The 72,089-nt window shown below is 43.5% G+C and overlaps 2 protein-coding genes across 2 annotated transcripts; both read right to left on the bottom strand.

The window, feature by feature from the left end:
* Nucleotides 1-33,505: 33,505 nt before the first annotated feature.
* LOC115464361 (gastrula zinc finger protein XlCGF26.1-like) lies at nt 33,506-36,450 on the bottom strand. The gene has a single exon (XM_030194751.1). The coding sequence runs from the start codon at nt 36,250-36,252 to the stop codon at nt 35,011-35,013; it is 1,242 nt and encodes a 413-aa protein (XP_030050611.1). The 5' UTR covers nt 36,253-36,450; the 3' UTR covers nt 33,506-35,010.
* On the bottom strand, nt 36,433-68,853 carry LOC115464392 (zinc finger protein 354C-like). Its single transcript, XM_030194777.1, has 4 exons — nt 68,758-68,853; nt 47,592-47,718; nt 42,991-43,107; nt 36,433-37,186 (listed from the first exon to the last, which is right to left on the bottom strand). The coding sequence occupies exons 1-4, from the start codon at nt 68,800-68,802 to the stop codon at nt 36,453-36,455; spliced, it is 1,023 nt and encodes a 340-aa protein (XP_030050637.1). The 5' UTR covers nt 68,803-68,853; the 3' UTR covers nt 36,433-36,452.
* Between the last annotated feature and the right edge of the window lie 3,236 nt (nt 68,854-72,089).

Raw genomic sequence — 72,089 nt, 5'->3', positions numbered from 1 at the left:
GGAATAGTAAGGCTGCTCTTTCTGCAGCTCTGCATGTGATGTATCCAACCCCGATTGATTTTTCAGCCATAACGGCAAATAAATGGGACCCTAAAACTGATTTTTCGGCACATTTGACAAAATGTATAAATTTGTATAAGGCTCAAACAGGGCAAGATGCGGATGTGGACCATAATGTAGCAGTATTTTTACACCTATTCATGTCCACACTGCCTGATAATATGCGTAAAAATTTAGATGCTGTCATTGCCCTGTCCTCAAAGCCGTGGCCAGAAATAAGAGAGACGTTGATGCATTTTAGTAATGTGCATCGTAAAATGATAGAGACCCCTCAGAAAGAACATGCTAAATTAACTTCTAAGTTAATGACTATGCAGTTAAAGGATTTGGAAAGCAAGGAACAGGATAGAAATAAAAAACAAGAAATAATTGTGACGCCCTCTGCCTCACCTCCACAGGTCATTTACTATGTACAACCGGGATATAGCCGGCCATACCAACCAAGGGGACGAGGCATGGTTAGAGGAAGGGGTAGAGGTCGAGGGATGCAAGGATCAGGACCATCACCTAATAGAAGGGCACATGTACAATGTTGGGGATGTCAGCAATATGGTCACTATGCTTCAGAATGTTATCAGAATACAGGAATGCCCCAAGTACAGATGCAGACGCAGCAAGGATTGATGCCCCACGTAGTAGGGATACCTGCGAGTGCCCCGCAGACTGCAATACAGCAGCTGGCGACGCAATCACAGGGACCAGGAGCGGCAGTACAGAGACTGGGCACTGTAAATGCCTTTCCAACTTGGCAGAATATTCCAGACCAATGCTATTGACTGGAAGCAGACCCGTGTCAGGAAGAGGGAATGATTTTCAGGTTAGACACAAGGGAGCCCTTTATTACATTGACAATTGGAAAAATATGGAACTCCTGTGAGATTTTTGATAGATACAGGGGCGAGTACCTCTGTGTTATGTACAAAACCACAGGGAGTTAAGCTTTCAAATCAGTATAGAACAACAGTGGGATTTACGGGGATAGAACAAAGAAAAAGGCTAACAGAACCGACTCTGGTGCGACTGGAATGCCAACCGCACGGTTCAAGGGAGGCTGTGGTACCCTTCTTAGTGGCACCTGATTGCCCAGTAAATTTGTGTGGTAGAGACTTGTTGTCTCAATTAGGACTGTGTTTAGATTTTGGAGATAAAGGAATACCAAGTTTGCTCACCATGGTCCAACAGTTGAATAATGAAAATAAAGTAAGGGTTATGGAAGAATTACCGCAACATATTTGGAGTACAAGTGAGTCACCATATGGACTAGCCGTAAATGCAAAACCCCATAAGATAGAATTAATAGAAGGGGCAAAGGGGCCGAAGCAAGACCCTTACCCCATACGACCTAAATTAGTATCCAAAACCCTGGAACACATTGGTAAATTATTGAAATGTGGTATTATTGAACCTTCAGTATCCCCGTACAATACCCCATTGTTTCCGGTCCCGAAAGGGGAAAACAATGTAAGGATAGTACATGATTTAAGAGAGCTAAATGAGGTTACAAAAAATCAATTTCCGATTTGTGCGAATCCTGCTACACTTTTGCACACTCAAAATATATATGCATATAACACTGTTATTGACTTGTCTAATGCATTCTTTTCAATACCTCTTCATCCAGAGTCTAGGGATTTGACGTCATTTATAGTACAAAATGAGGCATACCGGTGGACTAGGATGCCGCAAGGCTTTACTGATAGTCCATCGGTATTCTCAAAACAACTAATGATGGATTTAAAGGATTTCAGGAGTCACTTGCCTGACACGGTGTCATTGTTTGTCTATGTAGATGATATTCTACTGTCTGCTGAGACTGAAGCAGAATGCCTAGAATGGACTAGAAAATTATTTTTGTTATTAGGAGAGTTAGGATATAAATGTAACAAGGAGAAATGTGTTGTAGCTCAGTCTACTGTCACCTTTTTAGGACAAAATGTTTCAGCAGCACATAAGGTCATTATACCGGAAGTTATATCTATTTTAAATGAGACTCCGGTACCGCAAACAGTTACCCAGTTACGTGCTGTTTTGGGAATGTTAAATTACTGCAGACAATGGATACCAAATTATACACAAAAAGTAATGAGACTTTATAAACATTTGAAACTGCCCGCAGCCACACCAAAGAATACATTAATTGTGTTGGAAGAGCAGGATAAGATAGTACTGGCTAAGATTGTGAGGGATTTGTTATCCCCAGGACCCTTAGCAGTAATAGATATCCAATCACCTGTGCATTTGTGGGTAAAAGACATGGGAAACAGTTGGGCAGCTATGATTAATCAGAATAATGAAGTAAATACACCAGTAGCTTTTTTTATCAGGCTCTTTTAATCATGTGGAAAAGGGAATGAAAGAAATACCAAAGTTACTGACAGCTATAGTGGCAGCAGTAGGCAAATGGAGAGCACAAATGCCTTTTGCTCCTATTGTAATACATACCAACCACACGATTAAAACGCTGTTGAGCCCTAGCCAGACGGCATTGACAGCCACTAGATTTGGAAAATATCAAGCAGTACTTTTAGGACAAGATATAAGAATAATACCATTAACTAAAGAACAGAGAAATAAGATAGATCTGCTTTTTCCTGTCGATCAAGAGGGTGAGATCGATACTATAGAAATCCCTACATTTCACTGTCTTACTTTTGAACCCTTGTCTGATGGGTTAATATGGTTTACAGATGGAGCTTGTGAAAGGACTGTTGCAGGCTTTGCCTGCCTGCATGCAGGTAGATGAGAATCTAAGAAAGATAATGCAAGTACAATATAAAACCCCTCCTGACCATACTGCACAGCATGCTGAACTTTGGCCGTTATTACGGCCTTACAACACACTGATATGACTCAAAATGTCACCATATATACTGATAGTGGTTACGTTGCAAGTTCACTACAGTATCATATATTAAAATGGCAACGTAGGGGATGATAACCAGTGCAGGTAAAAATCTACAACATTACACATATTGGAAATTGCTGTTTGAAATTTTGGCAAGAAGGGAACGTGAAGGTAGAAAAACTGCAGTTGTGTGGACCCCGGCCCACACTGAAAGGCCAACCTTTGAGGCACTAGGTAATGCAATGGCTGATGCAGCAGCAACGGAGGTGGTTAAGCAAAGTGAAAAGATTTTGTATAATACTAGACAGACACAGGAAGGGCCACTTACGAATGTAGATAAGATTGAAATGTGGCAGCCAGAGGAACAGGAAAGTGAAAAATGGTTGAAGAAGGGATGTATGCAATTGGGAAGTGAATGGTTTAATGAGGAAGAAGGATTACCTTGCATGCCAATGAGCCAGGCAATTAAGGTATTGACTGGGTGGCATGCAACCATGCATTGGAATAAGGAAACAATGAAACAACAATTTGAGCAAAGATTTTGGACTTTGAAAATTGATAACTTGATTCAACAGGTTGTGCAAAATTGCATGGTATGCAATATTAACATACCTAAACGAGGTCCTAAAATATCGCCTGGGACACTTCCAATACCAGAAGGCCCAGCAAAAGAATGGTACATTGATTTCACTGATATGATTGTTCCAGTGCAGGGAAAAAGGTATTTGTTAGTTTGGGTGGATGCTTTCTCAAGGTGGATAGAAGCATTTCCATGTAAAAGGGAGACAGCACATGAGGTGGTACAATGCCTGATAACTCACATTATGCCAAGGCATGGGTGTCCGTCTAGAATAATTTCTGATAACGGGACACATTTCAATAACAGTGTTTTGAAAGAAATGGAAACGATTATGGGTTTAACACACAGGAAAGTATCAGTGTATCGCCCCACCTCCAATGGTTTGGTGGAGCGCTACAATGGTATTTTAAAAACAAAATTGAGAGTCTTACTAAAATCTCTCAATAAAGAAATGGTGGGAAAATTATATAGTACATGGCTTGATGTATTGCCATTAGCATTAATGACAATAAGGGCCCAACCTAATGGGCGTACTAAATTGTCCCCATTCCAAATTCAGACAGGATGTCATTTCTTCCCGATGCAGACAGCAAGTACTGATAATACAACTCAGTACTGGCAAAAATTACAACCAATGCTAAATTTGACCAGTGACTTGATTCGTACCAATGTGTCACATCAGGTAGGGAATAATGATGTTTGTGCTTTTAAAGTAGGTGATCTAGTACTACGAAAGAACTTTACACATAAAATGTGGAAGGATCCTGTGTATGTAGGGCCTTTTGCTATCACGGCCCTTACTCAGACCGCTGCCCGTCTGGAAGGTCATACTTCTTGGATACATTTATCAGATATTCGACGAACTAATAATATTGAAATGGACAAAGAATAAACAAACATCATGTCCCTAAACATGATGGTATTGGGATGTTGTTGTTTGTTAATGGACAATGAACACATATGAGAATAAACTTGTTACAGCGGCCAAGATGTTGAATTTGACTGATTGTATCATAGGTGCCCACCGACTGACATCATCCTTGTCCTTGCCAGCCATGATATATGGGACTACAATGATAAAATTGAGTGGGCACCATGTCTGTTATCCCAATAATACCTGTGTAAGGGATGGTGGAAACCTTCATTGGACAAATGAGACTATTTATAAGCAAGCTTGCTTATGGACAAGTACCCACAGACATCATGTTGGTGTCTGATTAATAGTATGACAACTGAAACATTCCCCGATAAAGTGCAATTACACACACAATGTTGTAACAGGTAATTGGTCTATAGAAGGAAGTACAGTGATTGTAAATGTCACAGCCACCAAAGAAAAGTGTGGCAATAAAACAAGCTGTAATAAGACTTTAACTCAATGGTATGTAACAACTGATTCAATGAATGTTATGCTTTTAATTTGTGTAATTTTTAATGCCACATCAGTTAATGCAATTAGGCGTTATCCTTATAATTGTTCTTATATGAAAAGTAAGAATGACAGTGTACTTCCCTTTGATGAAACTCACTGTCTGTATTCAAAAGAAATATAAATTTTGTACCCTAGTACAATTGAATCTGTTTAATGTGTAACATGTGTATTAGCATGTTTGCAAAAGAGGTGCCAGGATGCTTTTAAAATGACAATGGTAACTGAAATCAAGAATAAATAGAACTTTAATATGTCAGAAGAAAATATTGAAAGACGTATGATAAAGATGATGGAAAGACAGAGCTTGCAGGCATAGCATACCACAAATAATGAGGGGGTGGATTAGAAGAGGTGTGTATATGAATGTCCTATTTTCTAATCTCGCAGACAAAAGGAAGCCAGTACCAGACCCAAAAGAATACTTGCACGCACATAAGAAAGTGTGAGACCTGACAGGTCAGATCTCAAGGGAGGATTGTAAGAAATATAATGTGGAAAGAGTTGAAAAGTTCACAGCAGCAGGAAGTGCTGACAGTGATTAATGCAACCTCCCCCATGTCTTCAGAGAGAAAGAATGTGCTGAAATATGAAGCAAAATGGGCAAGGTGCCTGACTGTCAGTGATCGAAGAAAATGGAGCAATAATGGGAAACAGATGTAGCATATGTTCTGCTTTAAATTAAGAATTTATGGTATGGTACAGCCTGCATACAGCCTGCACATGATGTCAGGAGAAGATTATTCATAAAACAGTATATAAGGAGGGTAGAACAAAGAGGTAGCAAGCATTCTGACTCCTTTGCTTTAAGTATTCTAATTTCTTTGCTGTATATTGCTTGTTTGAGTATAGATATGCTTCCTGAATACCCCAATTGAAGGTATCCAGTAAATTGTGAATAAACTTTTTATATTGCATATGAAATTCGTCTAGCCTTTTCTTCACCTGTTTAAAAAGGCATACCCTACCGATCCAACATAAATGCCTGATGTTTGCAACACAACAAAACTAAAGAACGTAATGGACATAACACAACTCTTCCGTTGTACAATTCCCTAGTGTGGCTGTGCCACATGAACTTTATCATATCACAACATCACTTTGTATTTGTTTACACCGAAGTCTGTAACGCCTCTCCGGTACTATGTAAGCCACATTGAGCCTACAAATAGGTGGGAAAATGTGGGATATAAATGCAACAAATAAATAAACCTTTGCCGCACTAGGCTCATACACCTAGAAGAATAAATGGGGTCTAAATTTATAAGCATAAGTTTAAAAAAAATTTTATTCATGAAAATTTCAAATTACATCCAAGCAAATACTGCGTGCTATACAGGAAATACCGCTGGGCTATACGTCCTACCCTAGTGCGCCATAATTTCCGGCGCTACAAACATTTATTTTGTAGTGCTAGAGTGTACCCCATTCTGCCTCATGCTCCGCTCATTCTGCCTCGCCTCACACTATGCTTGGAACAACCTTCCTGAGCCCTTACGCCAAGCCCCCTCCCTGCCCGTCTTCAAGTCTTTGCTTAAAGCCCACCTCTTCAATGCTGTGTTCGGCACCTAACCCTTACCGTTCAGTGAATCCAGACTGCCCCAATTTGACTGCCCCTATCGGACCGACCGTTCACTTGTCTATTAGATTGTAAGCTCTTTGAGCAGGGACTGACTCTCTTTGTAATTGTACAGCGCTGCGTAACCTAGTAGCGCTCTAGAAATGTTTAAGTAGTAGTAGTAGTAGTAGTAGTACCCAGCAGTAATTGGGCAGTGCCACGTACTGCCCAGTTACTGCTGGATTAACACTGGAGCCCTTACCCCCCCCCCCCCCAAATGGCCGCACAGCAAGTGCATTACTTGCCGCCTGGTCATTTCCTGTAGGAAAGCAAGACTTCCCTTTTACCAGCTACTTATCAACAAACATGTTATGCTTTTAATAAAGGTGATTAACACATAAAAAATAAGTTTTGGATGTTAACTGAATTCTATTATTCTGTCTCACTGTATTTCCAGTTTTAGCACAGTATGAGCTATCACAAGAACAAAATATAAGCAAACCAATAGGCGGGATTAGGAGCTTGTAGCCCATTTAGTTATGTTTCCACAAATGAGAGATGTTTGACAGAAAATATTTTTATTATTTTGACTTATAAAGGTAAAGTTCTACAAAACAGATGAAGATGTGATTCCATGTGCCCCAATGAAAAGAAAGTTTAATTCTACTTCCATTTAATTTCAATATATTCCATCATTGTTATAACACCAGGCTTCCCAGGGCAGATTACAACTGTTAAAATGAACCCATCAGGAAACAGGATATTCTCACTGAAATTTGAGCATCTGTATTGTATACATTGTATTTATTTAGTTGTTAGTGTAGAAAAATGAGCACAAAATACAGAGTTTAAAATTGCAGTTTCTACCAGCTATAATAATTTGTATTCAATTGTGATTTCATGATATTCATATCTACAGATGGGAAGATTTCAAATAAATTAAAAAGCTGTCCAAAAAACCTTTTGTCCTCCACCTTTTAAGGCACTGTCTATCCAGTTGAAACAGCTTTAGACTCATTTCAGATGGAACAACAATTAAAAAACGACAATGTGGAGCAGCAGCTCCTAGGTTTGCTTGCTTTGATTTGAGTGAATGGGGATGACGGCTGCGCTGGGAAGGGGAAACTTAAATTGTCCTAATTGGCTTCCTTGCTTATAGTGGACTAGATAGGCTCACTTCCACTCCTGTTTATTTAACCTCCTTGTTCTACACAGATGCACATTAAGGAAGTAAGAAATCCCAGAAACACCTCACCCAAGGAGCGTGCATGACCCATTATGTGACCTGAAGTATAATGGCTTCAGACAGTCATAGAGAAAAGGGGAGGGGAGGGGAGGGGGGAAGTCTGGGGCCAGATCAGAGAGAAGCAGGAGGGAGGCTGGGGAACGTAGTACTTAGGCTTGACTGCTGCCATCTCCCGCACCCGCCTACAAATGACAGGAAATTAAGTAGCTGATCCTGTACATACTCTAACCCAGACTCAATGCAAGAATAGTACCAAAGAAGCCCCCTAAAGCTGCCCAATCAAAGCCAGACTGAAGGGAGGAGCTAGGTCAAAAAAAGAAACTAATTAAGGACACAGCATATTTTAAAGTTCACTGGATAAAACTTTTCATCCCAGCAGGGTTACCACATGGCATGCAGTCTATCTCAAAAATGTTGCAGACAGAGACATTCACCAGGCAGGTGCCTGGTGCTCCTGGACCTATAGTGAGTGTAACAGCAATGGCTCCATTTTTAGGCCAAGAAACGTCTCACAGTGGTCTGCTTCAACTCCTGTAAAGGAACTTCATCCAAGACACGTTTCTGCTCCTCCAGAACACAGACAATATTCCCCAGGATCCACTTCATTCCTTGCATCAAATTCTCCATGATTTGGAAGATCAGGCCCTCCATGCAATTGTACCAGAACAATGCAGACATCTTCTGAGTGCACTAGCATAGCACCCACCCCCTCTGAACACACATATGGCAGGCCACACAGCATCCAGTGGTATTTTGCAAGCAGTACCCCGTCTACCCATTCCATCTCCGTACAGATAGAGTCACCTCTTCCTCAATAATGTTCACCATGGCTAACCTGTCCAGTTTGTCACCCACATGCACCTTGCTGGCCAATCAATGAATGGACTATGTAACGAAGCAGCTAAGCTCTGTGAAGTGTCCCTCACTAAAGGGCACTTCTACTAAGCCGCGTAGGCGCCTATGCACGCCAAATTGGAGTTACCGCCTGGTTACCATGTGCAGGGCCGGTCTTAGCAAGTGTGGGGCCCTGTGCAGCAGGGTTGCCAGGTGGAAAATATTTTTCCAGCCTAAAGGAGCCCAAATCCAGCCCAAAACCCGCCCCAAACTCAAACCCCCCCCCCTGACACCCCCGCCCCCGCGTCATCACCCCCGCCCCCGCCGTCATCAACCCCGCCCCCGCCGTCATCGGCCCCGCCTTCCCCGTCACTAACCCCGCCTCCCATGTCTCTAACCCCGCCTCCTACGTCTCTAACCCCGCCTCCCACGTCTCTAACCCCGCCTCCCACGTCACTAACCCCGCCTCCCACGTCACTAACCCCGCCTCCCCACGTCACTAACCCCGCCCACCGCGGCCGAAAAAAGCCACCCTACAAAAAACCGCCCGAAGCACAAAAACCAGCCCAAAAAACCGCAACCCGCCGCGGGCAAAAATTTCCCGCGGCGGGTCGCGGAAAACCGCCCAATTGGGCGGTAAAACCGCCCCACCTGGCAACACTGCTGTGCAGACCAATTTGGTGGGGCCCCATCCTAGCCCCGCCCCTGCCCTAGCTCCACCCCATCGATAAGATTATTAATTTTTAGAAACGCTTTTATTTATGAAATTTCAAATAAAGACAAATGAAGCTAAACTTGTACAGAAAAACTGATTGAAATAATAAGCACAATGCTATCACGACCCCCCCCCCCCCCCCAGAAATTATTCAGTTCAAGTCCACTACAATTAGTAGTTCCAATTCTCATAACAAAGGAGAATAAAGGAAAAATATTAATTAAGAAAAGATCCAGTACTTTCAAATTCCCCTATTACTCTGTAACCCATCAAACCAGAGAGGCAACACTGAGATCCCCAAGTAGCCAAAAAAGATGTAAGTAAGTGCATAGGTTCCCATTAAAGACAAAACCACAACACATTTACAGTAGCAAATTTTTCCATAAATCAGTTATATTGGAGATTGACTGTCCTAAATCTAGTCCTCCTACTCCTGGGTGTGCTGCTTTGAAATCAGCTCCCCCTGCTGCCGCGAAGCTTCCATGAAGGAAGAATTGATTTTTGTATCTGAATGTAACTCGCCTTGAGCTACTGCTGAGAAAGGCGTGATCTAAAATCACATCCCAAAGAGTAGTACCACACATAATAAAGTGATATAAAACACAAAAAATGTCCTTAGGACCTAAAGAACAATTCTACAATACCATAATAGCACTAACTTCCAGGAATCACACAGCAAGGGCATCAGCGTAAACAATGCAATATCAATATTGGAAAACTAAACAAGCCGGATTAGAACAGATCAGCCCTACTTAGACATTCAGTGTTAACAGAATACCTGGTCTTTCACACATACAGAACACGGATAGACCCTTACCAGGTATAGAATAAGTAACCATGAACTAAAAATAGAAATATGTAGACAAAAATGCTTATGGATTAATTTACAGCACTATAACTAGGCATACCTCAGATGTACAGTCATATGTAAAGTATTTAAATTTTCTTGAACCCATATTCTTAAAAATACACTAATATGATTTTAAGAATATGCCAAAATGTAAAGATTGCAGATGTAAATTTTAAAATATGACATATTCCAATCACATTACAAATTAACAAATAAAAATAAAGCAAAAAAATGGAAATAAGGCATTTCTTCTTTCCCCCTTCCATCTAGCGTATCCCCCTCTCCCCATTCATCCAGTGCCCCCCCACTCTCCCATTCCAACCAATGTGTCTCCTCTCTCCCCCTTCCGTGTCTCCCTTTCTCTGTCTCCCCCTCCCCCTTCCATCTAGCATGTCCCCACTCCTCCCCTTCCATCCAGCATGTCCCCTCTCTCTCCTCCATTCAGCTTTTCCCCTTCTCTATCTCTACTTATATCCAGCTTTTCCCACCTCTCCCATCTTCCATCCAGCTTGCCCAGTGGTGTGCTGGAGCGGGCTCTCACGGGCTTGCGAGAGCCGTTTGTTAAGTTTTTAAGAATTTTGGGAGCCGGTTGTTAAAGTAGGCCTCTCCATGGCTACTTTAACAACTGACTCCCAAAATGTGGGCTTGGGCCCCCTCCTGAATTGTCTTTTACTTTGCTGGCAGTGATGTTGGCCCCACTAGCCAAGTAAATAGACTACTGCTGCTCCCTGCTCCTTGTTTCTGACTCTGAGCATCAGGCTGGGACTTTTCATGCAAGCACAAGAAGGTTCCATCATGCTGCTCAGAGCCAGAAACAAGCAGCAGAGAATGGTGGCAGTCCATTTATTGGCTGGTGGGGCTCAGCAAAGGTATGCCTAGTGTGCCTGCACAAGGGAGGGGAGAGAGAGGCATGTATTCCCCCCCCCCCCCCCCCCCCAAAAAAAAAAAAAATTCAGGGCTGGCTATGCCTGGAGAGAGAGCCCGTTGTTAAAAATTTACCAGCACACCCCTGAGCTTGCCACCCTCTCTCCCTCTTCCATCCATGTCCTCTTTGTCTCCCCCTTTCTACCAGCATGCCCCCTCTCTCTCCTCTGTCACATGATCTTTCATCCAGTGTTTCTCTCTTTCTTCCCTCCATCCAACATCTCCCACTCCCTCCCCCTTCCATTCAGCATTTTCTCTCTCTCTTTATCCTTCGGTCTCTCCCCTGTCTCTCTCTCTTTCCTTATTCACCCTGTCCACCAGTGTCTCAGTGTCCAAGTCTTTACCCTCCCTCTATAGTCAGCATCTCTCCGCTTGCCCTATGCTCCCTTCCATGGTCTGCATTTCCTGTCTATGTTCCTGTTCCTTTCCATGTCCAGCTTTTCTCTCTTCTCTACCCTCTGTACCCCCACCCTTGGTCCAGCCTCTCTCCCTCCCTCACTCATAGTCCAGCATCTCTTCTCCTGATCCAGTCTGTCTCTTCTCTCCACCAATCCACTCAGACCAGCATTTCTCCACATCTTCCACCTCCCCTTTGCTCCAGCAGGTCTCTCTTGTTTCCTTCCCTCTGTTTCCCCTATCTCTCTCTCTTCCTTCTATACATGGTCAAAATCACAGATAAATTAGGACTTACCAGCTGCTGCTGCTGCTATTTTCCCTGTAGTCCACCAGACCAGCAGAACCAGGCTGTGGGTGTGCCCAACTACTGAAAGTTGGAAACAGATGCCTGTGAATCTGTGATGCATCATGCATGAAATGGAAGGAGAGTGGTGTTCCTAAAGCACCCTCCATTACAACGCGGCCCACCCTTGAGGAAGGAAGTTGTGTTGCGGCGGGCTGCGCGTCGCAGGGGTAGATGGGCCGCGCATCACGGGGGTGGGCAGGCCATGCGCCGCATCAGCGGTCAGGAGGGCACGGGGTGACAGTGCGTTGTGGGACTCGTGGCGCTGGGAGCACAGAAGTCAGGAACCAGGCGGCAAAGAGAGAGCAGCCTCATCTAGCTGGGTCTGGCGGCGGCGGCCAGTGGCGGGACTTGGAGCGCCGCAGAACTATTGAAGGCAGCACCCAGAGCCCGGAGCAGGATGGAGGAGGTGGAGTCGAGGCGGCCGCGCGGGGCCCCCCTTAAGCACGAGGCGTCCATCTTTTTTCCGATAATACGGTTTGTGCCAGCCAAATGCATCGGATTTGTGCGGATTTGAGCTGGGCGGTATCGTTTTTCAGCGATAATGGAAACCGAAGGCGCCCAGCTCAAAAACAAACAAATCCAAGGCATTGGGTCGTGGGAGGGGCCAGGATTTGTAGTGCACTGGTCCCCCTCACCTGCCAGGACACCAACCGGGCACCCTAGGGGGCACTTGTAACAATTAAAAAAAAAGTTAACTACCTCTGAAGTCCATAGCTTCCTTCCCTTGGGTGCTGAGCCCCCCAAAACCCACTCCCCACAACTCTACACAGTAGTGAGCAAAACGGAGAATATAACAGACTGGATCACCGCAGATAACCCTGACTTCCTCTTCATCACTGAAACATGGATCCACAACCTTCAAGATCCTATAATTTTAGAACTATGCCCACCAGGATACAAAATCACACACTGGACTAGAAATGGAAAAAGAGGAGGTGGAATAGCCATAATATACAAACATGAGTTCAACATCACAAACACAGCCGAATCCATATTGCCACAACTTGAAATCGCTTCCATAAGAATCAGTCACCCAAAACTGCGGGAACACCTTAACCCGGCCTGGTTGAAAAGTGAGGTGAAGGAAGCTATTAGGGCTAAAAGAAACGCCTTCAGAAAATGGAAGAAGGAACCGTCTGAAAATAACAAGAAACAGCATAAGGAGTGTCAAAGCAAATGCAAGGTGCAGATTAAGAAGGCCAAGAGGGAGTATGAAAAAAAGATAGCATTAGAGGCAAAAAAACATAGTAAAAATTTTTTTCGGTATATTAAAAGCAGGAAGCCGGCAAAAGAATTGGTTGGGCCGCTGGATGACCGAGGGGTAAAAGGGGCGATCAAGGAAGACAAAGACGTAGCGGAGAGACTGAATGAATTCTTTGCTTCAGTCTTCACCGAGGAAGATTTGGGTGGGATACCGGTGTCGGAAATGGTATTTCAAGCGGACGAGTCGGAGAAACTTACTGACTTCACGGTAAACCTGGAGGACGTAATGGGGCAGTTCGGCAAACTGAAGAGTAGCAAATCTCCTGGACCGGATGGTATTCATCCTAGAGCACTGATAGAACTGAAAAACGAGCTTGCGGAGCTACTGCTAGTGATATGCGACTTATCCTTAAAATCGAGCGTGGTACCGGAAGATTGGAGGGTGGCCAATGTAACGCCCATTTTTAAAAAAGGCTCCAGGGGAGATCCGGGAAATTATAGACCGGTGAGTCTGACGTCGGTGCCTGGGAAAATGGTAGAGGCTATTATTAAAAACAAAATTACAGAGCACAACTGAGGACATGGATTACTGAGACCAAGTCAGCATGGCTTTTGTGTGGGGAAATCTTGCCTGACCAATTTACTTCAATTCTTTGAAGGAGTGAACAAACATGTGGACAAAGGGGAGTCGGTTGATATTGTGTATCTGGATTTTCAAAAGGCGTTTGACAAGGTACCTCATGAAAGGCTACAGAGGAAATTGGAGGGTCATGGGATAGGAGGAAATGTCCTATTGTGGATTAAAAAACTGGTTGAAGGATAGGAAACAGAGAGTGGGGTTAAATGGGCAGTATTCACAATGGAGAAGGGTAGTTAGTGGGGTTCCTCAGGGGTCCGTGCTAGGACCGCTGCTTTTTAATATATTTATAAATGATTTAGAGATGGGAGTAACTAGCGAGGTAATTAAATTTGCTGATGACACAAAGTTATTCAAAGTCGTTAAATCACGACAGGATTGTGAAAAATTACAAGAGGACCTTACGAGACTGGGAGACTGGGCGGCTAAATGGCAGATGATGTTTAATGTGAGCAAGTGCAAGGTGATGCATGTGGGAAAAGAGAACCCGAATTATAGCTACGTCATGCAAGGTTCCACGTTAGGAGTTACGGACCAAGAAAGGGATCTGGGTGTCGTCGTCGATAACACACTGAAACCTTCTGCTCAGTGTACTGCTGCAGCTAAGAAAGCGAATAGAATGCTGGGTATTATTAGGAAAGGTATGGAAAACAGGTGTGAGGATGTTATAATGCCGTTGTATCGCTCCATGGTGCGACCGCACCTTGAGTATTGTGTTCAATTCTGGTCGCCGCATCTCAAGAAAGATATAGTAGAATTGGAAAAGGTGCAGCGAAGGGCGACTAAAATGATAGCGGGGATGGGACGACTTCCCTATGAAGAAAGACTAAGGAGGCTAGGGCTATACAGCTTGGAGAAGAGACGGCTGAGGGGAGACATGATAGAGGTATATAAAATAATGAGTGGAGTGGAACAGGTGGATGTGAAGCTTCTGTTCACGCTTTCCAAAAATACTAGGACTAGGGGGCATGCGATGAAACTACAGTGTAGTAAATTTAAAACAAATCGGAGAAAATGTTTTTTCACCCAACGTGTAATTAAACTCTGGAATTCGTTGCCGGAGAAAGTGGTGAAGGCGGTTAGCTTAGCAGAGTTTAAAAAGGGGTTGGACGGTTTCCTAAAGGACAAGTCCATAAACCGCTACTAAACGGACTTGGAAAAATCCAAAATTCCAGGAATAACATGTATAGAATGTTTGTACATTTGGGAAGCTTGCCAGGTGCCCTTGGCCTGGATTGGCCGCTGTCGTGGACAGGATGCTGGGCTCGATGGACCCTTGGTCTTTTCCCAGTATGGCATTACTTATGTACTTATGTACTTATTCTACAGACCACCAGGCAACTGGCGTAACTGCCAAACGCACTTCATGGACTTCATCTCGAACACCTGTGTCTCTTCCTCTAACCTCATCATAATAGGAGATATTAATCTACACCTGGAAGACCTCACTACAACAAGCACCCAGGATTGCAGAGAATTCTTACAACTATTGGATCTACAAGGACCAAATATGCAACCAACACACGAAAAAGGACACACATTAGACATCATTACACACAAATTTGACCACGACGCAAACGTTACATTAACATACACTGAATGGTCACCCATACTATGGTCCGACCACTACAAAGCACATATTACCCTCCAATGGAGAACGAAAGACCTACCTAACAAACAAATACAAAAAACCTACACCACAAGAGGAAAAATTGATCCGGTTATATTTTGGCAACAGATCTACAACGACGGATGGACAATAAAGACAGACACAACTCAATTCCTCTCAAACTGGGATGATAGATGTAAACTAACACTGGACAACATCGCCCCGATCCAAACCAGAACTTCGCACAGAAAGAAATCAACACCTTGGTTCAACGAAGAACTGAAAAAACTCAAAACACAAGTTAGGAAACTGGAACGTGCGTGGAACAAAAAGAAAGACGACGTGCGTGGAACAAAAAGAAAGACGATCCCATACTTAACGATTGGAAACAACTTCGAAGGAAATATAAATACACCATAAGAAAAACCAAAAGACAATACTACAAAACTGAAATTGGACCAAATTACAAAGACACACACAAACTCTTCCAACTTGTGAATAAATTACTAGACACCACTCCAGTCATCAACAACTGCAAAGACACACCAGGAGCTGACGACTTGGCTAAATACTTCAAGGAGAAAATTATTCAACTGCGACTGAAAATACCCGCTAGCCACATCGAATACACCACACTCCTAGACTGCCTGGACCCAGACCCTGGAATCTACCCAGCAGACAGGATCTGGACTGAATTCACAACACTACCAGAAGATCTTATCTCACAAACGCTCAAAAGATACGCCAAATCCTACTGCAAACTAGATATTTGCCCAACCTCATGAAATCGGCCCCTCAACAATTTATAACGGACCTAACAAACTACGTGAACTTTATGCTACAAAATGGACTCTTCCCAAGGGAAAAAGGTAACATCTTACTCATCCCTATACCTAAGGATGCAAAGAAAAATGCTAATAAACTAACGAACTATAGACCAATAGCATCCATCCCACTAATTACCAAAATAACAGAAGGTATAGTGACCAAACAACTCACAGACTATCTAAACAAGTTCTCAATATTACACGATTCTCAGTCAGGATTTCGCTTTAATCACAGCACTGAAACCGTATTAGTCACGCTTATGACCAAACTCAAACAACTAATAGCAAATGGCAACAACATTCTATTGTTACAATTTGACATGTCAAGTGCATTTGATATGGTCGACCATGGAATTCTATTACATATCCTCGAAAACTTCGGAATTGGAGGCAACGTTCTTAACTGGTTTAAAGGGTTCCTCACTACACGCTCATACCAAGTGACATCAAAGTCGACTACATCAGCCACATGGATACCTGAATGCGGATTTCCACAGGGATCCCCCCTCTCACCGACCATATTCAACCTAATGATGACACCCTTGGCCAAACTACTATCGAATCAGAACCTAAACCCACACATATACGCTGATGATGTAACGATCTTCATCCCATTCAAACAAGATCTAAGGGAAATCTCCAATGAAATCAAACAAAGCCTACATACTATGAATTCCTGGGCAGATGCTTTCCAGTTGAAACTCAATGCAGAGAAAACCCAATGTTTGGTACTAACCTCGCAATACAACAAGAATAAATTTACCACCATCAACACACCTAAACTAAATTTACCAGTCTCGGACTCCCTAAAAATCCTTGGTGTCACAATTGATCGACACCTAACACTTGAGAACCACGCAAATAACACTACTAAAAAGATGTTTCATGCAATGTGGAAACTAAAAAGAGTCAGACCAATTTTTCCAAGAACTGTCTTTCGCAATCTGGTACAATCATTGGTACTTAGTCATCTGGATTACTGCAACTCACTTTACGCTGGCTGTAAAGAACAAATACTTAAAAAACTCCAGACAGCTCAGAATACAGCAGCCAGACTAATATTCGGCACACCAAAATACAAAAGCGCGAAACCTTTGCGGGAAAAATTACACTGGCTCCCACTAAAGGAATGTATCACGTTCAAACTTTGCACCCTGGTCCACAAGATCATCCATGGTGACGCCCCAGCCTATATGTCAGACCTGATAGACCTACCACCCAGGAACGCAAAAAGATCCTCTCGCACATTCCTTAATTTACATCCTCCCAAATGCAAGGGTCTGAAATACAAATCAATGCATGCATCTACCTTTTCCTATACGAGCACGCAACTCTGGAACGCGCTGCCACGTAACCTGAAAACGGTCTATGAATTGACCAATTTCCGCAAACTATTGAAAACCTATCTTTTCGACAAGATATATCACAAAGATCAGCATGTGTAACTGTATAATTCAACATGTGTAACTGTATAGTCTTAAAACTTGTAGACTGTCTTATAATGTGTTATAATGTCTTTCTGCTCTAACGCCCTCATCTATCTTACTACCATGTAACACAAAACCGTCTGTAAACCAAATGTATATTCAATGCTACTTCCAGTATCCATGACGAAATGTAAGCCACATTGAGCCTGCAAAGAGGTGGGATAATGTGGGATACAAATGCCATAAAATAAAATAAATTACCATAGCACTTATGGCTGAAGGGGGGCACCTAGATGTGGGTACAGTGGGCTTTGGGGCGGTTTGGAGGGCTCCCATTTACCACCACAAGTGTAACAGGTAGGGGGGGTGGGCCTGGGTCCACCTGCCTGAAGTCCACTGCACCCACTAACAACTGCTCCAGGGACCTGCATACTGCTGTGCTGGAGCTGGATATGGCATTTGAGGCTGGCATACAGGCTGGAAAAAAAAAGTTTTTAAAGTTCTTTTTTTGGGTGGGAGGGAGTTAGTGATCACTGGGGGAGTCAGGGGTGGTCATCCCCGATTCCTTCCGGTGGTCATCTGGTCATTTAGGGCACTTTTTTGTTCGTGAAAAAAAAGGGTCCAAAAAAGTGACCCAAATTCGCACTAAAAACGCCTTTCTTTTTTCGATTATCGGCCAAGGATGCCCATCTCTCCTCGGCTGATAAACACGCCCCAGTCCTGCCTTCACCATGCCTCCGACACGCCCCCATCAACTTTGGCCGTTTCCACGACAGATTGCAGTTGAAGACGCCCAAAATCGGCTTTCGATTATACCGATTTGGGCGCCCACGGGAGAAAGACGCCCATCTCCTGATTTGGGTCGAAATATGGGCGTCTTTCTCTTTCGAAAATAAGGCGGATAGCGGAATTAGAACAGATACAGAGAAGAGAGCTAAAAATGATAAAGCAGATGGTGCAACTTCCCTGTGAGGAAAGGATAAAATGGCTAGGACTTTTCAGCCTGGAGAAGAGATGGCTGAGGGGAGATATGATTGGAGTGGAATGGGTAGAGGTAAATTGCTTGTTTACTCTTTCTAAAAATACCAGGACTAGGGGGCACGCAATGAAGCTACAAAGTAGTACATTTAAAACAAAGCAGAGAAAATATTTCTTCACTCAATGTGTAATTAAACTTTGGAATTTGTTGCCAGAGAATGTGGGGAAAGCATTTAGCTTAGCAGAGTTTAAAAAAAAGGTTTGGATCATTTCCTAAAAGAAAAGTCCATAAGCCATTATTAAGAGGAACATAGGAAAATCCACTTCTTATTTCTAGGATAAGCAGCATAAAATTTGTTTTACTGTTCTGGGATCTTGTCAGGTACTTGTGTCCTGGATTGGCCACTGTTGGAAACAGGATACTGGGCTTGATGGACCTTCAATCTGTTCTATTATGGCAACAAGAAGCTCTGGAATGAAAGGGTGTAGGATGAAGGTGAAAAGGGATAGACTCAGAAGTAACCTGAGGAAATACTTCTTCACAGAAAGGGTGGTGAATTCGTTGATCGGCCTGCCGGTAGAAGTGGTGGACTCAAAAACAGTATCTGATTTCAAGAGATTTTGGGACTACTACATAAGATCACTAAGGGAGTGACAGGGAAAGTAGATGGACTGACTGGATAGGCCATATGGTCTTTATCTGCCTACATTTTTCTCTGTTTCTGTGTAAGTTGTGTTCCTAGGTCATAGACCCTTGTATACAAAGCTGCGCTGGAGGCTGCCAGAGCGTTAATGCCGATACAGCCCATTCACTTTGTATGGGCTGTTGCCATTGCCATGTTTTTGTGTTTTTCTTCCATGTACATTATATCTTCTATAATCCTAATCAGTTAGAACTGTTTCAAGATACTACATTCAGAAGATTATTTATTTATTTATTTATTTATTGCATTTGTATCCCACATTTCCCCACCTGTTTGCAGGCTCAATGTGGTTTACAATACATCATGAATAGTAGAGACATATAAGAAAATATATATTTAGCATTACAGAAGGATCTTGGTAATATGATAATGATAAAACATACTAGTAGTTTAACAAGCAAAAATTGTAAGGCAGTTCTGGATATTTGTATAGGAGTTCACATTTGTTGATCTATGTTGTATGCCTTGTTAAAGAGATGGGTCTTTAGTAGTTTGCGGAAGTTAGTTAGTTCGTAGAATGTTTTTAAGTTGCGCGGCAGCGCGTTCCAGAATTGTGTGCTCAGGTAGGAAAAGGTTGATGCATTCGTTAATTTGTATTTTAGACCTTTACAGTTGGGGAAGTGAAGATTAAGGAATGTGCGGGATGATTTTTTAGCATTCTTGGGTGGTAAGTCTATCAGGTCTGACATGTAAGCTGGGGCGTCTCCGTGAATGATTTTGTGAACTAGGGTACATATTTTGAACGTGATGCGTTCTTTGAGTGGGAGCCAGTATAGCTTTTCTCGTAGGGGTTTAGCACTTTCATATTTTGTTTTGCCGAATATGAGTCTAGCTGCAGTATTCTGAGCTGTCTGAAGTTTCTTGATTATTTGCTCTTTGCAGCCAGCGTAGAGTGCATTGCAGTAATCTAGATGACTGAGTACCATTGATTGTACCAGGTTGCGGAAGACGGTCCTTGGGAAGAATGGTCTTACTCTTTTTAATTTCCACATTGAGTGGAACATCTTCTTGGTTGTGTTTTTCGAGTGACTCTCAAGTGTTACGTGTCGATCAATGGTAACTCCAAGAATTTTTAGGGTGAATCTTCCGAAATTGGAAGATTCAGTTTTGGTGTGTTAATGGTGGTGAATTTGTTCGTGTTATATTGTGAGGTAAGTATTAGGCATTGGGTTTTTTCTGCATTGAGTTTCAGCTGAAATGCGTCTGCCCATGTGTGCATGATATGTAGGTTTTGGTTGATGTCATTGGAAATTTCCTTTAAATCTTGTTTAAATGGGATGTAGATCGTTACGTCGTCTGCGTATATGTATGGGTTAAGGTTTTGGCTTGATAGTAGTTTCGCCAAGGGTATCATCATTAAGTTGAATAAGGTCGGTGAGAGTAAGAAGTTAAGAATAGCCATACTGAGTCAGGCCAATGGTCCATCTAGCCCAGTATCCTGCATCCAACAGTGGCCAATCCAGGTTACAAGTACCTGACAGAAACCCAATTAGTAGCAACAATTCATGCTACCAATTCCAGGGCAAGCAGTGACTTCCCCCATGTCCATCTCAAAAACAGACTAAGTACTTTACCTCCAGGAACTTGTCCAATCCTTTTTTAAACCCAGATATGTTAACCGCTGTTACCACATCTTCCGGCAGCGAATTCCAGAGCTTAACTATTAATTGAATTAAAAATTATTTTCTTCTATTTGTTTTAAAATTATTTCCATGTAATTTCATTGAGTGTCCCCTAGTCTTTGCATTTTTTGAAAGAGCGAAAAATCGATTCACTTTTACCTGTTCTACACCACTCAGGATTTGATAGACCTCATCATATCTCCCCTCAGCCGTCTCTTTTCTAAGCTATAGAGCCCTAAACTCTTTATCCTTTCCTCATATGAGAGGAGTTCCATCCCCTTTAACATTTTGGTTGCTCTTCTTTGAACCTTTTCTAATTCCGCTATATCTTTTTTGAGATGTGGCGATAGTAAAAGTGATTTTAAAACGTCGGTCCTAAATAAGGCCACTTAGGCATGTAGGTGCTGGCACTGAATATTGAGCTGACACCCACCTAACTAATTTTTGTTTCTAATACACTCCAGGTCCCCTACCCAGCCTCTTTTTTGACCCTCCCCCTGTTGGGATGTCCTAAGTCCCTCCCCTCCCCCTGAACCAACACCCCTGCCCCAAACATCCCCGATGGCTAGGTAGGGACCCTGGCCTACCTGGCTCCCTGGTGGTCCAGCTGAAGCCTTTCAGTGCAGGAGTACAGCCCACTCGCGGCTGTCTCTCAAAATGATTGTCGTCACCTCTTGCTGCAGCTTGCAGTACTTCCTGTAGCATCGCAAGCTGCCATGGGAAGTTGCGACAACCAGTTTGAGAGGCAGCCGTGAAAGGGCTGCGCTCCTGCCCCCAAAGGCCCCTACTGGACAACCAGGTGGCTCACATAGACATCGGGATTGTGTGGGATTGTGTGGGTTCCGGCCCGATATTCAGTGATGGCACCTACATAACTCTCTTTTGCAGGTCCGGCTGAATATTGACTGGGCCCGCATAAGCATAGGTGACCAGGCCGTCCAAAATTATCCCCCACCATTCAGTGCCCAGGCACTGAATATTGAGGGATAATTTAGCCTGAGACAATCAGCATTTCAAGAAAAAACACTGACCGCTGCCGGGTTTGTCTTTAAATTATGGGCATAAATGATGCTGACTGCACCGTAAGGTTTTTCTTATTTATTGTTACCTAGTTTTCCACTCCTGTAGTATTACTGTTGGATCCAGTGATTGGTGGACTGCAAAGGAATAATTGATATTTCATTAATTTTTTTTCCTTGTGAGGTAGTTCCTTGGCTGTTATCCCATTTTCTGGGCAAGCTTTTCTTGATGTTCATTGTTTCGTTAATATATGTAAAAAGTATTTATAAATAAATAATAAAAAATATTTTTTAATAACACATGTAATAGATACCACATGCTCATTTCCCCCCTCTCCCGAAGCATCTGGTCAGCTACATGCTTGCGTGAAAAAGTACGTTTTTAGATGTTTTTAAATACCTCAAAGATTCAATTGCATGAATATTATCTGGAAGCTGATTCCAAAGAATAAGTTCCAACCGGAAAAAGGTGCTCTCATGAGTGGATGCCCAATGGGCTTGTGTAGGTGCAGGAATGACTAATCTGTGCTGAGACATTGACCTTAAGGCCCAAGTTTGAGTACAGAGAATAGCTAAAGATCCTAAATATGGAGGAATATTTTCATTAGTTTTTTGGGGTGGGGGTGGGGGTTCATATTTCAATACCTTTTGTACATTTGGATCTGATGACATTTAAGTAAGCAAGGAGAAGCTTTTACCACACTCAATACAAGTAAAAGATTTCACGTCTGTGTGGGTCCTCTGATGTCTAGTGAGATATACCGTATGAAGGAAGCTTTTACTACACTCAGCACATGTAAATAATTTCATGCCGGTGTGCACTCTTTGGTGTATGGTAAGTGTTTCCTTCTCATTGAATCTTTTACCACACTCAGTACATGTAGACAACTTCACTCCTGAATGGATAATCTCATGTATCTTGAGTTTTATCTTCTCACTGAAGCTTTTAGAACATTCGGTGCATATAAATGGCTTCAGTCCTGTGTGGATTCTCTCATGTATCGTGAGATTTACCTTGCTATGGAAACTTTTACCACACTCTATACACTTAAATGGTTTCACTCCTGTGTGGATTCTCTGGTGTTGAGTGAGTGATCCCGTCTCACTGACTCTTTAACCACACTCATTGCAAGTAAATAATTTCACACCTGTGTAGATCCTCTGACGTCTCTAGTAAGATGTGCCTTGTAAAGGAAGCATTTACTACACTCAGAACAGCTGAATGGTTTCACTCCTGTGTGAATTCTTTGGTGTATGGTGAGTGTTCCCTTATCACTGAAGCTTTCAAAAGATTTAGTAGAATTATTTATGGTGACCTTCATTGTGGCTGGAAAGAAGAGACCATATTTGTCGCCAATTCTTTTAAGCAAGGGTCTCAAGGAAAGAAATTGTTTTCTTCAGAGTACAGTACTCTTGTGCAGGTCTGCCACAATAATCATGGTATGACCATCCATTTTTAAGGGTGCTTTGGCTTTTTTCCAGTTGAAGGATTTAAAATGCATGCTGATAGTGTAACAATTTAGCTACAGTCGGACGTGGTTTAGTGTTACGTTGAATGACATAAGATGGTGTCTGGTGCCCTCGCTCAAATTCCAAAGGAAGAGTAAAGTTTGTTTGGAGGAGTTGGGGCCCCCACAGATTTAGCCCTGGTCCCCTCTACTTTTGACCCCCCCCCCACCGCCAACCCTCCCCCACCGCCGCCAGTTACCTTTGCTGGCAGGGATCCCCAACCCCCGTCAGCCGAATTCTTCAGCGCCAGTCTCCGGCGCGTTCGCTGATCTGTTTCTGTGAGTCCTGACTCCTGACGCCGGCGGGCTAAATTGTGCCCCCCACACCTCAGGCTCTGAACCCCCCCTCCCGCCGAGGTCTGGCTACGCCCCTGGTTGGTGGGGATCCCAAGCTCCGCCAGCTGAATACTTCTGCCTAGTGGTAACGAAAACGCTACTCTCCACGATACCGGCATCTGCGCATGCTCAGTTTTGAGCGCATGCCTTCTGTAGACTGCCAAGGTGAAAGAAGCGTTTTCCTGCCAGCTTAGATATTTTTTCGGTGGTGGTAGTGGTGGTGGTGGGGTGGGGGGAGAACATTTGGCGCCCAGCCATTTCTTACCTAGGCCCACCCAAAATCTGTTGTCTGGCTATGCCCCTGCTACCATTAGGTACTCGTGGACGGTGTCATTTTCCACTTTTCTTAGTCAAGCATATCATCTTTACATCTTCATTAGCGACGCATGTTGGTTGCTCCGCTCCTCTTGAGTATAAGTCACATGATCCTCATTACAGGTTGCGCTGATTCACGCCTTTTTGTCGGAGGATTCTGATGCCATTTCAGATCAAGCTGCATCCGTTTTTCCTTATCGGACCTGTTCAGGTTCAAGTTTCTTTGAGCAGCTTATAGAGTTTGGGTAATTTAAAAATTTTCACTGCTACTCTTATGGACTGGCTAGTATATCATGACACTATTTCATAGGGCTTTTCTGATATTTTTCACTTCCCCTTTCCTGAGTACTTGGCAGTATGGTTTGTTAGCTCAGAGCCTTTTTTGTGACCTGATACATTTTCTTCTTTTCCTCTTTATATATGCCAGCATCAGACTCAGACCCTACTTTAATGGTTCTGCAACACCGTTAAATATGATCTCAGAGGGCTTTTTATATACCTATATATATATTTTTCCCCAGAGAGATATTATTTTTTGTATTCGGTGGTACAACTGGTTTCTCAGTACTTCTGAGTTATGAACGCTTTTCGCACTTGTCAAAACCACACACCTATCCTATATTTCACTGAGCATGTTTTGGGCTTTTCTTTTGTCCTTTTTACATAAGTACATATAAGTACATAAGTATATCCATACTGGGACAGACCGAAGGTCCATCAAGCCCAGCATCCTGTTTACAACAGTGGCCAATCCAGGTCACAAGTATTTTATTTATTAGGATTTATTTACCACCTTTTGAATGAATACACTTACATAAGTACATAAGGAGTGGAGGAGTAGCCTAGTGGTTAGTGCAGTGGACTTTGATCCTAGGGAACTGAGTTCAATTCCCACTGCAGCTCCTTGTGACTCTGGGCAAGTCACTTAACCCTCCATTGCCCCTGGTACAAAATAAGTACCTGAATATATGTAAACCGCTTTGAATGTAGTTGCAAAAACCTCAGAAAGGTGGTATATCAAGTCCCATTTCCCTTTTCCCTAAGTATTGCCATACTGGGACAGACCAAAGGTCCATCAAGCCCAGCATCCTGTTTCCAACAGTGGCCAATCCAGGTCACAAATACCTGGCAAGATCCCAAAAAGTACAAAAACATTTTATGCTGCTTATCCCAGAAACAAGCAGTAGAGTTTCCCCAAGTCCATTTTAATAATGGTCTATGGACTTTTCCTTTAGGAAGTCATCCAAACCTTTTTAAAACCCCGCTAAGCTAACCACCTTTACCACATTCTCTGGCAACGAATTCCAGATTTTAATTACACATCGAGTGAAGAAAAACTTTCTCCGCTTTGGCCTTTCCTCATAGGGATGTTGTCCTATCCCCTTTATCATTTTTGTTGCCCTTCTCCAATTCCTCTATATCTCTTTTTGAGATGCGGTGACCAGAATTGAACACAATATTCGAGGTGCGGTCGCACCATGAAGCAATACAAAGGGATTATAATATCCTCATTTTTGTTTACCATTCCTTTCCTAGTACTACCTAACATTCTATTTGCTTTCTTAACTGCTGCAGCACACTGAGCAGGAGGTGTCAACATATCATCAACGACTATACCTAGATCCCTTTCATGTTTTGTGACTCCTAACGTGGAACCTTGCATTATGTAGCTATAATTCGGGTTCCTCTTTCCCACATGCATCACATTGCACTTGCTCACATTAAACGTCATCTGCCATTTAGACGCCCAGTCTCCCAGCCTTGTAAGGTCCTCTTGTAATTTTTCACAATCCTCTCGCAATTTAAGAACTTTGAATAACTTTGTGTCATCAGCAAATTTAATTACCTCACTAGTTACTCCCACCTCTAGGTCATTTATAAATAAGGCGGTGTACAGTAAGAATAGATCAAACATGAGCAATAGGCAATTACAGCAGTAAAAATATTCAAATAACAATACAAAGTATGGCATAGTAGACTACTTACAATGTCAACACAATACGTAATAGAACATTATAATTGATAGTGAAGGGTAAAGCAAAGATGTAACATATAGATAGGAAAGAGAGTAAGAAGCGTTAGAAAGTAAGGTGACTGATTTAAAGAAAGTTGCACATGAGGATGGAGAGATGGTTAAATATTATCTCAGCTAGGGTAGGAGTGGATAAACATACCTGGCAAGATCCCTCCAAAAGCACAATACAGTTTATGCTGCTTATCCTTTTAAGAGCGCACCAACCTGCCTAAGATAAGTGCAGTGTGCATTATTGAGAAATACATTTAAAAAGTTGTGCAAGTCATTTTTTTGCCAATATAATTAGGATGGTGGAGGCTGAGTCAATGATTAAGATATTAACACGTGCAATTGATTCACCTGTTGAGTGAAAGAAATATATCAGCGTGTATTATATGAGACTCCTCCTCACTTTAGTCTAATAGCCCTTAAGACTATTATATTTGCATTTATACATTCTGTGTATATTTTTTGATATCCTAGAAATAAGCAGTGGATTTTCCCAAAGTCCATTTAAATAATGGTGTATGGATTTTTTCTTTGGGAAGCCATCCAAACCTTTTTTTAAACCCTGCTAACTGCTTTTACTATATTCTCTGGCAATGAATTCCAGAGTTTAATTACACGTTGAGTGAGGAAAAAGTTTCTCCGATTTGTTTTAAATGTACTACTTTGTAGCTTCATTGCATGTCCCCTAGTCCTAGTATTTTTGGAAACAATAAAGAAGTGATTCGTGTCTACCCGATCCACTCCACTCATTATTTTATAGACTTCTGTCATATCTCTCCTCATCCATCTTTTCTCCAAGCTGAAGAGCCGTAGCCACTTTAGTCTTTTCATAAATAGGGAAGTCACCCCATCCCCTTTATCATTTTTGTCACCCTTCTCTGTACCTTTTCTAATTTCACTATATCTTTTTTAAGATGCGGTGACCAGAATTGAACATAATATTCGAGGTGCAGTCGTACCATGGAGCAATTCAAATGAATTACAACATCCTAGTTTTTGTTTTCCATTCCTTTCCTAATAATACCTAACATTCTGTTTGCTTTCTTAGCTGCCGCAGCACACTGAGCAGAAGGTTTCAACGTATCGATGACACCTAGATCCCTTTCCTGATCAGTGACTCCTAACGTGGAACCTTGCATGACGTAGCTATAATTCGGGTTCCTCTTTCCCACATGCATCACTTTGCACTTGCTCACATTAAACATTATCTGCCATTTCTTACGGGAGATTTGGTGAATTTGGAGAGATGAGAGGGTGTCATGGATTGGGTGGGTTAGCGTAGTTAAGATCATGGTACAGCCTATATTCTTCTATTTATTTGCTTATCTTCCTGTGGCAGTCCCAAGACTCTGCAGTTTGCAGAGAAAAGTGTTTGCTTACATTTGGAAATACAAACACCCACAGGTTAGGAGGGATAGAATGTACCTGGATAGGGCACATGGTGGGAAGGAGGTGTCCAATTTCTAGGTTGAAAGTTCTTTTTGAGTGGACAGCTTTCTCCGATAAATGATGGATGTGAGTAGAGCAAGCATTACATAGGGTAATATCAATGGGGTCTTGCCCTGGATGATGATCTTAGGGCTACATTTAGGTACGATCTGCATCTTATCTGTCTGGTTTGATGTGCGTTCTAAATGTTTCCCTCATCAGCACTATTTTTTTGACCCCATTGGAATATATTTATTTATTTGCTGTATTTGTACCCCACATTTTCCCACCTATTTGCAGGCTCAATGTGGCTTACATTATGTTGCAAAGGCATCACTATTACCAGAGTAAGAGGTTCGGCACAATGTTACAGATTAAAATATAAGAATTCAGGTAAGTAGGGACAGTAGAATGATAATACACAACATATCATTGAGAGCGGTTAAGATATAATAATCAATGATGATAATATGATTAAAATAATCGAATTAAAGGGATCAGTATGAGTTGGTTCTGGTATAGATTGGAGTCAAGTCATTAAGGAGGATTCTTTTCCTAAGTCTCTTCGAACAGGTGCATATGGACATCTTTAGTGTTTAGCGCATGCTTATTTTAGCGTGCGCCAAAAACGCTACCGCAGCTTAGTTACAGGCCTTTCAAATGGGTTATTTTTGTGCATACTATGGCAGTAATGGATCTCACTCCTAAGCCATGGTTTGTGGATTACGATTTCAGTCTCTCCAATTTATTGCTAATACTCACCTTAGGACTAACATTGTGCCAAAGAGATAGTTTTAAAATTCTTTTTAATGAACCCTTTGGCACACAAAATGATGGAAGGAGTGGTCTGAAAAGTCAATAAAATGAGACCACTGTCAATTAATTTCTGAATGCTTTATATAGGGGCCCTTTTACTAAGGTGCACTGAAAAATGGCCTGCGCTGGTGTAGACGCGTGTATTGGACACGCACAGGTCCATTTTTCAGCGGACCTGCAAAGAAAGGCCTTTTTTGCCGCAAATGTACGCGTGGCAAAATAAAAATCAGCACGCATCCATTTTGGGTCTGAGACCTTACCACCACCCATTGACTTAGTGGTAAGGTCTCATGTGTTAACCAGGCTACCCGGTTAGCACCACGTGGTAGAAAAGAGAAATTATTTTCTGCTGCGTGTATTGGATGCACGTAGAAATAAGAATTACTGCCAGGGGCACGTGGTAGCCGGGCAGTTCTAATTTGATGCACGTACAGGCTGTCATGAACCTGGAATATGAAGCATGGAGCCAGATGTACGCACCTGCGATGAACTTAATACTGCTCTTCTGAGTATCTCCAGTTTGGGCACGTCTACACATTAGCACACCAACAGTTTGGCATGCCTACATCAGGGCGCACCTACTCTGATGTCAGATGCCTTCACTTTAAAACCAGAAACTTCCCACTACTTCATGGCCTCAGCTACTACCTTCTTGGTGTCTGGTGTGTTGTTTCCTGTTTCTGTTCATCCTTGCTAACTTCTGCCTGGACCTGACCTCTGCTGGATCGCCACCTGCCCTGACCACTGCCTGGTTCTGACTTCTGCCAGATCTGAGCTCGCCTCCTTCTCCTGAGTTTGTCTTGTCGCCTGACTCCTTAAGTCCTGTTGGCCACCTCAACCGCTGGGGTACAGTGGTCGCTGCAGGTGAAGCGTTGGGTTTCTGACCTCTGATCTCCGGATCAGCACAAGGCCTCACTTACTAATTCCTGATATCTGTGACAGAGGTGCTTACTTGTCTAAGTAAAACAGCCTCTAAAATTCAAGAGAATAAAACACCTGGGGCCCTTTTACTAAGCAGTGGTAAGCACTACCCTGTGAATACCACATGCTAAAAAGCACTACCGCAGGATGTGCTCAGGCAATTCCACAGTAGTTCTGGGATCAGCACACCATTCCTGAGCTAAAAAATATTAAATTTCTTTTAGCACAGGGGTGTGTTTGGGGCAGACAGTTAGGGCAGGCAAATCACCGCACGCTGCCGATTAGCATGGGGTTAGAACGTGAACCCTCCCCACCTATAGAATAAGTTGTCATTTTATAGCTGCACCAACAGTGGCCTCAGTGTATGGGAAACCCATGCGCTAAAAATAGTGCAGGCCATTTTGTAACACAGCTTTGTAAAAGGCCTTTCCCCCCCCCCCCCCCCCCCCCCCCACACACACACCTATGGCCATATGTTGCCTAAATGACTGCATCAGGGATAACAAATAAAATAATCAGATAAAATATTGTTTTAGATTGGCTAATAAAATATAGTAATCCTCCAGACCCATGCTGCCAGGAAGCACTCTTCAGAAAACATAGATTATTTCACCAGCACATGTCCCAACTAGCTTTTTGTTTTTGGAGAATAGCTAGCTGGGAATTAGATTTATATTTTGTGAAGAATGGTCCCTAGCAGGATTAATCTGAAGGATTAATTGTTCCAGTTCCGGAAATGGTATTCAATGCTGATGAGTCAGAGAACTGAAACAAATCTCTATAAATCTGGATGTAATGGAGGAACTTGACAAATTGAAGAAAAGCAAATCACCTGGACCGGTTGGTATGCATTCCAGAGTACTGATAGAATTGAAAAATGAACTTGCAGAGCTACTGTTAGTAATATGTAATTTATCTTTAAAATCAAGCATGATACTGGAAGATTGGAGGGTGGCCAATGCAATGTCAATTTTTATGTTTAAATATCTTTATTGTCAAATACATCATCAACCTCAAACATTGCAGAAAATATGGTCAGAAACATGCAACAAAGAAGTTTCCAAGCTCACAGGAATGATAAAACTCTTTAATAACATTACCCCTCTCCTTCTCTCCCTACAACTCCCCCCCCCCACCACCACCCACACCCACAAATTCTTGTCAAAAGGCAAAAAAACACATGCACTGCAAATGGCTCAGTCCTTCAGTACCACTAAAAAGTGTTTAGATATCCAGTGTCATTCAAAAAGGTGGAGCGAACCCGAGTGGGTCAGAGTGTTCAAGTATGGAGTCCAGATTTTCAAAAACTCGCTTCTTGGCAGGGTGGTCCACGAGCATCCACAGAAAGTCGTTCCATAACCAAAAGAGCACCTGCACCATAACATCAGCAAAGGGGGAAAGTCTTTTATCCAGTGCAAAAGGATATGACATTTGGCAATTAAGGAGGCTTTTCTCAAAAACAAAAATTCAATTGCTCAATCGCATGAATATCATCTGGAAGCTGATTCCAAACAATAAGTTCCAACTGGAAAAAAGCTCTCATGAGTAGATGGCCAATGGGCTTGTGTAGGCGCAGGAATGACTAATCGGTGCCAAGACATTGACCTTAAGACCCTTGTTTGAGTGGAGGGAATGGCTAGAGAGCCTAACTATGAAGGAATATTTTCATAAGCTTTTTTTCTCATATTTCAACCCCCTTTTGTGCATTTAGATCTGATGACACTATTAAGTAAGCATGGAGGCTTATGGCAATAGCTTGAACGGTGTGGAGGAGCGTTTTCAATATAACGTCTAAATCTGATTTTGGACGTTTTGCCGAAAACTTGCATAAATCAAGTGGGGAACATAGCGATTTTCGAACCATCTTTTTGTTTAAAAAATGGCCATTTCCTAGATGCTTGTAGATGTTTTATGCTCAGTGTGTTTTTCTATTGTGACCATTTAAAAAAAATGCAAGGGAAAGACAAAAAAAAACCATTGGGACGTATGGGGGCCAGCATTCTTAGTGCACTGGCCACACAGACATCCCAGCAGAGCAGTGGGGCACCCTGGGGGCACTGCAGTAGACCGCATAAAAAGGTCCCAGATACTCATTTCACCATCATCCCCTTATATTGTACGAGAAGCCCTCCAAATCCTGTGTACCCAACTGTACACAACTACAGTAGCCCTTATTTATTTATAGCATTTGTATCCCACATTTTCCCACCAATTTGCAGGCTCAATGTGGCTTACATTTGCCGAAATGGCGGTTGCCATTTCCGGGTGACACCTATGTGTGCGCACAGTAGGTTTTTGGTGGGCTCTCGCTTTCCACAAGCTTAACAAAGTGGGATACGGGCCTGGGCCCCTCTTCTCTACAGTGTACTGCACCAACTACTAGGCTAGTCCAGGGACCTGCTTCCTGCTGAAGCTAGCATAGAGGCTAGTATATACTGTTTCTTTCACATCTTTGGGAGCTGGGAGGGGGGTCAGTGACTACTATGCTCACACTAGCCCTCTCCTCAAGTCACTTCACTGGCTCCCTATCCGTTTCCGCATTCAATTCAAACTTCTCTTACTGACCTATAAGTGCAATCACTCTACCGCTCCCCAGTACCTCTCCACTTGTCTCTCCCTATGCCCGCCCCCCCTCGGGTACTCCGTTCTGTAGATAAATCTCTCATATGTCCCCTTCTCCTCTATTGCTAATTCCAGACTCCGTTCCTTTTATCTCGCTGCACCTCACGCATGGAATAGACTTCCTGAGCCTGTACGTCTAGCCCCGTCTTTGGCTGTTTTCAAGTCCAGGCTAACGCCCACCTCTTTGACGCTGCTTTTCACTCCTAACCACTACACACTTGCCCTGTACCCTTTTATCCCCACCTCTTTAATTTCCCTTACCTCTTAGTTGTTCTGTTTCCTAATTTAGATTGTGAGCTCCTTGAGCAGGGACTGTCTTTTTGTGTATAATGTACAGCACTGCGTATGCCTTGTAGCACTATAGAAATGATACGTAGTAGTAGTAGTAGTACTGGGAGAGTAAGAGGAGGGGAGGTCATGCCTTAATCCCTCCTGTGGTCATTTAGGGCATCTTTTTGTGACTTCATCATGATTGAAACAATCCTAAATCAAAATACCTAACTTTTAGCCCTTGACATTTTGGGGAATGCCCAAATCCTACCCCCAACATGCCCCCCTTGTGATTTGGATGCAATGCAGATGAACTGCATAAAAAGATATCTTTAAAATGGGTTTCAAAGTAGCGATTCGGACATTTGGGCAAAATAAAATGTCCATCTGCCACTCTGTGCTGCATTTTGGACGTTTTTCTGTTTCAAAAATGAGCCCCATAATCTATTTCTATAAGATCCATTCCTCCTACAGCTCAGGTAATGTACAGTTTTGGCACTCACTGATTCTTACAGTTGACCTTGTGGGCATGGAAGAGTTTTCTGGTTCATACATCCAGTTTTTTAAGGTCTTTAAGAGGCCAGTCAACAATTCCAAAACTATGAGTGTGCTGAAATTGTCAGGTGATTAGTGACCTGTATCTTATTCTATACTCTTCCATATCAATGTTAGCCCCCTATAATATTCTTTACTCCTCGGCTCGTAACCCTGGAGTCATCTTTGATTCCTCTCTCTCCTTCTCTGCCCATATTCAACAGATCGCCAAAACCTGTCGCTTCTTTATCTGCAACATTAGCAAAATTCTCCCCTTCCTTTCTGAATACGCTGCCAGAACCCTTATCCACACCCTATTGCAATTTACTTCTCACTGGTCTTCCACTCAGCCATCTCTCTCCTCTCCAATCTGTCCAAAATTCTGCGGCACAACTTGTTTTCCGCCAGAATCGTTATACCCATACTAGCCCACTCCTCAAGTCACTTCACTGGCTCCCTGTCCGCTTCCGCATTCAGTTTAAACTTCTCGTACTGACCTTTAAATGCATCCACTCTGCAGCCCCCCATTACCTCTCCACTCTCATCTCTCCCTACATTCCTCCCCGTGAACTCCACTCGCTTGACAAATCTCTCTTGTCGTCCTCCTTCTCCTCCACTGCTAACTCCAGGCTTCGCTCCTTTTCTCTCGCGGCACCTTATGCCTGGAATAGACTTCCTGGACCTATACGTCTAGCTCCATCTCTACCTGTTTTCAAATCTATGCAGAAAGCCCACCTTTTCACTGCTGCTTTTGGCTCCTAGCCACAATTGCTCTCCCCTTGTCCCTTCCTCCCTTCTCACCCATTTCTTCCCTCACCCGTAACTGTCTTGTTTGTCTGTATTACTTAGATTGTAAGCTCTTTTGAGCAGGGACTGTCTCTTTGTATCAGGTGTTCAGCGCTGCGTGCGTCTGGTAGCTCTATACAAATGCTAATAATAATACTCATCTTTTCTCTCAGTGACTTTTTATCACTCCTTCCTCTCTAGACATTTATGTATACCTTTCTTTTTTCCTTTATCACACAGTCATCAGTTAGAGAGATGTTTCAGTTTTGCTCAGCTTCCCTGTGTGGATTCTATGGTGCTTTGTGAGGTTTATCTTCTGACTGAAACTTTCACCATGCTCAATACATGTAAATGGTTTCATTCAAGGACAGTGCCTCGAAATGGATTAGTTTTGCACATACTACAGTAACGAATCTCACGTCTAAGCAACGGTATGAGTATGACCTCAGTCACTCAATTTTACTGCTAACGCTCACCATAGTACTTGTATCATGTCAAACACAGCTCCCCTCTGGAGTTAATAAGATGTCACATATTCCAAACCTTTACTTTCTCTCACATTAACTTTACTCCTGCTGTTCCCTTCTGAGGCTCCTGTTTCTTTTTCTTCTGATGCTCCTACCAAGGTCTCCCCTTTTTCTCGCCATTGCTTTCTTACAGAAATTCTAAAATGTGTTAAAATGTTATCACATGCATTTCTTTTGTTTGCTGTTTAAAGTTAGTGAGCTCAAATTTGCATCAGTCAGTTTCTGCTGCTTTTGCAGGAGCAACATTCCTGTTCCCTCCAGTTTTAGAAAACTTTCTTCATACACCCTTCTTGGTCTAAATATAGGATGTGTAGCATAAAGATACAAGTACATTAACTCCTCCTTAGCTACAGGAGTCAATTGTAGTTATCCCTCTTAACTTTTTCATTACCTCCTGTGACTCCACTAATTACAGGGAGTTGATGAATAAGTCCACCTTGGCCTTTATCTACAACAGGGATTTTTTTTTCTTCATCTGCAGTATCTGTTCTATTGCCAACACCCTCATTAGCCCTAGTGTATAAGCTATGGATGGTCACTTTTTTTTATGCTGGGCGATATATATTCTTCCCACCCTTTCTCAAATTTGTAGTGTTGCCTTACTGAGATTTGGTAAAGCAGTTATATTACAATGTCATCAGGTAAAGGTGTTGAACAAGACCTGAGAAGAAAACTTATTTTCTAGTCCTCAGAGATGCAGAGTAATCCGAAAGCAGCTACTGTTGAATTTTAGGCTACACCCTTTTGACTCTTTCATTTCTTGGTGGACTTTCTGGTATATAGTGATTTTTCCCTTCTGCCAGAAGCATTAACTACAAACTATGAAGAAAGTGGTTTCACTCGTGTGTGGATTCTATGGTGGATCTAGAGGTTATCTGTATCACTGAAGCTTTTACCACACTCAGTATATTTAAACTGTTTCAGGCCTGTGTGATTTCTCTGGCGGATTATGAACTTTTATTTCTGACTAAAGAATTAACTATACTAGGTACCTGTAAATTGCTTCACCCAAGTAGCTTTTTTGTGCTTTGTGAGGCCTAGCTTCCAACTGAAGCATTTACTACAGTCAGGATATGTAAGTGGTTCTACTCCAGAGCAGATTCTCTGGTGTATACTCAGGTATATCTTGTGCCAGACGCTTTTACCATACCCTTCACGCGTAAAGAATGGATTCTCTGGTGTATAGTAAGATTTCCCTTCTGCCGGAAGCTTTTACCACACTCAGTACATTTAAATGGTTTCACGCCTTTGTGGATTCTCTGGTGTACAGTGAGATTTGTCTTCCAACTGAAGCACTTGCCACACTCCATACACTTAAACGGTTTAGCTCCTGTGTGGATTCTCTGGTGTTTAGTGAGTGTTCCTTTGTCACTGAAGCTTTTACCACACTCAGTGCATGTAAGTGATTTTATGCCCATATGGATCTTTTGATGCATGGTGCGATATGTCTTGTAACTGAAGCTTTTACCACACTCAGCACATGTAAATGATTTCATGCCTGTGTGGATCTTCTGATGGATGGTGAGGTATGTCTTGTAACTAAAGCTTTTGCCACACTCAGTACATGTAAATAATTTCATACCTGTGTGGCTTCTCTGATGTATGGTGAGGTGTGGTTTGTTTATGAAGCTTTTACCACACTCAGAACATGTAAATGGTTTCACTCCAGTGTGAATTCTCTGGTGTGTGCTGAGGTTTGTTTTCTGACTGAAGCATTTGCCACACTCCATACACACATATGGCTTCACTCCTGTGTGGATTCTCTGGTGGTTGGTGAGGTTTGTTTTCTGAGTGAAGCATTTGCCACACTCCAGACACCGAAACGGTTTTACTCCTGTGTGGATTCTCTGGTGTTTGGTGAGGTTTGTTTTTTGAGTGAAGCATCTGCCACACTCTAAACACTTAAATGGTTTCACGCCTGTGTGGATCCTCTGGTGTTTAGTGAGAGTTGTTTTCTGACGGAAGCATTTACCACACTCCATACACATAAATGGTTTCACACCTGTGTGGATTCTCTGGTGATTAGTGAGTGTTCCTTTGTCACTGAAGCTTTTACCACACTCAGTACATGTAAATGATTTCACTGTATGGATTCTCTGGTGTATGGTGAGGCTTCCCTTCTGACTGAAGCTTTTATCACATTCAGAACAAGTAAATGGTTTTACTCCTGTGTGGATTCTCTGGTGTCTTGTGAGGTTTGTCTTCTGACTGAAGCTTTTACCACACTCAGTACACGTAAACAATTTCACACCTACATAGCTTCTCTGCTGGTTTGAGAGGTCAATTTTCTGACTATAATTTTTTCCACACTTAGCACTTGTATATGGTTTCACTGCCGTATGTATTCGCTGGTGCATATTGAGTTTTCCCTTCTCACTACATCTTTTACTATATTTAGAACACTGAGTTTGTTTCACTTCACTGTGGCTTTCCTGGTGTGTTCTGAGTTTTCCTTTCTGACAGTTATATAGGTTTTTATCTTTCTCAAGTTTCTGGTGTACTGAGAGGTTTGCCTTCTTACAAAAGCTTTTTTCAGATTTGGTAGAAATAACTGATTTTACACCAGTTTGAATTTTTTAGGTTCAGCCAATGCTTTTTTGAAGCTCTTATCTTCTGTACCTGAATCTGGTCTTCCTCCTGCATGGAATTTTTCATTTCTTACGACGTTCTCTTCCAAGTTTAAGTTTTTATCACAACCAGAACGTGAAAATTCTCTCTCACTAGTATTTTTCTGCAGTTTGGTAAGGTTATTGACGTTGTTCCCATTTTTTGTTTTTGTACACATTTTGGATTCTTCACTGGTTTTTGGGTGTTGCAATATCTCTTTCTTCCTACCAAAACCTTTCTCACACTCAGAATACATAAAATTTGACCCTTTTATACGTGTTTTCTTTTGTACATGTAGTTCTATCTGACTGAAGGTTTTCCCAAAGTCTGTAAATTTAGATGGTCTTCCTTCAGTGTCAGATCTCTGCCATGATTTCAGAGTTACATAATCACTGAGGAATATCTTGCAAATATCACATAAACAGCTTTGAGCTATCATTTCAGTTCTTTGCTCTTTCCCTGAAAGTGAGAGACTGCTGGTATTGTGCTCACACAGTGCTAAAGCTGCAATTGAATTATTTTGCTTCTTTTCTGAGCCACATTCACTTTTTCCTTTTTCTCCCCACTCAGAACAGGAAGTTGTTATTTCTTTGTCGCTTTTTGACAACACCTTTTCCACTTCAGTCTTCTTACTGAGTTTCCACTGAAGTCTCTCTGTATCACTGTTTCGAAGATCATCTTTTTCTAGATAAAAAAAGAAGAAGTAAATATTAGGCATCACTGGAGAACAGTTTAGCCAGTTCAGTAAGAAAATCCACTTTGTAAATTTGTCACCCCTTCTCTGCTGGGAATACAGCTTTTCCAAGCTGATTACTGCAAGAGATGCAATTAGGATATATGATCACATTCCAGGTGAAATTACGTCTTAAATAATAATTTCCTTTCTTTTAGTCAGCTGCACTGTTCTCAACAAGTGGGGGGTTATCCCTTTCTAGCAGCAGATGGAGGTAGAGAAAGAGCTAGGCATTTCCAGTGAGCTGACTGGTATAAGCTGCTAATGCTCTGGTACAGTTCCAGTAGGGATTAACTAAAGCTTTTTTTTATTTTATTTGTTATATTTGTATCCCACATTTTCCCACCTATTTGTAGGCTCAATGTGGCTTATATAGTAACGAAGAGGCCTTTGCAGGCTCCGGTGTGAACAAATACAGGGTGATGTTGTGGTAAGATCAAGTTCATGTGGCACAGCCACATTAGGGAATCGGAGAACGGAAGAGTTGTGTTATGTCCATTACGTGCTTTAGTTTGGTTGTGTTGCAGAGATTAGGCATTTAAGTTGGATCGGTAGGGTATGCCTTTTTAAACAGGTTGGTTTTGAGAGATTTCCGGAAGTTTAGGTGGTCGTACGTCGTTTTCAAAGCTTTTGGTAATGCGTTCCACAGTTGTGTGCTTATGTAGGAAAAACTAGATGCGTAAGTTGTTTTGTATTTAAGTCCTTTGCAGCTTGGGTAGTGCAGATTTAGATAAGATCGTGTTGATTCGGATGTATTTCTAGTTGGTAGGTTGATCAATTCTGTCATGTAACTCGGGGCTTCTCCGTAGATGATTTTGTGAACCAGGGTGCAGATTTTGAAGGCAATGCGTTCTTTGATTGGGAGCGTGTAGTTTTTTGTGGAGGGATTTTGCGCTTTCAAATCGCGTTTTACCAAATATAAGCCTAGCTGCCGTGTTTTGAGTGGTCTGAAGTTTCTTTAAGGTTTGTTCTTTACATCCCGCATTAATTCCATTGCAGTAATCTAAGTGGCTTAGTACCATTGATTGTATCAGGTTGCGAAATGTTTCCCTCTGGAAGAATTGCTTCACGCGTTTGAGTTTCCACATTGAGTGGAACATTTTCTTTGTTGTGGATGCCACTTGGCTCTCTAGTGTTAAGTTACGGTCCATTGTAACACCGAAGATTTTCAAGCTGTCTGAGATAGGAAGGGTGTGATCTGGGGTGTTGATACTTGTGGTGATATCCGCGCTGTGTTGGGATGAGAGGATGAGACAATGAGTTTTTTCTTTATTGAGTTTTAATTGAAATGCATTTGCCCATGAATCCATGATGTTCAGGCCGAGCTTGATTTCGTTGGTGATTTCTGTCAGTTTGGTTTTGTAAGGAATGTATATTGTGACATCTACTACTACTACTTAACATTTCTAGAGCGCTACTAGGGTTACGCAGCGCTGTACAATTTAACAAAGAGAGACAGTCCCTGCTCAAAGAGCTTACAATCTAATAGACAAGTGAACGGTCGGTCCGATAGGGGCAGTCAAATTGGGGCAGTTTGGATTCACTGAACGGTAAGGGTTAGGTGCCGAACGCAGCATTGAAGAGGTGGGCTTTAAGCAAAGACTTGAAGACGGGCAGGGAGGGGGCTTGGCGTCTGCATATATGAAAGGGTTAAGGCCATGGTTGGATAAGGACTTGGCAAGTGGGGTCATCATTAAATTGAATAGGATCGGTGGTACTCCAGTCTGCTTTCCACAGTGATGATAAGCATCCATGCCCTATCAATCACCACAGCTGTAAGAAAGCGCAGGCAACCATAACGCCTCAGAGTGGCACTTGCTACCCTGCACCTCCAATGATTACCTCATTGCATGTCACATTGTTGTTTCTCTCTCTCTCTCTCTCTCTCTTTTTTTAATACTGAAAGGGAAAGAGCAGAGCACCCCGAAAGCCTTAGGCTTTTGTCTTCAGAGGGCAAACTTCAGAACAGTGCAGGCTACTACATGAAAGGAAATTATCACATAAGATATAATTTCACTATCCTTGACATCTACGTTGCACCATTCTGAACAAGTGGGATGTACCCAAGCAGAATCACAGGGGTGGAGAAACACAAAGGGCCCCTACAGACAGCTCCACCAACATATGCACGAGTCCGTCAAACCTATAATGTTTTAGTACTCTGATGGAGGAACCCCGGAGGTGCTCATCAAGGGCTGACATCAGGTGTTGGTGTGGAATCAGGCTGCTGAACTTAGGGGGGAGGGGGCGGGGTGTCCAAACTGGAGACCCATGCATCGGCACCTCTTGGAGAGGGAGCAGTCCTCCCAGCGCCAACGCTTCTCGGGTACCATGGAAACCCTTGCTGCCCCGGAGCTGGGCGCAAGGCTGGTTTTCCAGGAACAAGTAAAGCCAGATGTTGTTTTTAGATAAGGGGGGCATCAGAGGAGACGGCAGATGTGAGAACGGTCACATACACACAGATAAAGGTATAAAAGGCATGTTTTGTTACCTCAGAAATAGGAACTTTGTTAGCACTGAGAAGTGTTTTGCTACAGGGTTGGATTAGTTCCTCTCACAGGAAGAAAGACTCTTTTTGCTTGTATTAGTTATGGTATAATTGGCAAGTTTACAATCAGATGTCTATTTTCCTATTTACAATAAATAAGCTTCTGTAATAAATTTATAATTGGCTAATTATGAATCTCTTCCTGTGATCTTCAGGAGCAGATAAGGTCCTAATTAGTTTTTCCAGGAATAAGCGCCCAAAGGTTTAGCCTTGCGTCTTGCAGCCTGTCTAAGAAGCACAGGTAAAGGGCTACACATTACTAAATGTTTAGCCCTTTACTTTTACTAAATGCAGATGATGTCATAATATACATTCCGTACAAATCCAAACTGACTGAAATCATCAACGAAATCAAACTCAGCTTAAGCATCATGGACTCAAGGGCAAATGCATTTCAGCTAAAACTCAATAAAGAAAAAAACACAGTCTCATCCTCTCATCCCAACACAGCGCCGACAACCCCACAACTATCAACACCCCAGACTACACCCTTCCTATCTCAGACAGCCTGAAAATCCTCGGCGTTACAGTAGACCGTAACGTAACGCTAGAGAGCCAAGTGGCATCCACAACAAAGAAAATGTTCCACTCAATGTGGAAACTCAAACACTTGAAACAATTCTTCCCATGGGAAACATTTCGCAACCTGGTATAATCAATGGTACTAAGCCACTTAGAGGCATATTTTCAAAGCACTTTGGGAGGCTAAGTTCCATATGTTTCTATGGAACTTTGGGAGGCTAAGTGCTTTGAAAATAAGCCTCTTAGACTACTGCAATGGAATTTATGCGGGATGAAAGGAACAGACCTTAAAGAAGCTTCAGATTACTCAGAACACGGCAGCTAGGCTTATATTTGGAAAAACACGATATGAAAGCGCAAAGCCCCTCTGCAAAAAACTACACTGGCTCCCAATCAAAGAATGCATTGCCTTCAAAATCTGCACCCTGGTTCACAAAATTGTCTACGGTGAAGCCCCTGGATACATGACAGACTTGATTGACTTACCAACTAGAAACACATCCGAATCAACAAGATCTTATCTAAATCTGCACTACCCAAGCTGCAAAGGACTCAAATACAAATCAACTTATGCATCTAGCTTTTCCTACATAAGCACACAACTGTGGAACACACTACCAAAAGCCTTGAAAACGACGCACGACCACCTAAACGTCCGGAAATCGCTAAAAACTAACCTATTCAAAAAGGCATACCCTGCCGATCCAACCTAAATGCCTGATCTCTGCGACACAACAAAACTAAAGTACGTAATAGACATAACTCAACTCTTCCATTGTATGATTCCCTAATTGTGGCTGTGCCACATGATCTTTATCCTACCACAACATCACTTTGTGTTTGTTCTCACCGGAGCCAGCAAATGCCTCTCCGGTACTATGTAAGCCACATTGAGGGGGGGGGTGGTGGTGAAGAGATAGTTCTATTATATAGTAATACGAGCTGAAGGGGATAACTCTACAACATGCAAATTCAATACGAGCTGTAGTAATGGGGCTCAGGACGTCAGAACAGTGATAGAGACTTGCCACGGACCCTGAAGAAGGTTCGAAACTTTGGCCATAGTCGGCCATGGCTCTCTGAGAACAACGGGCAGCTAATACAGATAAGTTAATTATATTACAGAAAAAAAGAAATACTAAAAGAGAAAACCTGTATGATTGAAAAGTGACTATAATCACAAGGAGGAGGAGGAGGAGGTGTTGAGCCGATGATAAGAGTAAATGCTCCCACTTAAAGCGGGCTGTGCCGTGATAAAAAGGTGCACTTTTGAGGCACTGTTATCCTCCATATATCCTCCCTTTTTCCGCCTGGTGATTAGCTAGAATTGGAAGGTATCAATTGACGTCAACAGGTATAAATTGTTGCTGGGAAGTGGATTATTGAATTTGCAGGGTGAAGAGAGAGATCAGAAGACAGCAAGATTAGTAGACAGCAGCTTAACTTCAACGAGATGTGAAATAGCTTTTGAATGGAAAAATAGAAATCCCAGTTTGGCCCGATGGTGGCAGCAGCTCAAGAGTATTATCCATGCCGTATGTCAAGATCAAACTGGAAAACTTGAAAGGCGATGGCAGAGTATCCATAGAAACAGAGAAAAATGAAGGTAGATAAAGGCCATCTGTGCCATCCACTATCCCATCCTCTCCCTTAGAGATCCAATGTACTTGTTCCAAGCTTGTTTGAATTCAGATACAGTTTTTGTCTCCACCGCCTCCACTGGGAGGCCATTCCACGAATTCACCATCCTTTCTGTAAAAAAGTATTTCCTGAGGTTACTTCTGAGTCTGTCCCCTTTCACCTTCATCCTATGCTCCCTCGTTTCAAAGTTTCCTTTCAATTGAAAGAGACTTGCCCCTGCTGGTTCTGAGGTATAGGGATGGGGTGGGTGAAGGATGGAGGAGTTGGGGAGGGGATGTCTGACAGAAGGGCAGAGTTCATTAAACTATGGGATAATTGCAGGTAGGTTATCGATACTTACTTAGAAATCAGTGATAACAAATGTCATTTGTACTGGATGTTTGGAAACATTAAATAAAATAATGAGTGGAGTGCAACAGGTAGACATGAAGTGTTTGTTTCCTCTTTCCAAAAATACACAGACTAGGGGGCATGCAATGAAGCTACAAAGTAGTAAATTTAATACAAATTGAAGAAAAAGTTTCTTAACTCAATGTGTAATTAAACTCTGGAATTCGCTGCCAGAGAATGTGGTACAGGCAGTTAGCTTAGCGGGGTTTAAAAAGGGTCTGGATGGCTTCCTAAAGGAAAAGTCCATAGACCATTATTAAATTGGCTTGGGGAAAATCCACTGCTTATTTCTGGAATCAGCAGCATAAAATGTATTGAACGTTTTGGGAATCTTGCCAGGTATTTGTGACCTGGATTGGCCACTGTTGGTAACAGGATGCTGGGCTTGATGGACCTTTGGTCTGTCCTATTATGGCAATACTTATGTACTAAACTGAATAAACAAAGTAAAGAAAAAGCTGGACGGCAGCAGAACAGTCTCCTGTGATCAGTTTCCAAATCATTCCATCATCTGTGCAAATGCCTTCTATTTTTTACAGTATTTAATATTACTCACCTGTATGTTGTAATACCTCCCATTACTCTGTAGAGTACTGATTATTACTCACCTGTACTGTGTAATCTCTTATTACTCTGTACTGCACTATTACTCACCTGAGTATGAGTGAGTAACTTCTCTCTCTTCTGACTCCCTTGGATCCCAGATATACAGCTCTTCCTCTTGTTTAATCCTTGTTAATACTTCAGAATTGATGTTTTTGTGGTCTGCGCCTAGGAATTATAAAGAAAATGGAGGTTTATTCCCCTTCCATTCACCGAAAAGTACACAGCAGTAATTCTCAGAGTGCAGGACATGAAATAAGGGAGGGGGTGGTTTTATTACTGTCATCTATCATAAACAGAGGGATCAGAGGTCATTGTATCTTGAAGCGGTCAAACATTATTAAGAAGGGAGATCAGATGTGAGAAAGAGAGATCTAAATAACCAGCACAAAGGAGATGGTAATATCTCTCTGCAAATCACCGGTGAGACCTCATCAGGAGTATTGTGTCCAGTATTGGAGAAAAATCTCCAGAAGGAGAAAGACAAATGGAGTTCCTACAGCAAGCACTTGTGACAATTTGATGACTCAGTGGCTCCCTTGTATAACTTATATAGATTATCAGAAGGATGGGGTTTATGCACATTTCAGTTGCTGACTGGAAGTTGCATATCATCAGAGCAGACTTATCTTGAACTTCGACGGGGCCCCGTTTCGCCAGTCTCTCTTCAAGGCTTTCTCCAGGGAGTAAAAGTGCCCAATGTCCTATATTGATGAAGTTAAACAATGGTCCAATGTATGCATGCCTCTTTACAACAACAAATTTTGAAAAACTTGTCTGATATAAAGATTTTATCAAGCGTAACCCTCCAGCAGGCTCAAACAATCACTAATAATGTTTCCCAAGTGGAGAAAATAGGAGAAAAAGTACAATCTTTGGAGGTCTTTAGTCACTCTATGATTAAAGACAGGAGTTATATGGCACGGCGTTTGGAATACTTAGAGAATAAATCAAGAAGACTGAATTTAAGATTTACTAACTTTCCTATATCTTCTCTGATCTCCTCCATTGATATGGTAAAAAGATATCTGACTGAGATATTGGGTATGTCTAGTGAATCACTACCCCCTACTGTGCGGACCCAATATTTGCCAAATAAAATCGTGTGCAGAATTCTTCTTCTCAACACAATGGAGGGGATGGTATGAACTTGACATAATTTCTAGAATCCTCGTTGGAGGTAGTAACTCAAAGATCAACATTACTGGTTGTTTTTGCACTAGAAATGGACCGGGACGTGGTTTTGAGACTTTCATTTAGGCATTTACAAACAACTTTTTTTGGATCAAAAGTAAGAATATACCCAGACCTGGCGAGAGAAACTCAGAAAAGGCGAGGTGCCTTTTTGGCACTACGCCAGAGAACTCTCGCCATAGGAGCTGACTATATTCTAAAATTTCCCTGTATATGTAGAATTGTGTATCAAACAAAAATGTTTCAGTTTTTTTATCCAAAACAGTCGATAGATTTTTTGGTTTCTAAAGAGGATGTTAATGTGACAATTGAAGTACCAGACGACACTGCTAGATAGGCTAAGAGGCGAGACACTTTTTCATAGCAGTAACAATAGTGTGACATTTAATTACTTGTAAAAATTTTATTTTTACTTTCCTTTTCCTAATCTTGGATCATTTTACCTTAAATGTTTATTGGTCGATAGACTGAAGAATTGATTTGATTATATAATGATATTGGAGTGTTATTATTTCTTGTATTTCTGATACTCTTGTTGAGTCTGTTATATTAAAACTGATAAATAAATTAAATAAAACAAAACAAAACAATGGTCCAATGTTTGAGGCTGGGTGTACACAGAGTCTGGGGTGGAGAATCAGTGGGGCATAAAGTGTGTGTAATCCCCAGGTAAACTGAGTCTGGCAATTTCCTCGGGGGCAGGGGATTATTAGACTGCTATAGAATTCTCCAGAGTCACTGGAGAGGAGGGAGAGCAGCAGTGGACAGGAGAGTGAGAAGCCCAACCCTAAGGGTAGATTCATGAGGAAAAGTGCTGAGGGGAATGTTTGTGGGGTTAGATGGATAGTTGGGGTGAAGTAAGAGTTAATAAAAGTTACTAGTGTACTGACCACATGGTCTTTGGTTGCCTTTACCCCTGCCAGGACCTGTGAGGAAAGGGGTGTCCTGGATAGGTCCAATAACCTGAGGCTGGTTCAAGAGGGAGTTATTGTCAACTACATCATTAACTGTGGACCGTGAGAAGGGCTCCAAGTGGGTAGAAGGCTTTAATTGAGCTCTGAAATCACACAGCCTTTTTTTCTAATACCACTCCATGCCAAACCCATGCAATAAATTAGTTTTATTTGGCATGGAGTGGTATTAGAAAAAAAGTTGTTTGATTCCGGAGCTCAATTAAAGCCACCATCAGTATGTGTTTTGATTTTAACTGCTGAAGTAGCATGAGGGGGGGGGGGGGGGGTATGGAATTTGTGACAGAAGGTATGGCGAGAGAGAAGGTTCTAGTAGGTGGATGAAGACAGCATGATTTGGGGACTCAAGAGTCATGTGGGGTGGTGTAACTGCTATTCTAAGAATTAGGGAACAGACTGAAAATTGATTGGATAGATGTTGATGGAATAGGAAGGTAGATGATTAGTTAGTGGGATGTGCTAAGATGGTAATTAGTTTCCAGATCACGGTATAACATGTACTAAATCAAACTGTACAAAAAGACCTTTGAAGTAAGAATGATTGAATATTTTGACACCCAACAGACAGGACTTAATAAGGATCTGGGTTTTCTAACCCATTATAAACCATAAAGTTGTATTTCTCTGTTTATTACCCTCCTCTCACCTACCAACACCCATTCTGTTAGAATATCAATGAAATGCTTTGATGTCCCCAAGCATACCTCCTACCTTTAGATTGTAAGCTCTCTTGAGCAGGGACTGTCCTTCCCCATGTTTAAACTTGTACAGCGCTGCGTAACCCTGGCAGCGCTATAGAAATGCTAAGTAGTAATAGTAGTAGTACCCACCCCCACCCTCCCACTCTGTCAGACTGTCAAAGTAATGCTTTGATGTTTCTCTCATATATACTATCTGCTACCTCATTTGCTTATTTCCGATCTGATGAAGAAAGGCAACCTTCGAAAGCTAATCAAGAAATGCATTAAGTTATGTCCAATAAAAAAGGTATCATCTTATTTTCTTTTCCATGTTTTATTTTGTTTGATTTCTATAGATTCTACATGGAATGTTGCTATTCCACTAGCAACATTCCATGTAGAAGTCGGCCCTTGTAGATCACCAATTTGGCCGCGCAGGCTTCTGCTTCAGGACGTCAGACTCACAGAAACAGAAGCCTGCGCAGTCTTCTACATGGAATGTTGCAAGTGGAATAGCAACATTCCATGTAGAATCTCCAATAGTAGCAACATTCCATGTAGAATCTCCAATGGTATCTATTTTACTGTCATAGTAATGCTTGAATGTTTTCACTTATATACACTGTCAGCTAGCACATTTGCTTATTTTCGATCTGAGGAAGAAGGGCAACCTTCGAAAGCTAATCAAGAAATGTATTAAGTTATGTCCAATAAAAAAGGTATCATCTTATTTTCTTTTCCATGTTTTATTTTGTTTGATTTCTATAGATTCTACATGGAATGTTGCTATTCCACTAGCAACATTCCATGTAGAAGTCGGCCCTTGTAGATCACCAATTTGGCCGCGCAGGCTTCTGCTTCTGTGAGTCTGACGTCCTGCACATACGTGCAGGACGTCAGACTCACAGAAACAGAAGCCTGCGCAGTCTTCTACATGGAATGTTGCAAGTGGAATAGCAACATTCCATGTAGAATCTCCAATAGTAGCAACATTCCATGTAGAATCTCCAATGGTATCTATTTTACTGTCATAGTAATGCTTGAATGTTTTCACTTATATACACTGTCAGCTAGCACATTTGCTTATTTTCGATCTGAGGAAGAAGGGCAACCTTCGAAAGCTAATCAAGAAATGTATTAAGTTATGTCCAATAAAAAAGGTATCATCTTATTTTCTTTTCCATGTTTTATTTTGTTTGATTTCTATTGATAACCTACAAAAATGAGCAAAATCTATGTTCGAGGGCTTCTTTGTTCCCAAGGCAGTGAACTGGCTTGGAGACAAGGGGGTCTCTCTAATCATTTATTTTCTGTATTTCAGATTTGCTATAAGCCTCTGCTTGAGCCACTATTTACTTGTTTCTAGAATAACCTTTTCTTTTTTGTTTCACTTCTGAGTAAGTATTATTTGTTTTATTAGTGTAAGAAACAAATCCAAGAACGTGGGTGTTCCAGCAACAACCAGTTGGGGCAAGCGCTAACGAGGGTGATTATCTAATGTGTAATAATCATAATTAGGCCCCAACAGCTATTACTAGGCTAACCTCCATCGCCTACGCTGTTTAATTTGCTTATGAGCACTCTGGGAACAATTTCGCTGGCCATAAGAACAGTATGTTTGCCATACTGGGACAGACTGAAGGTCCTTCAAGCCCAATATCTTGTTTCCAACAGTGGCAGGGCTGAGACAGGCTGTGGTCATACTTGGAAGTTTCTGAACTAGAAGAGGTTCAGGAAAATGCCTCAAATTACTTTTATTAAATAAAGGCCCCTTATCTGCTAAAAATGGAGATAACACAATCCTTACCTAGTGAGATCAGGGTCTCATAATTCTCCTTCATCACCTCCCTGTAAAGCTTCTTCTGGCCTTCATTCAAATACTTCCAATGCTCCTGAGAGAAATAGACAGTGATATCCTCAAAGGTCACTGGCACCTGAAACACAAACCAGAAGCAAACTCAGTGACATGTGGAGAAGCTCAGAATGCATTAGAGTTCAGATGACTTTATTCTGCTAAAATTATACAACAGGAAAAAGGACTCCAGCAAACCCTGCATCAAGCGCTATATAAAGCGTATCTGCAGTTCACAGAATAGCGCCTAATCCACGCCAACCTTAAGGCATCTGTATTTACCTCTGCCAAAACCAGGTGTAAATGCTGGTGCCTAAATTATGGGTGGATCTCATAGGAACGCTCCCAAAACGCCCCTCTGAAATCATGCACTATAACGCTCATCGTTATAGAATCATTAGCACAGATTTGATCATTAATCAATTAAGTTGTATGCATGAAATTGGCTATATGCGCTGATCTGCACATGCAACAGTCGCCATATATAGAATCCAGGGATTAATGTGTTTCTCAGTCCCTTAAGGTTACCGGGGATTGAGGGCCACAAGCATTAGAATCGCAGTCAGCCCCTGATCCCCTGTATCTTTAAGAGTCTAATCTCAAGGGAAGCACCATCGCCCTTAGGTTAGTTCAGTGGGTCTCAACCCAGTCCTCAGGGCACACCAATCCAGGATATCATCAATGTGTTAGGTATGTGAAATTCTGAGGCCAGCAATGCTTTTCTCTTGATATAGTAGAATTGGAAAAGGTACAGCGAAGGGCGACGAAAATGATAGTGGGGATGGGACAACTTTCCTATGAAGAGAGGCTGAGAAGGCTAGGGCTTTTCAGCTTGGAGAAGAGACGGCTGAGGGGAGATATGATAGAAGTGTATAAAATAATGAGTGGAATGGATCGGGTGGATGTGAAGCGACTGTTCACGCTATCCAAAAATACTAGGACTAGAGGGCATGAGTTGAAGCTACAGTGTGGTAAATTTAAAACGAATCGGAGAAAATTTTTCTTCACCCAACGTGTAATTAGACTCTGGAATTCGTTGCCGGAGAACGTGGTACGGGCGGTTAGCTTGACGGAGTTTAAAAAGGGGTTAGATAGATTCCTAAAGGACAAGTCCATAGACCGCTATTAAATGGACTTGGAAAAATTCCGCATTTTTAGGTATAACTTGTCTGGAATGTTTTTACGTTTGGGGAGCATGCCAGGTGCCCTTGACCTGGATTGGCCACTGTTGGTGACAGGATGCTGGGCTAGATGGACCTTTGGTCTTTCCCAGTATGGCACTACTTATGTACTTATGTACTTATGACTTGTGGCAGGCAAGAATTTACTCTCCCCTCCCTCCAGCAATCTTCAAGCTGCCAAGTTACTCAGTTCCGAGAGGAAGACTGTAGGCAACCCTGTCAAGGTGCAAAATGGAACCTGAAGCACTGATTTCTATGGGTAGAATTAAGAACTACAGATACCAAACTGCTTTTGGGATGCAAGTTCAAATCCAGGAGTGGATCTCACCACCTGGAGCTTTGCTTTAGTTTAGGAAGAGTATCATATGGAAGCCTTGAAACAGAAGCTAGCCTGTCTCCCACCCCCCCCTCCCCACCCCGAGTATATTTTCAGAGGACTTTGTAGTTAAAATCCTAGTAGAGCAAGCTGAACAGCAGGAATGAAGTACTTAGAAATATCTTTGTGGTGGTGGGAGATGTCTCTACTGGAAAAGCAGCGGAGTAGTTTCTCACTAGCATTTTTCAAACTAATTGATTTTGAAAGGTGGCACACCCACTTCCGGGATCTCAGCCAATCAGAACCGAGGACACGCACAAGCTCTGACTATATGCCCGGCCTACACCTCACCCCCCTCCAATGATGTCATAGTAACATAGTAGATGACGGCAGAAAAAGACCTGAACGGTCCATCCAGTCTGCCCAACAAGATAACTCATATTTGCTACTTTTTGTGTATACCCTACTTTGATTTGTACCTGTGCTCTTCAGGGCACAGACCGTATAAGTCTGCCCAGCACTATCCCCGCCTCCCAACCACCAGCCCCGCCTCCCAACCACTGGCTCTGGCACAGACCGTACAAGTCTGCCCAGCACCATCCCCACCTCCCAACCCCGGCTCCGGCACAGACCGTACAAGTCTGTCCAGCACTATCCCCGCTTCCCAACCACCAGCCCCTCCTCCCAACCACCGGCTCTGGCACAGACCGTAAAAGTCTGCCCAGCACTATCCTCACCTCCCAACCACCAGCCCTGCCTCCCAACCACCGGCTCTGGCACAGACCGTACAAGTCTGTCCAGCACTATCCCTGCCTCCCAACCACCAGTCCCGCTGCCCACCACCGGCTCTGGCACAGACCGTATAAGTCTGCCCAGCCCTATCCCCGCCTCCCAACCACCAGCCCCGCCTCCCGATCTTGACTAAGCTCCTGAGGATCCATTCCTTCGGCACAGGATTCCTTTATGCTTATCCCACACATGTTTGAATTCCGTTACCGTTTTCATTTCCACCACCTCCCCCGGGAGGGCATTCCAAGCATCCACTACTCTCTCCGTGAAAAAATACTTCCTGACATTTTTCTTGAGTCTGCCCCCCTTCAATCTCATTTCATGTCCTCTCGTTCTACCACCTTCCCATCTCCGGAAAAGGTTCGTTTGCGGATTAATACCTTTCAAATATTTGAACGTCTGTATCATATCACCCCTGTTTCTCCTTTCCTCCAAAGTATACATGTTTAGTTCAGCAAGTCTCTCCTCATACGTCTTGTAACGCAAATCCCATACCATTCTCGTAGCTTTTCTTTGCACCGCTTCAATTCTTTTTACATCCTTAACAAGATACGGCCTCCAAAACTGAACACAATACTCTAGGTGGGGCCTCACCAACGACTTATACAGGGGCATCAACACCCCCTTTCTTCTGCTGGTCACACCTCTCTCTATACAGCCTAACAACCTTCTAGCTACGGCCACCGCCTTGTCACACTGTTTCGTCGCCTTCAAATCCTCAGATACTATCACCCCAAGATCCCTCTCTCCGCCCATACCTATCAGACTCTCCCCGCCTAACACATACGTCTCCCGTGGATTTCTATTCCCTAAGTGCATCACTTTGCATTTCTTGGCATTGAATTTTAATTGCCAAACCTTAGACCATTCCTCTAGCTTCCTCAGATCCTTTTTCATGTTTTCCACTCCATCCATGGTGTCCACTCTGTTACAGATCTTAGTATCATCCGCAAATAGGCAAACTTTACCTTCTAACCCTTCGGTCATTGGATATGTCACAGCCCTGTCCAGCCCACATCCCTTTTGCATAACCATGCCCATTGCCCTACCTTATTTTCAAAGCCCCGCCCCACCCCAAACCTACCCCATTTTGCATAACCTCACCCCAGACCCATCCATTTTGGTGATGTCATAGCCACACCCCTTTCCCCCAAAATGGTGGCTACCACCACAGAGGTTTGATTGAGAATAGGAGACAGCATGACGTCACAAATTTGAAACTACTTAGGTTATTCTTCGTTTCCCCTTCCCTGTGCATCCATCGTTCTGTATACACTCGAAACAAAGCAAACAAACCTATGAGCTGCTGCATCCACGTTGCCATTCTTTATTGTTGGTAGCATTTTTGTTTAATCTCACTTATATTTTCAAACATGCCAGCTTGTGCAGCATACGGATATACACAGAGGAAGTATAATAATGGAATGACTTTTCATAGGTACAGTGGCGTACCAAGGGGGGGGGGGGGCGGTGGGGGCGGTCCGCCCCGGGTGCACGCCGCGGGGGGGGGGGGGGGGGTGCCGCGTGCCTGTCAGCTCTTCGTTTTCATGCTCCCTCTGCCCCGGAACAGGTTACTTCCTGTTCCGGGGCAGAGGGAGCATGGAAACAAAGAGCCGAAAAGCGCGGCACCCCCCCCCCCCCAGCAGCATGCACCCGGGGGGGGGGGTTCTTTCGCTGGGGGGTCGCGCTGCACCCGGGGGATTGCGCTGTTCCGGGGGGGGGGCACTGTGGCGATCCGCCCCGGGTGTCAGCGCCCCTAGGAACACCACTGCATAGGTAGAGTAGTAATTTGTTATAAATTGTAATCAGTGTGTCACTTGGAGGGGCTGGTTATACTATAACTGTTATAGGGACACCCTAGCATGCATTATATTCGTGCAGAGATTTTTTGCTCCTGGTAAAGGGCCATTAAAACAGATATCATGTTATGAGAATCAAGTGCTCAACATTCAGAGTTTCTATCTATTTACTTAATTATGACATTTATATCCCACATTAAACAGGTGAATTTACTCTATTCTGGAAGCCTTTAAAATCTTTTTTTTCCCTGTGCCCAGATCAAGAGAGAAAGATGGTTTGTGGGTACTTGCTCCTTTTGTTTTGTGGAACGCAGTGGTATATTATAAAAATGCTCTTAATATTGTTTATTACTACTAAGCAACCTCCGCAAACTACTGAAGACCCATCTCTTTAATAAGGCATACCACAAAGATCAACCAATATGAACACACACAGCTCCTCCACATATATTCAGAACTGTCTTATAATATCTGCTTGTTATATTACTATCATGTTTTATCATTATCATGTTACCCAAGATTCTTCTGTAACACTAAATGTCTAATTCCTAATATATTTCCACCATTCATGATGTATTGTAAGCCACATTGAGCCTGCAAAAAGGTGGGAAAATGTGGGATACAAATGCAATAAATAAATAAATTTAAAAGAGAGATTCATTAATGAAGGAAGGGCTACCTTCATGCAGAAATCCAGATGTAAAACAAAAAGTGAGGAGAATGGATGAGGATACCAAAAAATATATGTGTTTATTCACATGAAAAAAATTAAAAAGTAACAAATTGTACAACATTTTCCAGTTCTGTGATATATATTTATTTCTTCTTCAAGTCATTTTTCAACAGCATTTTCTCAGTTATTACCCAAATGTGAACACAATTATAATGTTAATCAATAAGTTTTGGATGTTACTGAATCTATTATTCTGTCTCACTGTATTTTCAGTTTTGGAAACGGTACTTGATATACCACCTTTCTGTGGTTTTTGCAACTGCATTCAAAGCGGTTTAAATAGTATATACAGGCACTTATTTGTACTTGGGGCAATGGAGGGTTAATTGACTTGCCCAGAGTCACAAGGAGCTGCAGTGGGAATTGAACCCAGTTCCCCAGGATCAAGGTCCACTGCACTAACCACTAGGCTACTCCTCCACTAGCAATATTCCATGTAGAAGCCTGCCCTTGCAGCCGCGCAGGCTTCTGTTTCTGTGAGTCTGACGTCCTGCAGGAAGCAGAAGCCTGCGCGGCCGCATTGCTGATCTGCAAGGGCAGGCTTCTACATGGAATGTTGCTAGTGGAATAGCAACATTCCATGTAGAATCTCTAATAGTAGCAACATTCCAGAATCTCAAATAGTAGCAACAGCAACATTCCATGTTGAATGTCAAATAGGGAAAGAGAAATGGGACTTGATATACCACCTTTCTGAGGTTTTTGCAACTACATTCAAAGTGGTTTATATAGTATATTCAGGTACTTATTTCTACCAGGGGCAATGGAGGGTTAATTGACTTGCCCAGAGTCACAAGCAGCTGAAGTGGGAATTGAACCCAGTTCCCCAGGATCAAAGTCCGCTGCAGTAACCACTACTCTACTAGTCATCACAAGGACAAAATATAAGAAAATCAATGGATTGCATTAGGGGCTTATAGCCCATTTAGTTATGTTTAAACAAATGAGAGATCTGCATGAAAGAAAATATTTATTTTTATTATTTTGACTTGTGAAAACCACTTGTCCCTGAAATATGCTAAACACAGAATAACCACCCATTTGTACAACAGTGATGAGGTGAAGATGTGATTACTTGTGCCCCCATGAAAGAATTTAATTTTACTTCCAGTTTATTCAACACCAGGCTTCCCAAGGCAGATTACAACAACAGATAAGGTGACCTCATCAGTAAACAGGATGTCCTCACTGAAATTTGGCCGTGTATTACTGGGGTGGCGGACACATCAGTATTTGATTTTTTTTTTTTGCCGGGGGGGGGGGGGGGGGGGGTTGTTCTTATCATCTCTCTGGCCTTACCTTTTAAGTATGAATAAATAGCTTTTCTATTATTAGTTTGGCATTTTCTCTTTTTCCTAACTTTATATTTATTATAATTTTATGTAAACTGCTCTGCTCTGCCTTGGCGGTTAGAGTGTGTGAGCACTCTGGAGGGCTGGTGCGAGGGAAAGGGGATAGTGGGTCTTTCAGCCTTTCTGAGGTTTTTGCAACTACATTCAAAGTGGTTTACATATATTCAGGTACTTATTTTGTACCAGGGGCAATGGAGGGTTAAGTGACTTGCCCAGAACAACAACCTTGACCAGGACAAACTTGAAAATTACCAACCAGTATCCAACATCCCATTTTTAGGGAAACTTATAAAGCAGGGTACCGAAGGGGGTCACGTGATGCTCTGAACGGAGAGGACGTGATTCTGTGCTCTCTGAGGCCCCTGCTCGAATAAAACATTTACTTACTCGTAAATCTGCAAGAAGACGCTTTAAAAACACCTTACCTGACAGAGAAGAGTACATGGAAAAATACTTGGGCACGCCAGCGACTAACATGGCTAGCAGAAGCGCAAAAAAAGAAAAAGATAAAGCGAAAGCTGTGAGCACTGGGGGAGAAGGCCCGACGCAAAATGGCAGCGTGCAGTTCACAGAAGAACAGCTGCGGCAGCTAACAGAGGCGGTCGGAGCAGCGCTGGCGCCGAAATTAGAAAAATTAAGTGAACGGAGCGCAGAATTCGAAGCGCTGCTCACAGACACAGTAAGGAGAACAACTGAACTAGAGACACGAGTATCAGCAGCGGAGGATGAGATAGGCCCCGCCACGAGGCAAATACGCGGGCTTGAAGATAAAGTACAGGCGCTAACGGTGAAACTTGATGATATTGAAAACAGATCGCGGCGTGGAAATCTAAGGCTGGTGGGACTGCCTGAATCAGTCAGTGATCGGGTGCTTGCCTCTGTGCTGGAAACTTGGCTGGCAGCAGAATTTGCGTTATCAGATCATGTGGGGAAAGTTTGTCTAGAGAGAGCGCACCAAATCGGAAGATTTCAAGATGGACGACGGACGCCCCGCACAGTAATCATCAAGGTGCATAACTACGTGCACAAAATTGAAATTCTAAGAGGATACAGACTAAAGCGTAATGAAGTACGTTATGATGGCCATCAGATTAGAATATTCCAGGATTACTCTGCTGCACTGCAGGAGAAGAGGAAAAAATTCACACCCATATGCCAGCAACTTCATGAACAACATGTCCCATTTATGTTATTATATCCGGCATTGCTGAAGATTAAAATAGATGGAACATGGAAGCAGTTCGAAAATGCTACTGATGCACAATAATGTGCACAAGGAATAAAAGAGAACAGATTAAATGTGGAACAAGAAGAGGGAGGCGTCTGATGCCTCTATAAAAGAGTAGAACTGTTGGTTGGAAAAAGTTATGGTAAGATGTTGTTAATATGTACAATGTGAAATTGCAAGAGAAACTGTTATCTGTATGAGCAGGGGCCCGGAGACACGGAAAACCCCCAAGGCCTATCCTTGTGTGATGGGCGGGGCACTAGGGAAGGTACAGGGAAGGGAAGAAGGGAGGGGAGGAGGGAGGGGGGAAGGGAGGAGCGGGGAGGGGGGAGAGGCTGGGGGTAGAGGGAAGTTTGAGACCCAGGATCTGGAAGGAATACGCAGACAGAGATATGAAAAAAGTGAACCTGTTGCTCAATTTAAGTTAAGAAAACATCAAGTGGTGGTAGAAACCCGAAGGGGGAGGCTGGGCTCCCGGAGGGATGTTAGAAGAGAATTAGATATAAGAAAGAATATAGACTATGAATATGGTTAAGGGGACCAACGCCGGAATACGAATAGCATCCTGGAATGTGGGAGGGATCACGTCCCCGATAAAAAGAGCAAAGATATTAGATACATTGAAGAGACAGGGGGTAGACATAGCCTGTATACAAGAAACGCGTTTGCCACAGGGGGAACAAGATAAACTTAAGAGACACTGGGTAGGAGAAATTTTTGGGTCTCCTTCCAGCGGAAGAAGGGGTGGAGTAGTAATTTTGCTGCATAAAAACCTAGCGGCCAAAGCCAAAATGTTGTTTGCAGACACCGAAGGCCACTATGTGGGAATAAGTTTGAACTTGCAAGGACAGACACGCACACTGGTGGCGGTGTATGCCCCACAAACAGGAGGGAAAAAATTTTATGCTAAATTGATGGCGGAGTGCCAGAGACACGGGAAAGACCCATTAATAGTGGCGGGAGATATGAACCAAGTAATGGACATTCAGATGGATAGGTCAAACCCTAGAGGCGGGAGAGAAACAGATGAGATCACGTTGTTGGCAGGGTTCTGTGATTTGCTGGGTTTGGTGGACCCGTGGAGACTTATACACGAGGAGGAGCGCGATTACACGCACACGTCGCGGGCCCACCGAACCCAGTCACGGATAGATTATATTCTGGTGACACAGGACGTGATCCCTCAAATATTCAAAGCAGAGATAGGTGTAGAGGGGGTGTCTGATCATGCGCTGGTATGGGTAGATCTGGAGATGCAGCCATATTACCAAGAATCTAAAGGGTGGCGCTTCCCGGCCTACTTATTCACCGTACCTGAGTTCAAATCCTTTCTAATAGATAAATGGGAAGATTTTACAGCAAATAACAAACAGCATATAGATAGTCCTGGCCTATTTTGGTCGACGGCAAAGGCGGTGATTAGGGGAGACGTGATAGCATACACCAGTCTCAGAAATCGGAAAATAGCGGAAAAAATTATAGCATTAGAAAGGCGGGTTAGGATGATGAGAAGACAGCACAACAGAGATTCCACGCAGGGGTCTTTTGAAAACCTGATAAATGCAAGGACAGAGTTAAATAGTTTACTCCATGAGCGAACCGTGAGATCCATAGTAATGCGGAAATATGCTCTTAAAAGATATGGAGACAGACCTGGGGGAATGCTGGCGCGCTTGGTAAAAAGAGTCCGTAAGCTGCACTATATAACACGACTCCGTGAGAGAGCGGGGGGGATTGTTACCCACCCAGCTGATATTGCAGAAGTGTTTAAGAAACATTTTGAAGAGTTATATAAAGGGGAACCTGAAAAGGATTTGAAAGAGGAAATTCAGGAGTATTTGCTAAGATCTAAAATGCCAAGACTTACAGAGGCACAATTGCAGGAATTAGATCTACCTTTAAGAGAGAAAGAGGTGGGGGTGGCGATACAGAAGTCAAAATTGCACTCTGCGCCAGGTCCAGATGGATTTTCCAGCGAATTTTATAAGCTCCTAAGAGCCCAAATAGTGAGGCCCCTGGTAAATCTTTATGAAGAGGCAGTGGAAGAGGGCAGATTCCCCAGATATACTAATGAGGCTATGATTAGCTTAATACCAAAACCGGGAAGAGACCTTTTGGATCCAGCCTCATACAGGCCCATATCGCTCATCAACATAGATGTTAAGATACTAGCACGGGTTCTGGCGGAACGCTTGGCGCTGATACTGCCGTCCATAGTGGGAGAGGAACAGGTAGGATTTGTCCGTGGAAGGCAATCTGTGATGAATGTGAGAAGGTTAGTGGCGGCCTTAACAGAAGCCCCCACCAGAGCACCTTCGAGCTTGGTAATAAGTTTAGATGCAGAACGCGCCTTTGACAGGGTGCTATGGCCTTTCATATGGGAAACATTAAATTGGATGGGCATGCGGGGATGGTATATGCATGCAGTGCAGATGCTTTATGCAGACCCGATAGCATGTCTGATAATAAATGGGGTGAAAACACAAGGATTCAAGATAGAAAGAGGCACAAGACAGGGTTGCCCATTATCCCCCCTATTGTTTGTGATTACACTGGAACCCTTGATAAATATAATACGAGCACATCCAGGTATAGTGGGAATAGAGGTGGGAAAGGAGATTCTGAAAATATTAGCCTACGCGGATGACCTGTTACTGTTGGTGGATAAGCCACAAACATCGGTAAGGCATTTGCTGATGGAAATGGAAATATATGGAGCATTATCGGGATTTAGATTAAATTGTAGCAAGTCTCTGGCACTCCCAATATCAGAATCCACAAAAATGCAATGGAAGGGCTTGTTTCCATTTGAGTGGGCCGCAGGGAAAATAAAATACCTGGGAGTTATAATTCCAATTCAGCTAGATAAGATATATGATGAAAATGTTGCCCCCCTGTTGGCGGACACGGCGCGGATGCTGGGATTGTGGGGGTCTTGCCCCCTGTCTCTTACGGGGCGAATAGCATTGTATAACATGGTGGTGGTGCCCAAATGGCTTTATAAATTTCAAATGCTGCCCTTATATTTGGGGGGACGGGAAGAGAGGAAGTTGCAGGCTGTGCTAAGGAAGTTCTTTTGGAATAATAGACGCCCCCGACTGGCTCTAACCACCATGTATAAGCCAAAAACACATGGAGGAATGGGACTGCTCAATTTAAGGTACCTTACTGTGGCGTGCGCCATGCGACATGCAAGAGACTGGCTAGTAGGCAGCCAACAGTTCACAAATGTACAGTTGGAGACCTCCATGCATCCTAATATACACCCTAGCTGGCTATTACACACAACTGGAACAAGATCTGGCAGCCGTCCAAGGAAAAACCTTTTGTTAACTCGCTGAGGGCAATGTGGCGGTGGCTGTGCCGTAGGCATGGATTCTCAGCGAAGGCCACTCCATTTTTGTCTTTAAACTTGAACCCAGATTTTCCAGCAGGAACTTTGCAGAGGACCTTTGTAAGGTGGAGGCAACAGGGGATACATTATCTTTATCAACTTTTAAATGAAGAAGGACAAATAAAACCGTTTGAGGAACTGAAACAAGAATACAGATGGACACAGACAGACTATTATGCCTACTTGCAGGTACGACACTATGCAACATCTCTAGGAGCAGTAAACTTAAGTGAAGATGTGCAGGAGGCGTTGGCCACTGCACTAACACTAGGATCGCAAAATGTGGTGCCATTACGGTATCATCATAGATATCTACTAGATTCCACAGAGGACATAGACTATGGCGGACTAGCCAGTAAATGGCAAAAGGATATTGGAGGAGAGATTACGGCGGACACAATACAGGGCTACCTAAACTCAATTCTACACAGGTCAATATATATAAGAGATTGGGAACAACAGTATAAATTTGTGGTGCGATTTTACATAGCACCAGCCCGAACAAATAAAGCTGGATTCGGCACGGGAGAGTGCATGAAGTGTGGTGCCGCACAAACTACACTGGGTCACATGTTTTGGGCCTGCCCTCACATTCGTCAATTTTGGACTTTAATATTTAAAGAAATTACAAGATATTGGAGCAGACGGATGTTGGCGGACCCTCTAATCTTATTTGATACATTCAATATTCAACGACCTATCCCAGCGGGATTAACAGGGTTTCTACAGAGAGCCTCCATGATTGGGAAAAAAGTAATACTACTTTTGTGGAGAGAAGAGAACCCCCCATCCAAAGATCTATGGAGATCTAAGATGATAGAACTCTTACACACTGAACTCTGTGGGTTGATGGAGGCCACAGCACTGGATATTAGTCTCTTCAGGAAAGTCTGGAGAAGATTTTTATACACTTTACATCCATGCACTCAAAAGAAGATCCACCAACGGCTACGAGCCAGACTAGGGCAGCTGGAGCACTATGGGTCTCGGACAAAATAGATTGATGTGGACATTAGTAAGATCCTGAGGGTTTGAAAAGGGGGGGGGGGTAGAGGGAGGGGGAAATAACACAAAGCAAATGTTTAAGATTGCAAAATAAACATGTGTTATTGTATTAATACGGAAAGAGAAATGTTACAAGAGAAGTTTGCACTGTATTTTGATAATAAAAATGATTTAAACATAAAGCAGGGTACCATCTCAGGCACGCATGTTGGCTCAGCCCCCACACATCCAACGCACAATCGTGACAGTCATTAGCCACAGCCTCAGACCAACAGTGGTGACTAATAAAGTAAACTGCTATTTGTGTGAGCGAGTTGAAGATGCTTTTCCGGTAAAGAGCATGGATTCTCGGTTGTTTAATAACATCGATATAGTACCACCACCGCATGTCTCAAGACATTCTCAGGTCAAGAGGTCCATTTACATAGTAACATAGTAGATGACGGCAGAAAAAGACCTGCATGGTCCATCCAGTCTGCCCAACAAGATAAACTCACATGTGCCATTTTTTGTGTATACCTTACCTTGATTTGTACCTGTCCTCTTCAGGGCACAGACTGTATAAGTCTGCCCAGCACTATCCCCGCCTCCCAACCACCAGCCCCACCTCCCACCACCGGCTCTGGCACAGACTGTATAAGTCTGCCCAGCACTATCCCCACCTCCCAACCACCAGCCCTGCCTCCCACCACCGGCTAAGTGTATGCAGAGACTATGCATACCTTGGGCATTCTCGGGCATGTACTACTACTACTAATCATTTCTATAGCGCTAGTAGACATATGCAGCACTGTACACATCATATACAGGTACTTTCTCTGTTCCTAGGGGGCTCACAATCTCAGTTTTTTGTACCTGGGGCAATGGAGACTTGCCCAAGGTCACAAGGAGCTGCAGTGGGAATCAAACCCAGGTTGCCAGGATCAAAGTCCGCTGCACTAACCACCAGGCTACTCCTCCACTCCATGTCTTGACAACACAAGCAGCACACACACAGGCGACATTGACCGGTACTGGCTGCTCAGCATCACTATACCTTTTGTCGTTCACCTACAACAGAACATGGATAATCTGTTAAAGATGGTTCAAGAAAAATCAACTACAAAGTATACCCCTGAACATATTTTATCAGAAGGAAAACAAAACTATATGAATACCTGTGACACAGGGGGAGACAACTCCGCCATTTGATTTAGATCTATGAATTCCGTATCCTCAGCCACTTGACACATTTCTGAGTCATCGATGGCATCTCTGAACATGCCTTTCTGCCAAATCCACAGCATTTTCAATCACGGTTCTGTTCGTTATCCAGCCTTCTGTTAGTGAGACGTTGACTTCTTGAAAGTCAAACAGCTTTTACCCACAAGGCAATTCATCCAGCAAGGTCTCTGTCATTTCCTGGACCAGCAACAAGTCAGCTTGTTCCTTTTCACTCATACACTGCACGTTCAGGTCACTAACAATGTTTTGATATTGTCAGGACGATTACCGCTGGTAGTCCTCAGCCTCTGCATCGGCTGAGCAGTCACCCTCTCTTTAACAAGGGTTGTTTAACCTTCTGGCCCTCTGTATATTAGGAGTTTCGTAGGACTCCATGTACAGCTATTGCGTCTTTCTGATCCCTCGACAGATGGAAAGTAACTGGGGGTGGTGTATTTAGAATGGTGGTAACGCTTTTTTATATCTCCTGGTCACATGGTGTTTTTTTTCTAGGTTCCTTACGGTTTGCCTGTAGACTTGTCCAGCCATGCCTGGTTTAGTTTTCTCAAGTTATTATGTTTTTCATTCACGTGACCTTGTAACACTGCTAAAGGAAAACAAAGCACTGTTCTACCTCTACTCACTTGCCCTGTCCTTTTATCCTCACCTCTTTATTCCCTTACCTTATTGTTCTGTCTGTTTACCTGTCTTATCTAGATTGTAAGCTCTTTGAGCAGGGTCTGTCTTTTTTGTGTATGGTGTACAGTGCTGTGTATACCTTGTAGCACTATAGAAATGATAAGTAGTAGTAGTATTTTCATTGAAATTTCTTTTACTGGCGTTGAAGGGCAGAGCTGGATTTCCCTGTAAGTTTGTGTATCTGTAAAGCAAAACAACCCCTGTATAAAGCATTTTCTATTTGACTGCAGCCTATGGGGGATGGCTAGGGGGAAGGAGGGGCTGGTGGATTAGTCTTCTTGGTTAAAGAGGTGGAAGGGAAGCGGCTGCAGGGGACGTGAATTCTCACACAGAAAGAAGCTCTGAGGATTCTAACACAGAAAGCAGCACATCTCTATTTTAAAATTCAATACAAACACATTTCCCTTGCACCAAGTAAAAAAAAAAAAAAACATCCGTCTGACACTAGGACTCAGGAAGAGGAGGCGGGGGGGGGGGGGGGGGGGGAGAGAGATCTGTGATCAAGGCTTTTTTTTTTTTTTAATAAGTCAGCATGTGCTGTCCTAAAAGCAAACATCTTCAGGCACAAAAAGCAGGAGGGCTGTAAGAGGAGGGGCACAGCACATCACCTTCACAATTGTTGTTTTGTAACCACTCGCCTCCACCTACCCTCCTCTCCTCCTTCCTGTACACATTAATTGATTTGATTTGCTTACTTTATTTTTGTCTATTAGATTGTAAGCTCTTTGAGCAGGGACTGTCTTTCTTCTATGTTTGTGCAGCGCTGCGTACGCCTTGTAGCGCTATAGAAATGCTAATTAGTAGTAGTAGTAATATGTGACCTTTAAAGCAAAGATTAGAAACATAAGAACATAAGAGTAGCCATACTGGTTCAGACCAACGGTCCATCTAGCCCAGCATCCTGCTTCCAGGAGTGGCCAATCCAGGTCACAAGTACATGGCAGAAACCTAATTACTACCACCATTCCATGCTACCAATCCTGGGACAAGCAGTGGCTTCCCCCATGTCCATCTCAATAACAGACTATGAACTTTTCCTGCAGAAACTTGTCCAAACCTTTTTTAAACCCAGATACGCTTACCGCTGTTACCACATCCTCCAGCAACAAGTTCCAGAACTTAACTATTCTCTGAGTGAAAAATATTTCCTCCTATATGATTTAAAAGTATTTTCATGTAATTTCATTGAGTGTCCCCCTGGTCTTTGTAGTTTTTCAATGAGGAGGGGGGTCTGGAGCTGAGCCTTTCGTTTTAAGGCCTAAAACGGCTAACATTCAGCCCGTCATTCTTGAAAATAAACGGACCTAACTCGATCTAGCTTAAAATAAGCACAAGGTATACAAAATTCCCCGGGCCTGGCGCCACAGTCCCACCCGCCCTCCGTCATCGACCGTCTGCCACCGGGCCGAACCCCTGCATTGAAATCACAGCACCTCTCACCTCCGTGTGAAAGCGCTGCAGGCAGCAGATCGCCTCCCTTTGGGCCTCCTTCCCTCCCTGTGTCCCGCCGTCATGTGACGTAACTTCCGCGAGGTCGGGACACAAGGAGGGCCGAAGGGAGGCGATCTGCTGCCCTGCTGCCTGCAGCGCTTTCACACGGAGGTGAGAGGCGCTGTGATTTCAATGCAGGGGGCCCAGCCCGGTGGCGGATGGAGGGGGGAGCGGCGGTTGCAACCTTGGGGGGGGGCTGGAGGGGGGGAGCGGCGGCGACCTCGGAGGGGGGGCAGGGGCCCCAGGGGGCAGCCTTGCCCCGCGCACAGTCCAGTCTCTCGGCGGCCCTGAGGGCATTCGATGTCACTTCCTGTCAATAGCTTAATGGTTAGTGCAGCGGAACGAATAAGTACCTGTATATACTATGTAAACCACTTTGAATGTAGTTGCAATAAATAAATCACAGAAAGGCGATATATCAAGTCCCATTCCCATCCAAGATGACAACTAGTAGAGGAAACATGATGTATACAGTGGTAGCCATACCCCTTTTTCTAAGATGACGGCTATGATGTCACTTCCCATGACATCACCAAATGGGGTGCAGTTATGCAAAAAAGGGCCAGGTTAGGACAGGGCTAAAAATAATGCATGATAAGGGCATGGTTATGCCAAAAGGATATGGCCTGGGTGGGGCTATGATATCATATTCAAAGACATCATTGGAGGGGGTGGGGTGTTGGTATGGCTTGGGTGGGGCATGGGTATGTCCTCACTTCTGATTGGCTAACCCGGAAGTAGGCATGTCACCTGTCAAAATCAATTCGTTTCACAAATGATAGTGAGATCCACTACTCAGGAGGGAACTGCTTGTCAGGAATGAGATGCAAATAAAGAATAGGAGGTGGATCTCTATTTGGAATACCAGGGGGTGTTACATGGCTGCAGTGAAGTGCATGGAATGAATGAGACGTACTGACAAGAGCAGTAGGTATAGAAGAAAGTCAAGGAGTGGAATAGGAGCAAGTAGTGCATCAGGACAGGAACAAGGTGCAGTGGCAGAACAATGTGTGTGAGTGAGGGTCTCAGTACTAAAACAGAAGGGCTATTTCACAGTAGGAATGAGAGGCAATAGCAGAGCTCTGCATGCAAAAGTCTTGATACTGGAACTACAGGTAGCGTTACATAGTAGTATGGAGGGGAAGGGAGTGTCAGTGTTGGAACAGCGGGGGCTGTTGAGGAGCAGAAGTGAGGTGCACTAGCAGTACTAACGAAAGGGAGGAAGCAGCCTTGTATTTGGAGGAATGGGCTGAGAAGCAGTGAAGCCGGGATTCAAATCCAGCTTCTGCCACTGACTTTCCTTGTGATCTTGGGCAGAGTCATTTCATCTTCTGTGGTTTCAACTATTTAATTATTTCCAATCTGACGAAGAAGGGCAACCTTCGAAAGCTATTAGCTTATGTCCAATAAAAAAAAGTATCTTATTTTCTTTTCCATATTTTATTTCTATTGATTACCTTTAAAAGTGGACTAACAGGGCTAGGAGTGGCCTAGTGGTTAGAGTGGTGGACTTTGGTCCTGGGGAACTGGGTTCAATTCCCACTGCAGGCACAGGCAGCTCCTTGTGACTCCGGGCAAGTCACTTAACCCTCCATTGCCCCAGGTACAAATAAGTACCTGTATATAATATGTAAGCCACATTGAGCCTGCCATGAGTGGGAAAGCGCGGGGTACAAATGTAACAAAAATAAAATAGATACTATTGGAGATTCTACATGGAATGTTGCTATTCCACTAGCAGACAATGAATCCTCAGGGACTTAATGAAAATGTGGAATGGAACACTATAATCTGACTTGCAGTGACTTACAGAGATGTTCCTGTTCTGCCTTTCCTATTCGTCTTTTTGTTTGTTTTTGAACAGCTTGCATAAAGTTAGTTGAACATTGTGACATCATTTCCGACCTTACATGGACGCGGATGCCTTATAAGCCACAAGAGACAAGCAGGCTTTGCCTTGTTTTGTGGATTGCTTGAACAAAGAAAAGAAGCAACAAAGAAGGAGGAAGATAAGATCTATGCAGCCTTAACCCTTGTCCCTGAGGAAAGTGATTGAAACCCCGCGGAGTCGGGCAGTTCCGGGGGAAGGCAACTGATAAATGTTTCAGCAAGGCAAGACAGTTCTGCCTGGGAGGCAAGAACTTAAAAGATAAGTGCACAGTTTTCACCTAGTATATACCATTTTAAAAGTAACAAGTGATTTTATAGCACTGTGGTGATTGGGACGCATAAAAAAACGAGCATATGTTGCTCTCCCAAAAAATTGTTAGAGTTACCTAATGAAAGAAGTGCTATGCCACTTTTTAGCAGCATTATTGACTGCAGTTATAGTGGTTTATATCTGAGGGTACTCTATACACATAAATTATATATTTGCCACATTATACTGGTGTGAACTGTTTTGCTAGCACTTTCTTGAAGTTGGTGGCTAAGAGTCCTGGTTTGTGTACACAAGCTATTCCACTAGCAACATTCCATGTAGAAGCCTGCGCGGCCACATTGGTGATCTGCAAGGGCCGACTTCTACATGGAATGTTGCTACTATTGGAGATTCTACATGGAATGTTGCTATTCCACCCATGTAGAAGGCTGTGCAGGCTTCTGTTTCTGTGAGTCTGACAGACGTCAGACTCACAGAAGCAGAAGCCTGCGCGGCCGCATTGGTGATCTGCAAGGGCCGACTTCTACATGGAATGTTGCTAGTGGAATAGCAACATTCCATGTAGAATCTCAAATAGTAGCAACAATGGAGGAGTGGCCTAGTGGTTAGGGTGGTGAACTTTGGTCCTGAGGAACTGAGTTCGATTCCCACTTCAGGCACAGGCAGCTCCTTGTGACTCTAGGCAAGTCACTTAACCCTCCATTGCCCCAGGTACAAACAAGTACCTGTATATAATATGTAAGCCGCATTGAACCTGCTATGAGTGGGAAAGCGCAGGGTACAAATGTAACAAAAATAAAAAAAGCTGGGAGTTTCAGCTCCTTCATGGACAGTCACTCTGCACACTATTAATTCAAGTCTTACTCTATGAACCAAATGCAATATTCCAGCCAGACCTCCCTGATCAGGATGGACACTAGGTACACATTTACCCATTCCTCAGCACATCAATCATGACATTTTCATTTAAAAAAAAAAAATCATTTTGGCAGGGAGGGAAGTGGGGAATTTTGTGCAAGAAAAGGAGTCCTGGGCTGATCAGATTCACAGGACCTACATCTGATTAATAATTTGCAGTGTTGCATCTATATAAATATATTCATAGAAGCAAATTGTACATGTGAATTAAAGGCAAGTTTTGTCTTCCGTAGCACTTTTGCCCATTTGTCTATGTGAGTGTTCTCCATTTGGGATACGCTGAGTTGACCACTCCTAACGGTCAGCCAACATGGTGACTTCCGAAAAGGGTTTGGGTGGGTGCGAGGATCCTGAGGAAACCATAAAATCCATCCGATGCAAACAAGGATAGGCATACCCCTGCAAGCAGCAAATACATATGCAGCACAGACAAAATACAAGTACATGTAGCTGTTCGGAACCAACAATTAAATGGGTCCGGGTAAAAGACGGATTGCCAAGATCCTCAAAGCACTACCTTCAAAAAGGATTGCTGTTTTGTTTTGGCTGCTGTTGCTTTTGGTATGCGCTAAGCCCTAGAGCTGAGGTGCTTGGTCCTTCTCTGGCGGGTCCTGCCCCATCTGACGTGTTGTTCTCTTAATGTGAGATTGAGACCCCACCGAAAGTGACAGAACAGGTCAAGACTGGGACTTACTGCTTCTGATGCTTTCGGTATGCAGTAAAAACAGCACAGTGAACCTTATCTATTTGCAATTGAGCTTGGTGCTGCTGGGAAAGGAGAAATCTAATGGTCAGTGGGAATGTGGAGAGGGGAAGCTGCTGCTGCACAGGGTGGGGGAAGCAAAATAAGAGAGAGGGCATAAGCTGCATAATGGCATTAGCCTTCATGAAGGAGGAAAGAGACAGTTAAAAACATGGGGTGGGGCAGAGAAAGAAGAGAGATGTTTTAGACAATGGTGGGAAAGGAGGAGGCACATTCTAGAGATGACGGTGGGGGGGGGGGGGCAAGACAGGAAGGAGAGATCCACCATATAATCTAAGCAGAAAGGCTTTATCGACCTGGATCCAGCACTCGTTCCCTTCCAAAGGGCCAGATCCATCTGGATCTAGCACTCATTCATTCCAAAGGGTCAGATCCATCTGGATCCAGCACTCATTCCCCCCAGAAGGGCTAGATCCACTCATTCCCACCAAAAAGCTGGATCCACCCGGATCCAGCTCTAATTCACATCATAAGGGCTGCATCCACCCGGATCCCGCACCCAATCTTACAAAAAGGGCTCAAAAGCACCCAGTCCCACAAAAAGGGCTGGATCCACCCAAAACTTGTCCTCCATCTCTCTCCTTCCATGCTTTCCAGCGTCTCTCTCCTGCCGTCTCCTCCCCACCCCCATCTCCAGGATGCCTTTCCTTCCTTGTCCCCTTGATCTCCAGAATCTCTGTCTTCCCTTCCAACCATTATCCACATCATATTTCTTCTCCCTCTCCAGCATGTCTCTCTTTCTCCTTCCAAGAAAATAATGCTATTATCCAGTTTATTCCCTCCCGCCCCCTCTCTCTTCACTTCCCTGATCCACCATGTGACAGCTTCCCTCTTCTTCCCTTCCCATTGCCACCTGCCGTTACAGTTCTCATTTCCCAGCCACAGCAAACTCAAAGGGAGGTGCACTATGACCTCCGGTGTCAAAATGCCTGGCATCATCATAAGAGCCAACTTTTCAAAACTATTGGGGGTGGGGGGTGGAAATAACCTCTCCCTAGACACATACAAGGAATTTTCTCAATATTGGGGGTGCTCAAGTCAATGGTCATCATTGTCTGCTGGGTCCTGCCCCCTCTCACGGGAAGTTCACTTCCTGTAATGGAAGAACCCAGCAGAGAAAGACAGAGCAGATTAGTGCTGGGAGTCCCTGCGAATTGAAAGTAGCAGCAGCTGTCAAAATAGAACAGCCTCCGTTTATAAAGTAGTACTTTGAGGATTTGGCAGAGCCGGAGGATCCTTTGAATTCATCTTTTACTCTTTTCCCCATTTAAACTTTCATTTACAGTTAAGGAAAGAGAAAACCTCTCATACATTAATGTAGCGATCTAAACATCCAAATATGAAACTAATGAAAGAGCAATGGTGGGGGAGAGGGGGAGAAGGGGAAAGGAAGAAGGGCTGGGGAAGGAACACGAATGTAAACAGATCAGTAGATGCAGAAATAAAGAGTATTATAAAGTCAGAAGAGAACCAGGAAGAACAGCCTGAGGGGTTGCAGGGAACAAAGAGCAGAACTTTGTTTTCTGGAGCCCCAGGATGGGATTGAGCAGTGCCAGGCTCATTTCTTCTTCTGTTTGTGTATCAGAGGTTGCATGACATTGCCTGGCACTGCATCCCCTGCTGCCCACCTCCTGCCAGTCTCCTACCTGCTGAGCACAAAGCCCGGCTGCCATTCTCCTGCCCTTCTCCACAGCACCATTTCCAGCCCGGCTCCCTCTTTGCTGGCTCAGGAGCAGCAGCCCTGTGAATGGAGGGGAACCAGGAAGAACTTTCTTTTTCGTCTGCTTGCTCCATGCACCATGTGTGTATCAGAGGTTGCATGACATTGCCTGGCACTGCATCCCCTGCTGCCCACCTCCTGCCAGTCTCCTACCTGCTGAGCACAAAGCCCGGCTGCCATTCTCCTGCCCTTCTCCACAGCACCATTTCCAGCCCCGGCTCAGGAGCAGCAGCCCTATGAAGGGAGGGGAACCAGGAAGAAGAACTTTCTTTTTCCTCTGCTTGCTCCATGCACCATGTGTGTATCAGAGGTTGCATGACATTGCCTGGCACTGCATCCCCTGCTGCCCACCTCCTGCCAGTCTCCTACCTGCTGAGCACAAAGCCCTGCAGCCATTCTCCTGCCCTTCTCCATAGCAGAATTTCCAGCCCTGGCTCCCTCTTTACTGGATCAGTGCTGGCGCTCTGCTTCTTCTCTCCTAGTCCTAAAGGCTTCAATTAGAGAAAGAGGGGAGAGGAGAGGAGGAGGAGGAGGAAGTCTAGCGACAGATCAGAGAGAGGGAGGAAAGGAGGCTTCTGACTGCTGCCATCTACTGCACCCTCCCATCACTGAAGACAGAGTTGCAGATCTCAAGGAGGTTCAATCAATGACGGAAGACGGCATGAGACTGTCTGGCCCATTACGTGGGCTGAAGCCAGTGGGCGGAGCTTGTCCGTAACAAATGCTAACGCTATTGAAAACCATAGCAAACTTGTGAAGTTTATGTCGTTTTGCATTCTTTCTTTTAAGAGGGAATGGGGGGGATGTGAGGGGGGGGGGGGGGTCTATAAAAGGGAAAGCTTATTCAAAATGGGTTTTTTAAGTGCTCCAGTCTGAGCTTGCTTTATTATTTCAATGCTGTATTGTAGATTTCACTGCTGCACTATCAGATCTCATTCTGGGTTGTAGCACCTGCACACCAGCTGTCATTATGCGTGCACCAGTTATACCCCCACGCCTGCCCATGAGCTGTCGTTATGCATGCATGGGTGGACTTTTACAGTATAAGTCTGCACTTCCACTTACTTGATGGCTAGTTTGTGCAGCTGGGGTGCCCCAATGCTCAGTGCTCACTCACAACCCCTCGTTGCACAGTCGCTGGAAGAGAGGGAGAAGGACCTGTGCGATCGCTTTCCCACCTCCTCACTGCTGTGAGCTCGAGGCACTTTTATTTTCCTGTCATTATTATGATCCTGTCCCTCCCCCTTCCCTTGCTGCCTTATCCGTTCTTGCTACATCCGTAAACTGCACAAGTCAGCATGCTTCTGACTATAACTGAGATCAAATAACAATGAACAAACAACAATGTGGATGCAGCAACTGATAGTTTGTTTTGGACGGTGCCGACTGCTAAGGGAAGTGGCTTCAGCCTTGTGCTGCCATCTACTACACCCGCCCAGTACTACTGACCACAGACTCTGAGTTGCTGATCGCAAGGAGGTTCAATGACAGGAGACGGCATGAGAATATCTGGCCCATTATCTGGGCTGAAGCCAGTGGGCGGAGCTTGTCGCCATATTGGGGAGTCCAAAACAAATGCTAGTTCTATTGAAAACACTAGCAAACTTGTGAGATGTATATTGTTCTGCATTCTTTCTTTTAGGAGGGGGAGGGGGATGTAAAGGGAAATGGAGAGTTTTCGAGGGGTCTGTAAAAGGGGAGGGTTATATTTGAAATGTTTTTGTCAGCGCTCCAGAGCTTGCTTGTTATTTGCAATGCTATATTGTGGATTTCAGTGCTGCACTGTCAGATCTAACTCTGTTAGTACCCCCACACCAGCACATGAGTTGTTGTTATGCGTGTATGGATGGTCCTGTACTGTATATAAGTCTGCTCTTCCACTTGATGGTTCGTTTGTGCTGCTGTTCGGGCCGGTGCGCTGCGCAGTCTTACTACTACTATAGCGCTACTAGACGTATGCAGTGCTGTACACTTGAACATGAAGAGACAGTCCCTGCTGACAAAGCTTACAATCTAATTAGGACAGACAAACAGGACAAACAAGAGATAAGGGAATAGTAAAGTGAGGATGATAAAATAAGGGTTCTGAACAAAGTGAACAAGGGTTAGGAGTTAAAAGCAGCATCAAAAAGGTGGGCTTTTAGCTTAGATTTGAAGACGGCCAGAGATGGAGCTTGACGTACCGGCTCAGGAAGTCTATTCCAGGCATAAGGTTACTGACGTCAGAAAGGGGCGGACCCAGCAGGAGAAAGACGCGCCATCGAAGCTGGGCGAAGGCAGGCATCAGGCTTTCTTCTTGCCCGTGCAGCGCCTTCGGACAGAGGAGAGAGGCGCTGCACGGGCCCGGTAAGAGGGAGGGGGGCCCGATGGAGGAGGGGAATGGCGGCGACGACCCCAAAAGGGGGCGGGGCACAGGACGGAGGATGTCGGGCGGCGGAGCTGAGGTGAGAGAGTAGTGAGGAAGGGAGGGGGCAGGGGCAGGGGCTGCTCGAATTTTGCTTTTTCGGGGTGGGGGGAGCGGCGGAAAGTGGGGAGCAGCGGGGGGGGGGGGGCAAGGCCGTCCGTACAGGACGCTCCTGATGAGCGCCCTTGCCCCTCCCGACCCTTTTTTTATTTTTATTTATTTATGTTTTTCTGACGTCCTTTGGACCAATCACAGCGCTTTTGGCTCTGCTAATGCGCTGGGATTGGCTCAAAGTTTGTTTATTTCTTCTCTTAATGATTTTTCCTGGCACAGAGCTGTCCTAACGAGTGGTCCAGACCTCTCGTTAGTTTTCCTGCCTTTTTCCTGCGTAAAGGCAATCGGAAAAGGTTAGTGCATGTCGTTTCAATGGGGTTTTCACACTAATTGCTCATCTCCATTCCGTTTTCGTTAGCTGCTGGCTTCCTCGGTAAAAGCCCTTTGATGCATGCAACGGATCAAATTTTCCTCGTTGGAGAGTCATTAAAGGCTCATTTAGCTTTAGTGCATCTGCCCCAGAGTCTGGAGTTAGCAGTGGAGGAGAAGAGTGCAGATAAGAGAGATTTACCCAGTGAACGGAGTTCCCGGGGAGAAATGTAGGGAGAGATGAGAGTGGAGAGGTACTGAGGAGCGGCAGAGTGAATGCACTTATAGGTCAATAAGAGGAGTTTGAACTGTATGCGGAAACGGATAGGAAGCCAGTGAAGTGACTTGAGGAGAGGGCTGATATGAGCATAATGACACTGGCGGAATATTAGTCGTGCAGCAGAATTTTGAACAGATTGAAGAGGAGAGAGATGGCTAAGTGGGAGACCTGTGAGAAGCAAGTTGCAATAGTCTAAGCGAGAGGTGATAAGAACGTGGATGAGGGTTCTGGTAGTGTGCTCAGAAAGAAAAGGGTGAATTTTGCAGATATTATAGAGAACACATGCCTATCCCCACCACTTCCTTCTGCATCTATATTGTTGCCACCACCTCTCCCTAACAATCTTCTCTCATTTTTTGTCACCACCTGCCACCCTAGGAGAACCAGGATGATGGTAAGGAAGTTCTATTCTATTCTATTTGCGTTTTATACACCGTCTGTTGTTCCACAAAGGATTCACAGCAGTTAACAGGATAAGAAGCTCTCAAAACACTGGAGGAATTACAATATAAACAATATGCAATTCTAAATAGAAAATAGTCAATTGCCCATTAAAAAAAAAAAGTTTTCAAACCCTTCCCAAAAGATAAGTAG

Source organism: Microcaecilia unicolor, chromosome 1 (genome assembly GCF_901765095.1).
Source record: "Microcaecilia unicolor chromosome 1, aMicUni1.1, whole genome shotgun sequence".
NCBI classification, from domain to species: Eukaryota; Metazoa; Chordata; class Amphibia; order Gymnophiona; family Siphonopidae; genus Microcaecilia; species Microcaecilia unicolor.
Note: the sequence above shows the minus strand (reverse complement) of the source record. Positions and strands in the feature narration are given on the sequence as shown.

Bases quoted from the DNA above. Each gene is read 5' to 3' on its own strand.
- LOC115464361 (XM_030194751.1), bottom strand. From the start codon at position 36,252: ATGCACCAGCGAATACATACGGCAGTGAAACCATATACAAGTGCTAAG.
- LOC115464392 (XM_030194777.1), bottom strand. From the start codon at position 68,802: ATGGAGAAGGGCAGGAGAATGGCTGCAGGGCTTTGTGCTCAGCAG. The intron at 43,108-47,591 runs GTAAGGATTGTG...TATAATTCCTAG, and splicing joins TGAGACCCTGATCTCACTAG to GCGCAGACCACAAAAACATC. The intron at 37,187-42,990 runs GTGAGTAATAGT...TTTTTTATCTAG, and splicing joins AGTTACTCACTCATACTCAG to AAAAAGATGATCTTCGAAAC.